The 67,861-nt window shown below is 40.0% G+C and overlaps 1 long non-coding RNA gene across 2 annotated transcripts; it reads left to right on the top strand.

Annotated features, from left to right (window-relative positions):
* The first annotated feature begins 16,907 nt into the window (after positions 1-16,907).
* Positions 16,908-49,597, top strand: LOC144617173 (uncharacterized). Of its 2 annotated transcripts, none has more exons than XR_013557342.2 (3): positions 16,908-17,998; positions 33,159-33,231; positions 46,999-49,597. It is a non-coding gene; the product is annotated as an uncharacterized LOC144617173 (long non-coding RNA). The 2 variants fall into 2 exon arrangements; XR_013557341.2 differs by lacking the exon at positions 46,999-49,597 and adding an exon at positions 35,673-36,133.
* The last annotated feature ends 18,264 nt before the right edge of the window (positions 49,598-67,861 follow it).

Genomic DNA, 67,861 nt, shown 5'->3' with positions numbered 1-67,861 from the left:
AGTAATAAGCCTTAGTTAGCATGCTGGTTAGACTTCCACTAGGCTACTATGTTTTGTTTTTTGTTTTGTTTTGTTTTTTGTAATTTAAGAACAACCTCTTTAGAAGGAAGCATCATTAAATCAGTTAACTGAAAGTACGAATTATTGCTGCTTCACTCATCTACCTATTACCTTTTCTCTCAGGTGTTGTCTGAATGATTTTTTTGTTTGAATACTGCAGCCACAAAGAGTGAGCAGTTGGGGACTTCCTTTCTGCACCTTTGTAGTCAAGGGTTCATCTGCTCAAAAAATAAAGTTGTGGATTACTTCCATTCTGTGATTTCCCAGACATGTAGGTCCAAGGCCCTCAGATTGCAGCAGCCTAATTGCAGGCCTCTGCAAATGTTGGCAGGGTTACATTCTAGTAACTGCTCCTGTTCTCCCTCTGTTAGAGCAGTACTGGTCCACAGTTCTATTTTTCTGAATCCAGAGACCACATGGAGCAGGGGCGCCTGGATGGCTCAGTCGGTTGAATGTTTGACTTTAGATTTCAGCTCAAGTTGTTATCTCAAGGTTTGTGGGATTGAGCCCCTCGTCCCCGGCTCTGCACTGAGTGTGGAACCTCCTTGGGATTCATTCCCTCTCTCCCTCTCCCCTCTCTCTCTCTCTCTCTCTCTCTCTCTGTCTTTCTCTCCCCCCCCCCCCCGCCCCTTCCCTGCTCACACGCTCTCTCTCTAAAATAAGAAAAATTAAAGTAAAAGACAAAATAGGGATTTCTGATTCTTTCTTTCAGTCTTGGACTTTTCTTCCTATATGTAATTTAAATCTCACTCTTAAATGTTTCAAATTATGACCTTATGTTTGATGAACATCAGACTCTGAATTGAAACAAAACTGAAAAATGAAGCAGCCATACAAGTGCTTCGATGAATGCTTGTTGGAGCTCATAGAAGCCATTAGCTGTAGGTGATACACCTATACTTGAAATAAATTTTGAATTTTTAAGAAGTTGATATATTGGCTTCTATCAGCCTGGCTTAGTTAATTCCTTACATTAAACTGATTTTCCTCTGGTAGCTGATGAATAAAGTTTATTGTTTCTATAGAAGTGAACTCACAAGGTTAAATGTTAATGTTCTCAAAGGAATACTGCCTTGTTGCAGGAAGAATGCTAATATCCCATTATGGTCGTTCATGCAGAGCTGATTTGCGGTTGCAAGGTATTACTTCTCTGGAAGCTAAGGGTTTTCGACTGTCAGTGTGGTAAGGTATGTAAGCACTAATCTTCAGTGTGCTGGTTGAAGAAACAAAGTATCTGGAAAGAAGAATAAAGTAGGAATTAATTAGAAAATATTTTTTTCCAGAATCATATTAGCAAATAAATGAAATGTTATTTTTATTTTAAGCAATTCTAGTTGTTATAATTCTTCATTTCTCCCTACTTTCCTTTTGAAATTTCTTTATTACTGAATAATATTTTAGGAAGAATTCACAGAAATAATTAGTATTTGTGACATCTGCAGATTTAATTTCTATTTTGTAATGGTGATGTGACTAATACGAGATTTTCAGTTTACAGAATTTGAAGTTAGGGTTCTATTTTAATATGTCATGTACCAAAAGTTTCATTTAGGTAAATTGAGATATACTTTTTGCATAGACTTGCAATTTTTAGACACCCCCCCCCCCATTTCCTTATTTTAATATTATCAGCTTTATCGGTGTACACAAATTTTGTTTTGTAGTTCATGTACTGTATTTACACAGGTAATCTCCCTTTATTTTTTTATTTTATTTTATTTTTTTAACGTTTATTTATTTTTGAGACAGAGAGAGACAGAACATGAACAGGGGAGGGTCAGAGAGAGAGGGAGACACAGAATCTGAAACAGGCTCCAGGCTCTGAGCTGTCAGCACAGAGCCCGACGCGGGGCTCGAACTCACGGACCGTGAGATCATGACCTGAGCTGAAGTCGGACGCTTAACCGACAAGCCACCCAGGCGCCCCGGTAATCTCCCTTTAAATCTTTAAATAAACTGGGGACACAGATGAGTTCATTATAAATTAGAAGCAAATAATGACTTGGGAATTCACTGTTACATTGACATGAAGCTTTTCTGTTTTGCTGTCAGACATAATGATTGCATGATAATTGAAATGTTTATTTTAACTTTAAGTCTTATTTAGATTACCTTATTTTCATTCTGATTTTTGGTTATCTAGAAAAATTGTGGTTTATCTGTTTTAAAAACTAAGCACCACTTTAATGTCATTGCATTTAAAACAATGTTTTCTGGTAAAATTGTTCATGTGCAACATATGTTATTAGAATCTCAACAATGAAATCATTGACATATATTTAAGGAAAAGTTACGTGGGGAAACTAGTACCCTGGTTAGGCATATTTGCTGAAATGCTAAAAATATCTAATGAGAACATTTTGAGTTTTCAGTAAGATGAATGTGAATTTGAGTTGGGAATTTGCAGTGGGGAAGTACTCACATGAAGACATTCCCTTCATGATATTTCAAAGTTGGAAAAGAAATATTTCAAAATTGGAACTTTTAAAGAAACTTTTAACAAGGAATATCATGAACTTTTTAGTTTTTAATTTTACGTATTGTTTCATTCTTAGGAGTTAACTTTTATTAACTTTAACTTAGATCCTATATACTAAGCCTTCAGTATTTCTTTACTTGGTCTCTCTCTCTCTCTCTCTTATTTTTTTTAAGTGTTTATTTATTTTGAGAGAGAGAGAGAGAGAGAGAGAGTACACTAGCAGGGGAGTGGCGCAGAGAGAGAGAGAGAGAGAGAGAGAGAGAATCCCAAGCAGGCTCCACACTGTCAGTACAGAGCCCAGTGGGGGCTCCATCTCACAAATTGTGAGATCCTGACCTGAACCAAGATCAAGAGTTGGACACTTAACCAACTGAGCCATCCAGTCACCCCTTTACTTGGCTTTTCTATAATTAGTTTTAATGAGAGCAAGTAATTAAATAAGATCAGTCAGGCAAGAGTACTTATTAATTTCAGCGGGTCCTTGAAAGGCAGGCAGATTTGTTTCAAGAGTCTTACTTTTTGACACAAGGTCAAAACAGTTCTTTAGAATCTTACTACCAGTATTTGCTTATTTGAAATAGCTTTCACATTTTTTTCTTAGGAAAAAAATCAGTGTCAGTTAAACCATGTAACATCAAAATAGAATTTTGTTGAAGGCTATCCTTGTCTTACTCTGGTATAAAGTATAGTAATACATTTTGTGTGTGGTAGCTTAGTGTAAGATTATACTTTAATATACATTCTCCAAGGAAAGCTTATAAGAGACAACATGCTAGAGAGCCGTGGCTCTCACTGCACGTGCATCAGCATCACCTGCAGGGCTTGCTGGATGCCCCCCCCTCCCCCCACCAGGGCCCATTCAGTAGGTCTGGGAGAAGGCCTGGGAATTTGCATTTCTAACAAGTTTCCAAGGAATGCCCTGGTACTGGTCCCAAGACCACACTTTGTAGATACCCTGAGGAAAGGGCATTAACTCTGAAGTTGGATTCTCCCTGTTCCTATTAGCAATCTAATTTGGGGGCAATTATTTAATCTGAAATATGATAGTGAAGTCAGAAGTGCCCAGCCCCATGTGCCTGGGTGCTTGATAAATGCTGACTTCCTTGATTAGTGCCCCATCACTCTTCTCAAGTGAACACTGAGGAGTGACATCAATGCCCTCTAAGTTCCTCCCCAGGTCCCAAATCCTGTGATTCTAAAAGTTCTCTAGTTCAAGCGAGAATGCCAAACAACGTAAGTGTGTGTGGTGCTTGAGGGAGTAGTAATAGCAGTAATACTGCTTAGACCATAGTTCTGTTTTGCTTTTGTTAGGGCTTAGCAAGTGGACTCTAAAAAGCTTTCAGTCAGATTTATAAAGCAACATTGCAGAAGTTAAATTCCAGCACAGTCTGCATCCAAGACTGTTTTATGGAGCCTGAGTATATCAGATAAATGTGCTAACTTTTCTAAGTGACCGGCCTTATTAGAGTCTCACTACATTGCCTCCTCTAACACATGTTTAAAATATGTAGTTTTCATTACTTGCTTGGCTTCTAGATGGCATTAAATAAGCTGCGAAACAAATCCAAGCTAAAATTGTGAGCACATGATTTTTATAGCACGAAATTATTCAATGTTTTATTTAAAAGTAGTCACTAGTGTATTCAGTATTGTGAATTTATAATCTTAAAAATTGGGATGCTAATAATACCAGGGTAAGGTACTCTTAGATTTTTGCATCTTATAATTCCATCTTGTTAAAATAATCACAGCCAGGGTCCTTTTGCTTTCTCCCCACCATCATAATCTGCTATACCATAAATATGGAGATGAGTACATGTAATAAAAAGCTTGTGTAACTAATTGGTTGGGGTTTGGAGACATCAGTGGAACTTGAATAAAGCATTTGCATCTGTCCAGAATGGTCTCCTCAAACAACTGACTGCTGGGCATCTGCAGGATGAGCCCCAAGGGCGGCATGGGTTGGGAGGTTTTCCCCACACAGTGGATACTGCAGCTGCATTTGAAATACCTACTTTTGAAAACCTGAGTGAAAGAGGCTAGACAGAATGTAGACATAGCATTGAAAATGCTAATGCCTTTTATTATATGACATGAAATATGAGATAATGGCAAAAAGATGTCAAGATACAATGTAAGGTCAAGTTCAACTAGTATACTCTAAAGTGGGTCTTAATATTCAGATTAGTGTTAATATTCAGATACTTGTGTGAAGCCAGGTATGTGTACTTATTTAGTTTTCTTTATAGTAATTCTGGCAAATTCTTGTGCAGATTTGTTTTACATCCGTGATACTTCCCATACTAAAATTTTATAGTATATTCTTAATCCCCTTAGGCAGGTAAATTAAAGCTGAAGTTATTGAGTGTCAGCATACTGTGATTTATATTTTTATATAAGGCAAGAGTGCATCATTCTGATAAAGTGGCAGTGTTTTAATTTTATATGATAGGTCTGTATTAAGTAATCGGGAGCAGTGTTCAAATACTCCCTGGGAAGTAGTAGTATAGAAGTAATTTTCTATAAAAGTCAGCTTCAATTACCAGACCCGGAAGGCCAGATGTAATGAAAGAGTACTTTAGAAAGATGAAATGTTTATGATAAATTAAGGACATACTTTTTTAGGTATGTTTTTCTTGGTGCGGATAATTTAATGCAGATTTTTACCTGAAATTTGTTATTATAAACTTGATAATTTTATTCATCTATTTAATAATATTTTAAGATCCTGGAGTATTTTTAAATTTAAACATAATTATAAAATCAAATCTAATTATTATGTTACTAATTCTGGTATAATTTTGGGCCAAAACTATCCTGGTTTTGAAGGCCATTTGAAACACTGCTTATTTTTATGCTATATTATTTGGGGAAGATTATAGACTACAAATAGTCTAATGTAAAATATGAATGATTTCTTTTAATTCATTTTTTTGTAAAATCATTTACACTTATAGTATCTATTTTCTATTTCAGTAAAAATACATAAAAAGTTCAGGTCTGTCTTGTGCAAACAAGCATTTGATTTCTAAAGCTTCCTTTTATTAAAACATTTCCACTCCATCATTCTTTCATATCTGAATCTCTAAATGTGTCTCAGGTATTTGATCAAGCAGATCTCCCTGTGGAACTCGGTTCAGCGTGGAGAGACCAAACATGAAGCAGAGTGAGTGGCATCTTATGGTGAGGTCTAAAGCCAACATAAAAGGTGAAATTTTTTAATCAAATCACTTTTAGGAAGGTTCCCTGTAGGAGAGATCTACATTCCATCCCATGAATAAGCCCTTCCAGTGAGTTTTTTTTCCATAGTTAGAACAGCTATTTTATTGAGTATAACAGAGTCAGGGTTCCACCAATAAAACAAAAACTACCCTTGAGTATTTTAAACAGAATTTAAAACAGAATTGATAGCTCAGGTATTAAAGGCGCTGAGAGGACAAGCAAAAGACCCAGGTAACTCAGAAATTAGCAAGAGCAGGATTCCAGGCTGGCCCTAGGCTGATGAGGCAAAGCCTGAGGCCAGGGCTGCCCAGAGGAAGCCCAATCACAGCAAAACCACAGCAAAGAGCAGGGGCCTTACAGGTGATGCCACTGAAGGCAAAGGAGGCAAAGAAATGCTCTGGCTTCTCTTTTCTTTATGCCATTCACACCCATGGGCAGGATGTGACTGGAAGCCAGCAACCAAAAGAGCTGGGAAATGGAGCCTTTGGGTGTGCATGCCTCAGCGTTGGAGAGGAGATCATTCATAGGTGCAAGCATTGAGTGGCTAGCTTGGATTTGGAGGCCAGATTTTATGGAAAACACTTATTGTTAAACAACAGAATAATAGCACGTGAAGATGGCACAGTACAGGAAATACCTGGGAGCCTCTGCTGGCTTTATCCATGTCAAGTCCACTCCATGAAGAGGAGTTGAGGGAAGATGCCTGCCCTGGCATCTTTTATTTCTCATACCCTTCCCTCTTCCTCCACTTACTTCCCACTTCCTGCCTTCCCCTTTTCCCTCTCTCTTCACACTGGGATAAAGGAAAGGCGAGTAACAGGTTTGCTTTTTTAAAAAACAAATATGAAAATAGCACATGAAAAAATTTTGTAGTGCCTGAGAGGAAGAACTAAAGCATTCAGGACTGTGTATTCATGAAAGTGTTGGGAAAGAAGAAGAATAATTTCTTAATTTATTAGAAGACTTATGAAAGACAAAAATAGAATCTTAGAATCTTAGGGAGATAGTGTTCTAAGTCTTAGGGGGCACCTGGATGGCTCAGTCAGTTAAGTGTCCAAACTCTTGATTTGGGCTCAGGTCAGGATCTCACAGTCCGTGGGTTGGAGCCCCATGTTGGGCTCTGCTGACAGCATGGAGCCTGCTTGAGGGTCTCTCTTCCTCTCTCTGCCCTTCCCTCACTGGTGGACACATGCTCTCTCAAAAGTAAACATTGAAAAAAATCTTGCTGTCAGTGCTTAAAACTTCTGTTTCCTGGGGAGCCTGGGTGGCACTCAGTTGGTTGAGCATCTGAACCTTGATTTTGGCTCAGGTCATGATCTCATGATGCTTCATGGGATCAAGCCCTGGAGTCAGGCTCTTTGCTGACATCACGGAACCCTACTTGGGATTCTCTTACTCCTCTACCCGCCCCTGCCCCCTTCTCTTTCTCAAAAATAAATAAATAAACAAAAAATAAATAAAACTTCTGTCTTCATCTACCTAATTATTTTGAAATGTCAATCATTTGTCAACCCTAACCTTCAGAGATAAAAATTTAAAACTAGTTCACTAATCATGCGATCATTGTTTTACAACTGCAAGAGTCTCTAGAGAATATCTAGGGACAGAATGTGGATGATGATGTGTTCTGATTTGCTGAGGGCAGTCCCAGTTTATAACTGCTGTATTGGTATAGTTACTAACAGTGTCTGCCATCACTGAAGTGTCATAGTTTAGATTATTATGTGACCACCATAATATACACTATATTTCCTGACAACTAAGCTGCTGACAAAGTTCATATTTTCTGACTCCCAATCTAGTGTTTTTTGTTTGTTTGTTTTTTTAATATTAGACTTATGTGCTGACATAATGGTGCTGGCCAAGAATTAATCTTGGATCTTTTTTTACAAAAAAATTTTTTAATGTTTATTCATTTTTGAGAGACAGTGAGAGACAGAGCGCAAGTAGGGGTGGGGCAGAGAGAGAGGGAGACACAGAGTCCCAAGCAGGCTCCAGCTCTGAGCTGTCAGCACAGAGCCCAATGCAGGGCTCAAACTCAGGAACTGTGAGATCATGACCTTAGCCACAACCAAGAGACAGACACTTAACTGACTGAGTCACCTAGGTGCCCTTAATCTTGGGTCTTTTGATCAGGAGTTGAGTCACACCTCAAATCTGTTTTCCTCCTGGAGTGGGTTGCTAAGGTGCTTTGTGGAGTGAAGAACCAGATTATCCAGCTTGCTGTATTGGCCTGAGTTTTCCTTCCTAAGGAAGGCCATAAACCAGTTGTTATTATAAGGAAACAAAAGTTAAGCAAATTATTTTTTATTCATTACTTTTCCAGCTTTACTGAAGTATAATTGAGAAAATAAACGTTAATATATGTAAAAGGTATACATGTACATGGTGAAAAGATTTCCACCATCAAGTGAATTAACAATCCAACACCTGACATAGGTACTTTGTGTGTGTGTATGCACTTAAGATCTATTCTTTCAGCAAATTTTGATTATACAATAAAGTATTATCAACTATAGTCACTATACTATACATTAGATCGTTGAAACTTATTCATCTTATAACTGAAAGTTTGTAGTGTTTTAGCAACCTCCCCCTATTTTCCTGGTCCCTCAGCCCTTGGCCATTACCATTCTACTCTCTGTTTCCAGGAGTTGGACCTTTGGGGGTTTTTTTTGTTTTTTTTTTTGTTTTGTTTTTGTTTGTTTTAATATTCCACATGTAAGTGGTAGCCTGCAGTATTTGTGTTCTGTCTGGCTTATTTCACTAGCATAATGCCCTGAAGCTTCATCTATGTTGTCACAAATGGCAGGATTTCCTTTTGAAAAACGTCTGAATATTCCGTCATATGTATAAACCACAGCTTCTTTATCAATTCGTATGTTGACAGACATTTACGTTGTTTCCACACCTAGGCTATTGTGAATAGAGCTGCAGTGGACATGGGAGTACCTCTCTGAGCTAGTGATTTCTTTTCCTTAGGATCATATACCCAGAAGTGGGATTGCTGGACGACATGGTAGTTCTGTTTTTTTCATGTCTTTAAAAATTTTTTTTTAATGTTTATATTTTATTTTTGAAAGAGAGAGACACACACAGTGCAAGTGGGGGAGGGGCAGAGAGAGAGAGAGGGAGACACAGAATCCTTAGCAGGCTCCAGACTCTGAGCTGTCAACACAAACCTGGACTTGGGGCTCAAACTCACAAACTGAGATCCTGACCTGAGTTTAACCAATGGAGCCTCCTAGGCACCTGTATTTTTTCATTTCTTAAGAAGTCTTCTTACTGTTCTCCACAGTGGCTGTGTGAGTTTACACTCCAGTCAACAGTGTACAAGGGTTCTGAAAGAGCAGACGTAGGCCGGCTGACTCCATCTTGAGTGACTATGTCCCCGACATGGCCGCAGAAAGAAGTTCCGGCTCAAACCTCAGACCACGCCTCTTCCCTTTGAGTAACTTCCCGCTCACCCGTTCAACATGAGTTGGGGCCTAGGCATAGATCTGTGGTCAGGGAGCCATCCTGAGGATGTAGAACAGGTGGAGGAAAGCCTTGAGTTTCCTTGTTTCACCTGGGGGTGGGCTGGGATGAGTCACTGGGGAAAGGAGAGCTCAGATGAAGGTGGAGAGATGGCAAGAGAACCCTACAATCCAGCACTTACTCTCTCTGCACCCCTGAGAAAGAGGCTGGGTGACCTGAGGGCCAGACTCTTCTGATTTGGGGGAGCAGGCCCAAGACCACTGACACTCTGAGAGCAGGAGCTCAAGGACAGGAGGGGGATGGGCTTTCCTCTTTGTAATCACTCTACTTTAAACCTTTCAAACCAACCTGCATGACAGGACTCTGATCCTTCCCCAGCCAATCGGCTGAGGCCACGACCCTTCCCCAGCCAATCGGCTAAGGCCATGATCCCTATAAAACCTTTGTGCTCTTGAAACCTGCTCTCTCTCTTTCTCTCTCTGGTATCTTACTGCTGCTTCGGTGCAGGTAGGGGATTGAGCTCGATAAAGGCTCTTTGCTTTTGCATCTGACTAGGCTCCCTGGTGGTCTTTGGGGATCATGAATTCTGGGCATAACAGTTCTCTTTTCCCCACATGCTCACCAGCTTTTCTTCTCTCCTGTCTTTTTGAGAATAACCACTCTAACAGGTATGGCTGCTCACCTGACTGTCAGGAGCCCTGTGGTGGTGGGGGGAGGGTGCTCTGTCTCAGCCTTTCCTACTCATTTCAGGGTCGGGAATTTCTCAGTCACCCAATGTGTCAGGGGCACTCAATTAATTAGTTTCTGGATCTCTTTGGGAGGGAACTGGGAATTGATCCTAGTGTAGCTATTTGATGTATGGTGGGAGAAGGGAAAGTCAGGAGTCTCCTATCTAGCCACCTTGGTGATGTCCTCTCTATGGTATTCTTAAGGGGCAACTATCTCCTCCTCTGAACACACAGCCTTTCCTCTTGTCTGAGCACCTCTATGTGAACCTTGCTGGACACCACAAATACTTGCATTTGCATTAAGGAGACACAACTAGAATCGCATCTAGCCACATGGACCCAAATCACCCCAAGAGCTAAGAGAAACAAAATTATACAATGCATACTGCTTTCATAAAGGTTAAGGAAAAAGTCCTAACAGGTACCTTAACACACTGTAGCTTCCAACAGAAAATAAGAGGTAACCATGATTTTGTCAAATGACCAAACTACGGCAACATAGCAACATCTCGGAAGTGTCTTGCATTCCAGAATGAGCTGAGACCTAATCAAAATGACAAGTCCTAAAAAAAACCAGTATGACTTTGGTAGGTGCATTTGCAAATCACTTTAATGAGGGAGCAGTAATTACTTCCCAGGCCAGTAAACATTTCTGGTGTTACTCCCAAATAATGCAGACATGTAAGGCTATGTAGGGAATGATAAATTGTGTGAGCATAGGCAAAAAGCCTTATAAGGAATGTAGTCAGTGAACACTGTGAAGGATGTGATCAGGCGTTTTAATAAACATCAATTATGGAAGTTCTCTAAATGTGATGAAAACCAAAAGAAAGCTGGCCATGACCAACAGCATCCGTCTCTGCTGAGCTAAACCCAGTCGAAAAAATTCAAGAAGTTCAACCAAGAGTCCATTGAAGCATTTCAGCAACCAAAATAAGGATGTAACTGTGCTACCTTTTCTTTTGGGTGTGCTTATTTCGGAACTGTTAACGCTACTTTCGTGGACAGTGTTGAGAAACCATTCCATCTTGGATGTACTTGTGTGATTCTGAATTTTCATCTCGGATCATTTTTTTTTCTTGACATTTATTTTAGATGGATTATCTGAGCATACCTGCATGAAACTATTTCTCACTTCAAGTCCTGCTGAATGTTAGTGTCCCACAAGATTAACTTAATAGATGTTCCAAAAAAAATTTTTTTAAAGGCTGATACCACGTTTGAATAAATTAGGAAACCTGTTTGGGTGTTCCTGCTTCACTGCAAGACCATGTGAACTATTTACTACCCTGAATGAACAATGACCCCCTAGAGGGGATGGGGGCCAACTTGCAGGGTTTTTTTTAAACTTATCTGATCGCCGATCCCCCCTCCCCCACGTAAGCTCTTGCTTTTTTTTGTTAAATCTCTATCCATATATGTGGAGACACTTCCATTCCACAGAATATGGTTTGGAAAATGCTAATATTGAAGATGGCAAATGGCTGACAAAAAGTCAGGAATCCTTATGTATTTTTGCTGGCTTTGAGTTTTTGGTGGAAGAAATGTTTCCCTTCCTGAAATAATGAAGCAGCTGAATAGATGACATGTTTTCTCAACACAGGCAGCTGATTTGACGTGCTCTGGCAAACAACTTTGTGTCCCTAATAAATACAAAGTGTTTTTACCTTCAGCTTATATTAAAACATCACACAGCATGAGATTGATAAGCAGTAAAAAATTATGTCTCCTATCGTTTTAAAATTAGGTTCAGAAAAACCTAAAGAAGTGTTGCAATTACTGCTAAAATGTTTCAGAGGGTGTGGGGTTGGCAGGAGCTGGAGAGGCGTGGAGATGAGGCAGGTGCTCCCCATCAAGAGTAAGGACCCCATTTGCTATGAGGATTTGCAGCAGTAGCATTTTGTGATGGGTTTGGTAAGTGCATTTGTTTTGAAATTGGAATCCTATTTTGTTGAGTTTTAATTATAGGCAGGCAAGTACATTTTCCTTAATATAAGAATATACATTAGCTAATTTGGACAATAATCATCAATTTCCCCCTTAGTGTATGGAACAAAACAGGAGATATGATAACTGTGATACATTGTTTTTTGGGGGGAAAGTTTTGCTTCAAGACCTGTTGGGTTTAGCAAGAGAGAAAGGGATGAAGGTCAAGGCCTGGTTATTTCTGCACATGACTACAACACACACACACACACACCCCACAGAGCTTCACTAAACCCTGAGCTGTATTTTATTCAGCAGGAACCTTTGCTATTAGAATTCTACTTGCATCTTAATTTTGCTTCCCCCATGAGTATGTTAAGCGTTTTCTAAAGTATACCTTTAAAAACATCATAAATATATTAAACAGCCATTGTCTAATTGAAAGTGCTAATTTAATTCAACAAATACTTTCGTGGATAGCACTGATTGCAAACCTTCAGTGAATACATGGATGAATAAAATAGTCTTTCATCTCAAGGAGTTTATGATCTTTTAGGGAAAGATAAGAAAAGTAAAAAAAAAGAAAAAAATCGTTACAATTGTTGCTATTATGGACAGTTGAAAGGAAGGGTTATTTAGCCCATCGAGGAATGAGAAAAGGCTTTATATGAAAAGTGGCCTTTGAGATGGACTTTGAAGGTTTAAAGGATATGGCAAGTTTCTGCACCAGGGAATATGGTTTGCAAAAACGGTGATTTTTATAGTGCGTGCGTGTGTGTGTGTATACACGAAAATTCTAATTCTTTAGGGTACTTGTTACAAATGTAGGTTCCAGAGATTCCAGGAAGTCCACAGGGGGGCCCAGGAGTCCACATTTCAGGCAAGCAGCCAGGTGAAATGTATGTCCAGGATCCACAGACCTCATTTTAAAGAAAGCCTGGATTGAATAATGAGTGGGGAGTGGGCAAGTGCAGTGAGTGAGGGAATGGCTGGTTGTTTGTGGCTGCCAGGCTCCAGTGCAATGTGGTCACACTGTTAAAAGTGGCCAATGAAGAAGCCAACAGAGCGAATGAAAGAGGAAAACAGGTAGAAGAACTAGAATTGCTGAAGAAAGGGGGAGGGATACGGCACAAGCAGCCAGGACACAGCAGCCAAAGCAGCCAATCTTTTTTTTTAGGAGGTGAAGTGTCAAGGGTCTTTGTTCTTTTTTTTTTTTTTTTTTTTTTTTTAATTTTTTTTTTCAACGTTTTTTATTTATTTTTGGGACAGAGAGAGACAGAGCATGAACGGGGGAGGGGCAGAGAGAGAGGGAGACACAGACTCGGAAACAGGCTCCAGGCTCCGAGCCATCAGCCCAGAGCCTGACGCGGGGCTCGAACTCACGGACCGCGAGATCGTGACCTGGCTGAAGTCGGACGCTTAAACGACTGCGCCACCCAGGCGCCCCAAGGGTCTTTGTTCTTTAACTGAGAAGTAGGGGGCAAGCTTATCTGACACAGGAAGGAGTTGAGAGCTTGAGCAGAGAAAAGGTAATAGGTAACTCTGTATTTAATGTTTTGAGGACCTGCCCACTGGCAGGCAGGAAACGCAGCCCTTTTAGCAACTGTTGAGAAAAAAAAAAAAAAAAAGAGTTGATGCAAACCTACCTCAGGAATTTGTTTTGCATCGGGTCAGCAGGGGGCGCTATGGTAGCACATATGCTGATAATCGGGCCCCACTTCCTAGACATGGCGCTGCCCGCTCCTGTTTAATGGGATTAACCCGACCCACAGTGTAGTATTGGGGGAGCTTCATTTATTACATTTATGGCTGTGAACCTTCATAGAAGGAACTTTTAGGTTTTCTCTTTAATTATTAAGGCATCTAGGTTTTTCTTGAACTGTCAGTTCCTATATTCAAAAAGAAATTAATTCCAAAGTTTAAGGGGATTATTACCCATTTATTGACCTCACTTGAGGCACAGAGCCTCAGAAATTAGGAGAGCAGAAAAGACTGAGGAACGAGCGAAATGCAGCTCGTCCTAGAAGAGGAACCACCGGTGACAGGATGTGCGCAGTGTCTGTGATGTTCGATGCTGTCCGGTTGTCTTCCAGAGAGACTGTACCAGTTTCATTTTGCACCAACGATGCCCGAAGGTCTTAACACCTCGGAAAACCCACCAGCTAAGTAAGCTTTTAAATATTTGCCACTCTGACTGAAAATATAGCCTTTTGAGATAGTTTTAACTTGCATTTTTCTCTTATGAGAGGATGAGCCCCCTTCTCATATTTAAACCTTATTTTTACGTTTTTTCCCCCTAGGAACTGTATTTTCGTGTTCTTTTCCCAAAGGGTTACTGGTCTTTTACTTAATTGATCTTTAAAGGAGCTCTTTTGATGAAGTCAATGGAAAGATTTAGTTAACAATAGAATAAATAAATGGTGCTTTTCCACAGAGGAGTAATGGCTTTCCAAGCATTCCCCTGCCTCCCTGCTCCCTTGACCTGCTAATCACGTGCCTTGTCACGTGCCTAAAACTACTGTTTTTCAATCACCTTAGGGTAGTCTCCTCTGTGGAATAGTTTGCCTCAAGAATGTCAAATATCTTTCATTTTATAGTTCACTTCAATGTGGAGAAAAGCCAAGAGTTAAATGGTGACGAATCAGGTGAATGTGGTGGTTGGCACATTTTCACTGGTCTAAAATTATCAAATGGCAGGTGGGGCTCTCAGATCCCTAGTGATTCCAATGGAGCATTTTTAGAGAATGTCCTCGACGTGCTGGACTGTGTGATAAATGTCAAGAGTCAACTGGCTCTCAAGTGAGGGTGATCATAAGCCTGATCATTGATAGACCCATCCCTACTGGGCATTCTTCCTTGGTAGTTAGATTATCTTTGTTTTTTGACAGCTTGAGATAATTCGTATACCACACAAATACTCAACTACTTAGGGTATATACTTCAACAGTTTTTTGTGCATTCAGAGTTGTGCAATGGGTACCTCAGCCACTTTCTCATCACTCCCAATTTCCATCACTCCCAATTTCCATCACTCGCAATTTCCCTTTGTTGTTACCTCCATGCCCCCAACCTACCAAGCCCTAAGCAACCACTCATCTACTTACTGTCTCTATGTTTGCCTGGTTCAAGATACTTGGTATAAATGGAATCCTATAACATATGGTAGTTTGTGACTGGCTTCTTTCATTTAATGTGATGTTTTCAAGGTTCATCCATGTTATAGTGTATATCTATACTTCATTCCTTTCTACGGCCAAATAATATTCCATGGTACAGATATGCCACATTTTGTTTACCATTAATCAGTTGACAGACATTTGAGTTGTTATAAGCTATGGTGCTACAAATATTTGTGTGCAAGTTTTGGTGTGGATATATATTTTCATTGCTCTGGAGAGAATTAGTTGAGTCAAATAGTAACTCTTTTTTTAATGTTTTGAGACCTGCCTGACCGTTTTCTACAGTGGCTATCCCGTTTTACATTTTGACCATAAATGTACAAATATTCCAATTTCTCTACATCCTCACCAACACTTGCTTTATTCTATTTTTAATGTTTCTTTTCCATTATATCCATCCTAGTAGGTTGAAGTGGTATCTCATTGAGGCTTTTTGGTTTTTGTTTTTAGGGTCTATGCTTTAATACTTTTTTAAAAATTGTACTATTTAATTGTAAAGATGCTAATGTTAAGCATCTGTTCTTGTGTTTGTTGGCAATTTGTAGATCTTTTTTGGAGAAATGTTGTCACAGATTCTTCACTCAAGTTTTAACTGGGTTGTGTTTTTGTTTGTTGAATTGTAACAGTTCTGTATATTCTGGATATTAGTTGCTTGTATTTGGTATCAGATCTAAAAATTCACTGCCAAATCTGAGATTGTGAGGATTACCCATGTGATCTAAGAGTCTCATAGTTTGAATCTTACATTTAGGTCATTCTTGTTCCATTTCTAGTTAATTTTTTTAAAAGAAATTTGGGGTTTATTTGGTTCCTCAGAATTATTTATTTACTTATTATTATAATCTATTATTATAATCATTTATAATCTCTACACCCAACATGGGGCTTGAACTCATGACCCCAAGATCAAGAGTTGCATGTTCTACCAACTGAGCCAGCCAGTCATCCCTCAGGTTAATTTCTTATATGTTATTAAGTTAAGGTACATTGTTTTAAACAATTACATATTATACATCGGGGTGTCTGGGTAGCTCAGTTGCTTAAGTATCCGACTTCAGTTCAGGTCATGATCTCACAGTTTTTGAGTTTGAGTCCTGTGTGGGGCTCTCTGCTGTCAGCACAAAGCCTGCTTAGGATCATCTGTCTCCCTCTTTCTCTGTCCCTCTCCAATTCTCGCATGTATGCTTGCTCTTTCTAACTCTCTCTCTCAAAAATAAATAAATGTTAAAAAATTACATTTTAAAGAAGTAAGCAACCCCTAGGAGAGGCAGTTTGGTAATCTCTACTGCAAATGTATATCCTTCTCAGTTCCACTTCTAGGAATGTATCCTACAGAAATAGGCTAAGGATTTTCTGGTTATTCATTGCAATGCAAAGCATTTCAAATTAGCCAAATGTCTACCAATATAAGCTGTTAAATAAATTGTGGGACAAGTGGACTACTATGAGGCCATGAAAAGAATGAAACTCTCTATGTACTCATTTGAAACTCAAGTTTCCCCCCAAATCATTGTTCAATGAAAAAAAAGATTAGAACCTACTATTTTTTGTGTGCTAAAAAATGGGACAATAAGTATCTATATGCACATTCTTTTTTTTTAAAAAAAAAGATATTTTAAAATGTTTATTTATTTTTGAGAGAGAGAAAGAGTGCAAGCCAGGGAGGGGGAGAGAGAGAGAGAGGGGAACAGAGGATCTAAAGCAGACTCCGTGCTGATAGCAGCAAGACCCATGTGGGGCTCAAATCCACAAACTGTGGGATCATGGCCTGAGCTGAAGTCAGCCATTCAACCAACTGAGCCACCCAGGTGCCCCTCTATATGCATATTTCTTACATATCTGTAAAGAGGCTTTGCAAGAATTCCTAAGAAATGAAGAATTGTAGATCCCTGAAGGGAGGGGTGAACACTGGGTGTATAAGGTCAGTGTGGGTGAGTTCTCCTGTCTATATTTGACCTACTGTTCTTAAAAGATGGAAACTGCAGAAATATGTGTTAAACTTTTAAAAGGACCTTCTGAAGAAAACAAGGGGGAGAGGATGGGGTAAGAAAGCCACATTCTCCTGGGTATTGCACATATTTTTTTTTTCCCAGTTGAAACACAAGTATTTCCTGGATTTCTCGTGACTACTAACATACTAAACACAGGCATACCATTGCGGACTGATGTTAGAGCTGTGGTCAGTGGCCATGGAACAGAACAGCAAACCAGTCCCCAGGATGCTGAACTAATGGCCCTGACCTCATTTACAGGGTAATGAGCCAACATCACACAGGAAGGTTTATACATCAAGAAGTCTGAAGGGAAAGCCTGTTCTAGAACCTCTCTGACTGAAAGAATACAAACCTGTACAGATATGTGGTTTTACTCTTTTGCCATAAGGATTTTGGCACTAAATTATGGGCTGTAGGTGTCCTTGAAAAGAATAACACTCCCTAGCACACTCATGTCTGTCCCTTGGCCTGTAGAAATCAGAAACAGGTGAAAACCTCATCACAGATGACCCACCCAGGTTGACTCTAATGGCAATTTTGCAGAGCTTGCTGTTGTCTTTAACTGTTTCAAAAGTGTCTCTTGGCAATTTTTTTCCCTCAGCCCTTTGAAAAACAGTCGTGTTTATAGCTTGTTTTTGCTGAAAGAATGTTCTTCTCTTCAACATAAGATTCTCCAATGAAAATACATTTCCCCTTTCTGACTCCTGCGGTTAGCCTGGCAATAGGAGCAAAAGTGGTCTCAGACATGTGAACTTGAGGCAGGAAATCTAAAACCACGCAGTGGTCATCATGTGCCCTGAACCTTTACACCGCATGCTAGACCAGCAGGCCCGTGCTCCCATGCAGTTCTGGCGGATACTACAAACAGGACTGGCATTCTGGGAACAAATGTCAGACGTTCAAAAGATGGAGGCTCACAGTGTGAGGAAGGAGGTGAGTCAAATACCTTCTGTTTTCATATTCTTTTTAGTATGAACCAAAAATATCGTCTCCCTAAGTGGGAAACCATGAAGAATGACAGGCCTCAGAAGTGGGCAGGAAGGTGGGATGGGGAGAAGAAAATATCAGTATAATAAAGTCAAACTTGAGAAAGAAAAAGAAGTGAGGCAGAAAGAAAGGAATTGATCTTAGAAATATAATAGGGACACCTGGTGGCTCAGTCAGTTGAGCTTCTGACTTTGGCTCAGGTCATGGTCTGACGGTTCCTGTGTTCGAGTCCCACATTGGGCTCACTGCTATCAGCGCAAAACCCGCTTTGGATCCTCTGTCCCCCTCTTTCTCTGCCCCTCCCCTGATTGCTCTCAAAAATAAATAAGACATTAAAAATATATAATAAAAAGAAATATATTATAAATATTAAATGTCACAGAGTCCTTTTTAAAATCTGAGCAAAGATACAAATCAAAACAAAACTCCAGAATGAAACAGAGTCACCAGAAAAACTCTCAACAAAGTAATGGATTCTTTAAAAGACCCAGGATGCGTCAGTCCAATTTTAACCAGAAGGTGAAAGGAAAACCATCTGGCTAAGCCTGAAGATGCTGACCTCGGCACTGCAGAAGCATCGGACACCCTCCACTCGCCCCACGGCAGCAGTGAGGACGATGAAACTAATAGGCAATGTTGAAGCCTTGCCTTGCTGCTGCTAGGAATCCCTTTTCTCCTCAAACAGTACAGAAGCTGTGAGAGGAAAGAACCACCATGAGCCAGCAGCAGTGAGAAGCTCCATTTTCAAAGCTGGGAGTGAGAGCCCTCCTGTGTTGCTTCTGTCCTGTGGTTGGTGCAAGATGCCACATGCATTATATGTAGAAGCAGATTTTCCACTTTATTGTTCTAAAATGCCCCACCATTAAAAAAATAAATAACAAATAATAAATAATAAAAAAAAAGCCCCACCATTAAACTTTCACACTAGAGACAGTTTAACCAAATGCGTCCCTTCCTCTGTTTTGGAAAACGCGGAGACAACTTAAAAACATTTCTTCAACCCTGCATCTCCAGCCACGTAAGTGGAGCTACTTCTTCCGTGGCAGAATTAAGCTTTCCTCTTCATTTTTGCAGAAGGCTTAAAAGTGAGATTAAAGGGACTGTAGTTTAACCTTCTACTCATTGCTGGACCCTCTTACCTTTAATAAGAAACCATCAGCTTCTTTGTAAAGTCTCTAGGGATGTGAGTCCCCCTCTGCCAAAGAGAAGTCCAATTCATTGTTGGATAGCTCTCTGGTTTAATGGGCTTCCTTGCATTTTGCTGATCCTTCCTTAATAGCTTGGTGTTGCCCCACTGAACAAGTCTGATTCCTCTTTCTCATGGCTCTCATCTTATCCATCCTGTGAGCTATTTACAGCCTGGGCACATCTCGCCTTTGCTAAGATTGCAGCCCCATCTGCCAGGCTGGTCTTCAAGTTGCCAATCTCACCTGCAATCAGTCTTGTATCTCACTGCTAGGTTTATCCAAAAGCAGCATCACGTCTATTAATCAATCACTTGTCAAAAAATCATCACAGGGACTCTGTTTAATTAAAACCAATTTCTAGCCAAGCCTTCTTTTCTTTTCTTTTCTTTTCTTTTTTCTTTTCTTTTTTTTTTTTTTTTTTTTTTTTTGGCAACGAACACTAGCTGGTCTATGAAACCTTGTGCCTCTATTTCCCAGTAAAGCCATTCTGCTCTGGTTAGGCCAACCTTTGCAATGGTTTCCCCCACTTCCTTTGCCCATCTATACTTTTAACCTTAGACTTTCCTGGGGGGGAGGTTCTCATCTGGCAAACTGTAAGGTGGCTTCTCCAAAATCATCAAGTCTGTGTGGACTTAAAGTTTCACCTTTTCCATTAAGCCTACCCTGGACAACATTGGCTTACAATGGTGCAGCATGTATTTTGAACTCTTATTCATAAGTGAACGTCTCAGGTCAGGTCCCCTGGGAAACAAACTTTAAAATGGAGCTTTGCATACTGGAGGCTTATGGGGGAGTATTCTCAGATACAATGCCTGGGTGGGGATCAGGGAACCAAGACTGAACAGAAGAAAAATTTGAACTGTGATACATTTCAACAAAGGCTTGAGCCAAGTCATGGAACACCCAGGAGCTGGGATAAGCCTTCAGCATTGTCCCCCATTGATGCAGGAGCCAGCCTTTGTATCCCTGTATGGACCAGTCACTGGATGTAGGCTGCCCCAGGAAGGAGCCTAACCTTGAGCTGGCAGCTTCATTCTGCAGAAAATAATTTCTGGGGACAGACTCTCTTGAGTCCTTATCAAGCAACATTTCCTGCAGCTAGGAATACGAGTACTTCAGCTCTGAGGCAGAAGCTGGGTGGCGGTCAATAGCATCTCTACAACATGCAATTCATAACCTGACTTGCCCTTGCATAGATGCACGTGGGTTTCAGGTGCTTCCAATGTAAGCCCTAGTAAGAACCATTGTTCTGGTCCTTTGGGGGTCACTGTAGGGGACAAGGGTTGGAATATTCTCCATTACTTGACATAGCAATGCATACTGAAAGGAGACAGGTAGATACAGGTCAAAATAGTGGAAGAGGGTTCAAAGTGGAAATGCCACTAATATAGTATGAATTTTGGATGTTGTTTTGCCTTAACTAGGAAATGTCTATGATTTTTTTAAACATTTATTTATTTTTGAGAGAGAGAAAGAGTGTGAGCGAGGGTGGGGCAGAGAGAGAAAGAGGGAGACACAGAATCTGAAGCCGGCTCTGGGCTCCAAGCTGTCAGCACAGAGCCAGATGCAGGGCTCAAACCCATGAACCGTGAGATCATGACCTAAACTGAAGTCAGATGCTCAACCAACTGAGCCACCCAGGCGCCCCAAGGAAAACTCCTGTAATTTTAAAAAAATGTATGTATGTATGTATGTATGTATGTATGTATTCATTCATTTATTTTTGAGAGAGAGAGAGAAAGTGCAAGCAGGGGAGGGGAAGAGAGAGAGATTTCAAGCAGGCTCTGCACTGACAGTGGGCTCAAACTCATCAACTATGAGATCATGACCTGAGTCAAAATCAAGAGTCTGATGTTTAACAGACTGAGCCACCCAGGTGCCCCAGGAAACTCCTACAGTTTGTGAGAAAAAACTTTCTGAATACGATCCAATTGATTCTAGGCTTTGGAGAGTTAATTAGTTTAATTTTATTAGTAGTCTGTCTATAGTATATTTACATACTGACATACAAATACAGAAAAATACATACATCCTAAGGGCACAGCTTGATAAACTTCACTCAGTGAACACATGTATATATCGAGCATGCAGATCAAGAAGGAGAACTTTGCCATACCCCAAAAGTCCCCATGTACCCCTGGTAGTCCCTATGTCCTGAGAAGGGTAACATCTATCCTGGCTTTACCTGATGAGTCAGCTTGCTCTTAGTGTCTCATTTCTATAAATGGATCACACCACGTATAATCTTCTGTGGCTGGCTTCTGTTTCTCAACACCATGTTTGTGGGAGTCATTCACATTGTTATGTGTAGTTGTGATCCATTTCGTTCTCATTATTATATAGTATTCCATTATAGATATGCCATAGTTTGTTTATCCATTCTATTATATGTGGACATTGGGTTATTTCCAGTATGGACCTATCATGGATAATGAGGCTATGTACCTTCTTGTACCCGTGTTTCAGTGAACACAAATATTCATTTCTGTTGGTTGTCTACCTAGGAATAGAACTACTGACCTCTATGTATACATATGATTAGTCTTAATAGATACTACCAAACAGTTTTCCAAAGTGGTTATACCAATTTACAACCCCCAGAAATCTATGATAGGTCAGCCGGCTTCATATTCTTGCTACCATGTGCTTTTTATTTGTCTCCATTTTAGCCCTTCCAGTGGGAAATCATGGTTTTAATATGAATTTTCCTGATGAGTAATGAAGCTGAGCATTCTTTTAATATTTATTGGGAATTGCCCTCAAAAGACCGCTCAAGTTGTTTGCCTATTTTTTTCTTGGGTTATCTGAGCAAAGGTCTCTCTGTAGTATGATGTCATGAATTTGTATTTATTAATAAATAAAGATGACTATGATTAAGAGGAAAATAAAGATCATGATGGTTATTATGCAGTTTCTTTAGTATAATTATACTTTTATTTATGATTACACAAACTTGAAGGCTAATAGACCAAAATATGAGCCCTAGCTTTCTCTGGTTGGGAAGATTATAGATAGTTTTAACTTTCAACTTTATAGCTGTCCTTATTTGTTTTTGTCTAAATTTGTTTTTTTTAATTTTTTAAAATGTTTTATTTATTTTTGAGACAGAGCATGAGTGGAGGAGGGGCAAAGAGAGAGGGAGACACAGAATCCGAAGCAGGCTTCAGGCTCTGAGCTGTCAGCATAGAGCCTGACGTGGGACTCGAACTCAGGAACTGCGAGATCATGACCTGAGCCAAAGTCGGACACCTAACCGACTGAGCCACCTAGGCACCCCAATTTGTTTTAATAACAAGCATAGATTCCTTTTATAATCCGGGCAAACAATGAAGCTGTTTTCATCTGGAAACAAACCCAAATGAAACAAAAGCTTGTCAGCATGTGCTGGTTGGGCTCAGCCATCAGCCTTTTTTCCATCTGGGACACTGAGAATCAGTGAGGAAAAGTGTCCTCTCTGGGCATGCTTTGAAAGTTTGAGTTAGAAGAAGAGAGTGTAAAAATGAAGGACTGCCTTTATTGCATAACAGCCATGTGCTCCCTCACACCCTGCTGTGGCTGGGAGATGATCCTGCCATAAAGACTGGCTAATTACTTAAATTGCCTTCCTTTCTGGGAGCCAACCTTCCCAGCGCCATTGACTGGGCTTATTTGGTCTGATTACTGGAGTCCTGCTGTTAGCTGGGATGAGGAAAGCACATTATTACCCTGTGCAAGTGTAATGCCTTTGTTTACATTTTGCAAGGCAAACAGGGTTACTTTTAGTCTTATGTAACCCCGAGTTCTGCAAAAACCAGGACTGGGGAACACATGCCCCCCTCCCTTTCCTGTTCCATTCTGTTGGGTTTTCTAACCAACAATTCAAAAACATAACATCAAACCAACCTACCCACTAACATAGAGTTTTTTTTTTAATTTGAAACAATTTCGAATTTATAGAAAAGTTGCAAATATAGTACAAGAACTCCCTCCCCCCACCCAAACCATTTGAGAGTAAGCTGCCCACATGATTTTCTGCTCTAAATATTCTAGTAGTTCCTGCAAAGCAGGGGATTTCCTATATAAACACGATATTACCATTGAAATTGGGATATGAACACTGACACATTACCACCATCTAAATTCGAGTGTCTTCAGTTGTCCCGATGATGTTGTTTATAGTAACAAGATCCAGAAGTATGCATTGCATTTATAACTGAGTTTCTGAGGACTATATTGAAAACTTGCACCTCTTTAAAACCTGAGCAGCCTTCTTGTCCCCATCCCCACAGGGACGGAGGCAATAGGCAGAGATGTGGGCACAGATATAAGAAGAGGGTCAATGTTGCTGTCCCAGCAAATAAGGTCAGATTCTGCATAAGGAGGCAAGGTAGACACAGGGCTGTGGGCCTGGAACAGGGACCCAGGAAATGTCAACTAAGCTCCACATAAGATTCCCCAATCTCCACCTTTGTATCTTCTCTGTGTTCTTTTTCTATCCCTGTCTCCCCTTCCCTGTCCTTTCAACTTCTTCCCTCACCTCTTATTATTTTCACCCCGTTTTACATAATTGCACTCAAATCCTGTGTCTCTTTCAAAATACCTTCCCTAAGAAAAGCAGAGAACTATTATAAGTTGTTATCTATTGGGAGGTAGGGAGGTGCTCTATGTGTTTTTTTTTTTATATTGCTTTAATTTAAAAATCATATTGATTAATGTATTATCTACTTGGAAATATAATACATAATAACAACAAAAACAAACCAAAGCCAAAATGTTTCTTATTCATTCAATCATTCATTTTGAGAAAGAGAGAGAGAGAGGGAGTAAGCAGGGGAGGGGCAGAGAGAAGGAGAGAATCCTAAGTAGGCTCAAGTCAGTGCAGAACTCATGAACTGTAAGATCATGACCTGAGCTGAAACCAAGAGTCAGATGCTTAACCAACAGAGACACCCAGGCACTCCCAAAATGTTTCTTCTAAATAAATTGATGAGGTTAGGCAAAAAAACAAAAGCTGTCACATTTTCAATCTTTATTATCTAGAAAATACCGCACCCTTCGGTGTGTGCGTTGCCTGACACTGGTCTGTGTCTCTGTGTGAGTCTCCCATCACCATGTCTGTTCTTCAGGGTGACTCTCATAAAGGTACAGGTTTTTGTTTTTTGGGTTTTTTTTTTGCCCTTTAAAATTCCGTAGCTATCTCTATTCTAACTTCCTCTTCAGGCTCCTCAGGTGAGGGTATTCTGCAAGGTCCTGTCCTGTCCTCCTTGCTCTCAATATTCTTCCTCATGATCTCATCCACTCTCATGATTTCAACTCCATGGAAGATTTCCAAATCTGCATCCTTCAAACTGACATCTCTTTGAGCTCCAGGGTTGCATTTTCAATTGCCTATCAAACTCAACTGAACTGAATAGTAATATTTTACACCATAGAGCAGCTTAGATGACCAACTTTGATGTGAAAACTGGTACTTTTAATGCCTTCCTCTCCTTCACACTCCCCTTTCTTTAGCAAATTGTCAATTATTCCTTTAAAATATTTTTTTCATTCCCACATCACTTGCTTCTACAATACTTAATAAACATATATTATTTATTCTATTTCTCTTCTAGTGCTTTTTTCCTTTTTAATTAAAGGTTTTATTGAGATATAATTTACAAGCAAAAAATTTACCCAAGATAAATGTACTGTTTTATTTTTGCAAATGTGCAGAGTTGTGCAACTATCCAGTTTTAAGACATTTCCCTCAAAAATTCCCTCATATCTATTCGTAGTTATTTTTCACCCTCACCCTTAGACTTAGGCAACCACTGATCTGCTTTTTATTTTTATAGATTTGCATTTTCATATAAATGGAACCAGGCAATATTTCATCTTTTGTACCTGTCTTCTTTCATTTAGAATAATGATTATGAGGTATATTCATGGTATATCATTAGATTGTTTCTTTTTAGTGCTAAATAGCATTTCCTTGTGCATATATGCAGACATACAGATACACCACACTTAGTTTATCTATTCACCAGTGGATGGACATTTGAATTATATCCAGTTTCACATTAAATAAATGATATTACTTAAAAGGTTCACATGTAAATCTTCGTGTAGATGTATGCCTTCTACATTTATTTTCAGTAGATACTTAGGAGTAGAATTGCTACATCATTTTTTAAAAATGTTTATTTATTTTGAGAGAGAGAGAGAGAGAGCGTGTGCATGCGTATGTGCACGCATGCATGTGGGAGAAGGGCATAGGGAGAGGGAGAGACAGAATCTTAAGCAGCCTCCATACCTAGCACAGAGCTCAATGCAGGGCTTCTCACAACTGTGACATCATGACCTGAGCCAAAATCAAGAATCTGATGCTTAATCGACTGAGCCACCCAGGTACCTCTCTTTTGCATATTTTAAATTGCCTTCTCATTATTGAGCTATAAGAATTCTTTGCCTGATGTAGATGTATGTCCTTTTTCAAATACATGATTTTCAAATATTTTCTCCAAGTGCAGGATTTGTCTTTTTATCTTCTTCATGGTATCTTTTGAAGAGCAAAAGTTAAATTTTGTTGAAGTGCAATTTATCAATTCTTTCTCTTATGGATCATGCTTGTGATGTCAAATCTAAGAATATTTTGTCTAATCCAAGGCCACAGAGATTCCCTCCTTTTTTCTTTTATAAGTTCTATAGCTTTAGCTCCATATTGAAGCTTATGGTCCATTTTAACTAAACTTTTGCGTATGGTGTGAGGTAAAGGTCTAAATTCATTTATTTGCATATACATATCCCATTGTGTTTGCACTATTTGCTGGAAAAAAAAAAAACCTGTCTTTTCTACAGTGGATTGTCTTGGCCTCTTGTTGAAAATAAATTGTCTGTTAATGTAGGGGCATATTTCTATATTCTTTATTCTATTCCATTGATCAATGCATCTATCCTTATACAACACTTTCTCGATTACTGTGTTTTACAGTACATTTTAAAGTGAAGTAATGTGAATTTTTCAATTTCTCTTTCTTTTTCAAACTTGTATTGGCTAGTCTAGGACTTTGGCATTTTCAAATACATTTTAAGGTCAACTTGCTAATTTCTACAAAAACAATTTTGTTGGGAGTTTGATAGGGATTGCATCTGAATCAGCAGATCAATTTGGGTAGAATCGCCATACTAACAATTTGCGTTTTCCAACCTATGAATATGGTATGCTTCTCCATTTATTTAGATCTTTTAAAAACGTTGTTTTGAAGTTCTCAGTCTTACACTTATTTTGATAACATTTTTCTAAATTCTTTTTATCACTATTTTCTTAATTTCATTTTTAGATTGTTTGTTGCCAAGATACAGAAATAGGGTTGATTTTTGTAATTGGTTTTGTATCCTGCAAACTTGTTAAACTTACTCATTACTTCTAGTAAATTTTTTGTAGATCCCATCAGATTTTCTACACACATCATCTGTAAATAAGGACAGTTTTACTTCTTCCTTGCCAGTCTGGATGCCTTTTACTTGTTGTTCTAGCATATTCTTAGGTAAAAGATTCAGTCACACTTTAAATAGAAGTGGTAAGAATGGAATGTCTTGTTCCTGATTTCAGGGGAAAACTTTCAGTCTTTCACCATTAAGTATAACACTAAACTATAGGTTTTTTAGAGTTCTTTATCAGGTTGAGGAAATTTGCATTTTGCCTACTTTGTAGAAAGTTCTTTTGTTTTGTTTTCATGAATGGGTATTGGATTTTGTCAAATGCTTTTTCCTATACCTTTTTAGATGATCATGTGATTTTTGTCCTTTATTCTATTAATATGATATATAACATTAATTTATTTTCAGAGATTAAACCAACCTTCCTTTCCTGAGGCAATGCCCATTTGATCATGGTGTGCAATTAAAGATATATACATATTTATGTATTCAGTTTGCTAATATAATTTTTTAAAGATTTTTTTATATCAATGTTCATGAGGGATATTGGTCTATAGTTTTCTCTACTTGTGATGTCTTTGTCCTGCTTTGGTATCTCGGTGATAATATGGGCCCCATAGGATTAGCTGGCAAATGTTTGCCCCTCACCTATTGTCATAGATTGCATTGTGCCCCTACACTGAATTCATATGTTGAAGTGCTGACCACTGGTATCTCAGAATGTAACCTTATTTGGAGATGGGGTCTTTACATGGGTAATCAACTTAAAATGAGATCATTAGTGTAGGTCCTAATTTAATCTGACTGGTGTACTTATAAGGGGAAATGTGGACACTGACACAGAGGGAAGACTATGTGAAGACAGAGGGAGAAAATGGCCATCCACAAGCCAAGGAGAAAGTCCTGGAACAGACACTTCCCTCCTACCCTCAGAAGGTAGCAACCCTGCCAACATGATGATCTCAGACTTCCAGCCTCCAGAACTATAAGGCAGTACATTTCTGTTGTTTAGGCCTTTCAGTTTGGGGTGTTTCTTTATGGCAAACTAATAAACGTATTTTTGGAAAGGGTTTATATAGGATTGGTTACATTTTTTCCTTAAATATTTGATAAAACTCACTGGTAAAGTCATCTGAGGCTATGCTTTGTGGGAAGATTTTTAATTACTAATTCAATTTCTCGTTTGTTATTGGTCTTTTTAGATTTTTAATTTCTTATTGAGTCAGTTTTGGTAATTTTTGTCTTTCTAGAAATCTATCCATCTCATCTAATTTGTATAATTTGCTGTCATTAAGTTGTTCATAATATTCCCTTATAACCCTTCCAGTTTCTGTAGGATTGCTGGTTATATCCCCTTTTATTTCCTGATTTTGGTTATTCATACTTTATCTCTTTTTTGTCAGTCTAGTAGAAGTTTTATCAATTCATCTTTTTAAAGAATCAACTTTTCATTTTTGTTGGTTTTTTTCTTTATTGTTTTTATTTTATTAATTTCTACTCTGATCTGTATTGTTTCTTTCAATGTACTTACTTTGGGTTTGATTTGCTCTTCTGTTTCTACTTTCTTGAGGTAAAACTTAGATTATTGATTACAGATCTTCCTTCTAATTTAAGCATTTAATGCTATGAGTTTTCTTTTGAATATTGCATTAACTGCACTCATACACTTTGGTATGTTTGGTTTTGTTTTCACTCAGTTTGACATATTACCTAATTAGCATTGTGATTTCTTCTTTGACTCATGGGTTATTTAGAAGTATATTTTTCAAAAATTTTGAGGGTTTCCCAAATTTCTTTCTGTGGTTGATTTTCAGTTTGGATCTACCATGGTTGCAAAATATATTTCATGAGTTTAGTCCTTTTAAGTTTATTGGGATTTGTTTTATGATTTAATGTGTCCTAGAAAATGTTCCATGTGGGTTTGAAACCATTATGTAATCTGCTGTTGTTGGAGGGAGTGTTCTATATGTATTAGGTATGTTAGTTTACAGTTGTTCAAGTCTTCAATGTCCTTTTTTATTTCTAGTTTAATTACTGAGAAAAGGGACTTGCAATCTCCAACTATAGCTATTAAATTGTCTATTTCAATTCTGTCAATGTTTGCTTCATTTATTTGTCACTCTGCTATTAGGTGCCTATATATTTACAGATTTTATAGGTTCCCAATGTTGTAATCCTTTTATTATTACACAGTGTTCTTCTTTAATCTCTAGCCATATTTCTGTCATAAATTATATTTTTGCTGATACTAACATAGGTACTCTAGCTATTTATGATAACTGTGCATGATATATGTATATATAAAGTAAAAGTACTTTCAATCTATTTTTGTCCTTAAATCTAAAGCATACTTGAAGACAGTATATACTTGGAACTTGCTTTTTTACCAGATTGATGATAATTGCCTTTTGACTGAAGTTTAAGATGATTGCCATTCACATTTAATTTAGTTGTTATGGTTGGCTATACATTTGCCATTTTGCTGTTTGTTTTCTGTATGTCTCATGTCTGTTTTGTTGCTTTTTCCTCTTTTGCTGCCTTCTTTTGTGTTAAACAAGTATTTTTAGTACGCCATTTCAATTTCTATGTTGTTTTATTAACTATTTAAAAATTAATTTTCAAAGTGGTGGTCTAGGTTACAGTGTGTATCTAAACTTATTGCAACCTGCTTCAGTTTAATAATGGCAGTTCTGGTAAAATATAACATCTTTGTTCCAGAATAGCTCTATTTCTTCCTCCTTCATCTGTGCTATTATTGCCATATGTATTGTATCTTATATGTCTCAAATTCAACAGTACATCATTATAGTTATTGATAGGCAATCACTTTAGAAAAGAAATTCAGGGAAAAATGAGAGAATAATACATATTTATGCAAGTATCCACATAATTATCATTTCAAGTATTGTTTTGTGTGTGTGTGTGTGTGTGTGTGTGTGTGTGTGTGTGAATTCAAGTTACTAACTGGCATCTTTTTTTTTTTTTTTTTTTTTCAGCCTGAAAGTCATCCCTTAGTATTTCTCAAGGGACAGTTCTGATTGCTATACATTTTCTCAGTTCTTGTTTATCTTTGAGTGACTTTATTTTGCCCTCACTTTTGAAAGATAGTTATGTTAGATATATTGGCTAACACTCTTTTTCTTTCACCTCTTTGAGCATGTCATTCTACTGCCTTCTAGCCTCCATTTTTCCTGGTAGAAAGTCAGGTGATATATTTGTTGTTCTCCTGTACATGACAGTCATTTTTCTCTTACTGCATTCAAGGTTTTCTCATTGTCTTTGGCTTTCAACAATTTGACTATGATGTATGAATCTCTTGTATTTATCCTACTTAGGTTTGTTGGGTTTCTTGAACCTGCCTATGGATGTTTTTCAGCACATTTGGGAAGTTTTCAGGAATTACTACTTCAGTTTTTTTTTTTTTTTCTGTCCCTTTCACTCTCCTCTTTTGGGACTCCCGTTACATGTATGCTGGTATTCTTCATATTGTCGGGAGGGTCTCTGTGGGTCTGTTTATTTTCCTTCAATAATTTTTCTCTGTGTTCCTCGGAGAGTATAGTATCTATAATCTATATGGACTTTTTTTCTTCTGTCATCTCACATCTATTCTCAAACCCATTTTTCATTTTGTTGGTTATATTTTTCAACTCTACTTTTTCTTTGGTTCTTTTTATAGTTTATATTTTTATATTAAGATCCTCTATTTTCAATTGTTGTTATAGTATTTTCCTTTAATTCTTTTAACATATGTTCCTTTAATACTTATGCATACTTATAATAGCTGCTTTTATGCCTTTGTCTGCTACTTCCAACATCTGGGCACAGTCAGAATTCATGTCTATTGACTGCTTTTATTCTTGAATATAGTCACACTTTTCTGATACTTTGTGTATATCATAATTTTTGTTTAACACTGATATTTTGGATAGTATATTGATAATATCTTGTTGAAACTCTAGGTTCTAATTTTCCACTCTGAGATTCTCTTTTCTTTATTTTTGTAACTTTCCTGTACTTAAACTGTAGAATCTATTTCCTTTGTTGTGAGTGGCCACTGATAAATTTGCTTAGTTTTTTCATGCTTTAAAAAATTTTTTTTAGCCTAACTTCCTGTGGGTCATCTCTATGTCTCCATAGCTTAGTGATCAACTAGTGATTTAGGCAGGATCACTAGTGCTCAACTATCTTGAATTTGTAAAAGTTCCACTCTCTGCCAATGAATCTGTTTCTGGGTTGGGGAATGCATTCAAAATTCAGCCAGTTCTCATGAATGTTTTGGCTTTCCTTTTATATCACGTTCTCTCAAGTCTCCCTTGCACATGTGTGTAGTTTCCCAATCATCCAGGGATGTGTGCAGAGTTTATCTAGCCCTTCGATAGCTTTCTAATTTCTAAGAAATAAGTTATTATATTATTTATTATTTCTCCCCATAAATTCCTGACTGGGCTGCCCCTTGCCCCAGATGGGACTGCAACCTCAGCCTAGCAGAGCTACAGGTTTTCCTCATTCTTTTTTTTTTTTTTTTTTTTTTTACCAGCTTGGTTATTTTAATTAGCAACACTACCAGTGAGAGTTTTACTCTCTGCCCTAAATTAAATCTGCCCCTAGCAGTGAAGCTGCTGATGTTCTTAGACATGCCCTAGTAGTAAAAATTAACTAATATTGACAAATGAGCTGGGGTGGAGGATCAGAGCCCCCCAGGCAAGAAGCTTCAGATTCCTGCTCTCCTTATAGAAAATACGAGGGGCGCCTGGGTGGCTCAGTTAGTGAAGCATCTGGATCTTGATTTCGGCTCAGGTCATGATCTCACAGTTTATAAGTTTGAGCCACACATCAGGCTTTACATGGAGCGTGGAGCCTGCTTTAAATTCTCACTCTCCTGTCTCTCTCTCTGTCCCTCCCCCATTCATGCTCTCTCTCCCTCTCTCTCTAAATAAGCAACAACAAAAAAAAATTGAATAGGCTTTCACAAACAAAAATTTTTCAGTTATTTGTCTTTTGAAGAGAGGATCTTCCAACCTTTCAGGCCACCATAGCTAGAGGTATTATCTCTAATTTATATTTATGATCTTTTTTTATGTTTAAATCTGTAGTCCTCCTAGAATTTTAATTTTATTTATAGTTTCAGATAAAGGATATAACTTATTTTTTCCCCAGATGAATGGAAAATTTTCCAAACATTTGGCTGATTGAACAAATATCCAGTCTCAGTTGGTTTGTATATGATTTTTAAGTGAGACTAATGTTGCTTATGTGTGTATGTATGTTGTGTAGCTGTGAAAGGAAATGACATGTAGGTGGTCAAAATAAACTGAATCACTGCAATATGTCAAGATAGGGTATAAGAATCTGCATGTGACAGATGAAACTAATCTGCAGAAAACTTCCCAGAAATCACTAATGTTTAGACTGTATTTGGAGCTGTGTCATGTCTGAACTTGGCTCATTATGACTCTTCATACTTGGCTTTTATACCCTGTCTACATCTTTTCCTGTATCTAACCTCAGCCCAGCATTTTGGTTTTAGCTTTTTTGCCATTTTGGTGTATTTTAGACAACAATGCAAGGCCTTTCTTATGAATTCAACACCTCTTTCTCAGCTAATTGAGCTATGGTTATTTGCTCCAGCAGGAGGAATGAAATAGAACCTAGTCTTCAATGCTCAGATTGCATTGGGCCTTCTCTCTTCTTTGGTCAGAATGTTAAATGTCTCCATGAATATATCAAGTGTTTCCACGGGCTCAGAGCCAGTACTCGGACATATTTTTTCTCTACAGGGCATAGGAGGATGGACTCACACTGGAACTTTCACTCTTCCTTATTTTGCCATGTTTTAGAACCAATGGCTTCTACTTGAAGTGCTCCAGTTCATTCCTATTGTCTTGATCTTGCTTTACAAAGCCATCCAAAAGGGGCCAAAAGCTGCAAAAGAGTAGGAGGCTCTTGAGACACTTTGAAAATAAGTCCCTGTCTCCACTTTTTAGAATGAGTTTGGTTTTGGATGCTGATATGGATACAAACAAGATGTTGCTACCACTACATAGTAAGATGTGAGATGGCTCCCTTGGCCTAACACACTGTTTTGTTCCCAAAATACCAGTACGAAAAAATTACTAAAATCGAGGTGCAATAGAAGAGGCCACCTAACTTCCTAAGTCTTCCCAGGAGTGACACATATTATGATCCAATGTGTAAATGTGTTATTATATGATGACACAGACAAGATTTCTCAAAATCTTACCAGATTGTTGCCTGAGACATCATAGCATAAGTGTTTGACATAACTATTAAGGAACACCAAAAAAAAAACCCAAAAGCAAACAGCAATAGACTTATTCTAGACTTGAGTACTGATCATGTTATCAACAGTTCTGATTTTAGAGTAAGCTATCAAACACAACTTATACAAGAAAAATAAACTTTTGGCAATGATCCTTTACTAGGGAATATTCAGTAAATCACTGTAGAATGAGGTAAGACCCCCACCTTCTCCATAACAATTCTTTGTTCACTTTCTTTAGGGTACTCTTCAGCACCATAATTCAACATGAGGAATGTGTCCTGAATGGAAAATAGGCTTTGCCTCTTAGGCAGGTATGTCTAGCTTCATAACCATTAGAGACAATGAATGCAAAGCACACCACGTATAACATATACTCAATAAGTGATATTTATCAATATCATTATCATAATTCTTATTATCTTGTGATATGGCTAATATGAACTTATTTTCAAGGATACAAGCTACCCCTAAAAGACACGATAGGGGCAAGTTTTCCTCTGACAAGCTAAGGCCCAGAAGACCCTGAGAGCCTAAAGCAGGATCACTTCATGTGGCACCACTGTACTAGAGCTCACTCAGCCCCACCTGGAAGCCTCTGCTGACTTTTACTGGTTGTACTGTCAGTGGAGGCAGCTATGCAATGCTGTGGGTGTGGTGTTATGTGGGAAACAATAGGCCTGCTGAGGAGGATTGTCTCTGATACCATTTATTTAGGTTGGGAGAATATCTCTGGCTGCCTCCCTGGACAGCATTATAGGGGAAGTGCACAGGCTTTGAGATTTGGATCCAGCCCCATCATTTCCTAGCTGCGTGAATTTGGCAAATTGCTTCATCTCTCAGAAAACCAAGTCTATTATTTGTGAAACAGGAATAATCATACCTTGCAGGATTTTTGTGAAAATTGGAGATAATATATAGGAAGTACTCAGTACACCCTAAGTGCTACACGTGATGATACTTAAATGCTTTAGCAGCATCTTTTAATGACCCTTATCTTGGAGGTTTTATGTACAGATTAAAAGAAGAAATATGTGTGTAAAGTACATGATACATAATAGATCCTTAACAATCAGTAAACTCTTATGTAAATTTCAAAGAGTACAGTTATTTAATGGGCGCCTTTAAGTATAACTCTCAATTTGGAGTTAAGAGGCTTATTTTAGTCTTGGCTCTAGTGCTAACACACTGTGTGTTCTTGAGCAAAACACTCTGGGCCTCAGTTTCCTCACTCAAAAGTTAGATATTTAGATAAATAAGGAACCAAAATGTCCCTTTTTATACTAAAAAGGATACTTTCTTATGCCTTGTAAGGAAGGAGCATTAAGATACTGGGGAGCATTCCAGAAGCTCAACTAACACTAACAAGTTAGGGTCATTAACTTTGCAAAATGAATGAATTCATTGCAAATGAAAGTGGAAGCAAATGGTTTATCCACAGCCAAGTTCATTCATTGAGATATATTTGCTGTGCACCTGAGTCCTAGAGAAAATTGCACTGGGTGCTTCTGAGCTCCTTCAAAAGAGATGTTTGATGGAGTCTTACATGTTTTCTTACATCAAAACAGTGAGCATACTTCAAATTTAGAAGCAGGCTTTTCTCCTCTTGTTAAGGAAGCAGTGAACATATCACCTCAACCTTCTTTCTAGCAATATTAGCTATTAGCAATACTAGTCTGAACCCACCTGCTATTTTCATTTTTTTTATTTTTAAGAAAAACATCTTTTGGGGCGCCTGGGTGGCTCAGTCGGTTGGGCGGCCGAGTTCGGCTCAGGTCATGATCTCGCGGTCCGTGGGTTCGAGCCCCACGTCGGGCTCTGTGCTGACAGCTCAGAGCCTGTAGCCTGTTTCAGATTCTGTGTCTCCCTCTCTCTGACCCTCCCCCATTCATGCTCTGTCTCTCTCTGTCTCAAAAATAAATAAACGTTAAAAAAAAATTAAAAAAAAAAAGAAAAACATCTTTTGACAGTCTGAGATCAAGTTTACCTTGAAAGAACCTTTCCTCTTAATTAGAAATCTATTAAAGACATGCTCTTCAAAGCATTTCTTTGAATGAAATGCCATGGGGGGCAGGGTGGCAGTGAATGAGGAAGATTCTCTGCTTTAGGGATTCTTGAAACAGATGTTATTACTGGGTTACTCAGATGCCTTAGCCAGCAGACACATTCTTCATTCTTCATTTATTTGTTTTGGTATGCTCAGTGCCAGGAACATAGTAGTCACTGTTTGTTGAACAAATGAAGGAATGAAAGAAATATCTTTTCATGTTCTCCAAAGAGAATAGCATAAACTATCTTGAATGTGGTAATGATAGATTCTATTTTTAATAGAAATTAACTGAGAAGGGCACCTGGGCTTTTGGAAATTGGATTTGGGAATAGTTAGGGAAGGAGAGAGACTGGTTTGGCAGTCTTCCTTCAGATGGAGGATGAGATACAATAGTGTGGAGAACAGGTTTAACAACCTGTTGCTGCGGGATTTCACATTCAGTCTCCAACCCAAAGAAGGCCTGGTGGCCTTCCCCATCAATGGTTTTGTGTTAAGCATGCATGTATTGTGGGAGCTGGGAAGGAATGGCTGAGCCCAACTAAGCTAGTGGGAAGAAGGAGAAGTTGCAAAAGGAAACCCTCTGAGACTGAAGATGCTCTTATATGTGAGATGGAACACATGAATGAGACTTCAGCTCATTCGGGACTTGGCCCTTCTCTCTGTGCTGGTGGCTTTCCATACTGAGGATGTCCCTTTCCCTTACAGAGGACCAAGAGCTTCACTTTATCCCTAGCAGTGTGTATTGCTCATGGTAGCATCGGAGAACCAGACAATGTCCGGGTGGTATGAAGTAGAAAGAAGAGTATTAGACTAGAAGTCATGGCTTAACTGGTAAGCTATGTGGCTTTGGGCAAACTGTTTAACCTTTTTGGGTCTGTGTGCCAATATCTGTAAGGTAAGGTCAGGAGATTGGACCAGGTGATCTTTTTTTTTTAATTAAAATACTTTTTTTAATGATTTCACTTATATGTGGAATCTAAAAAAACAAAACAAATGAACAAGAAAACAATAAAACAGAAATACACTCATAAATACAGAGAACAAACTGGTGGTTGCCAGTGGGAAAGGAAGTGAGGGAATAGGTAAAATAAGTGAAGGGGATTAAGAGGTACAAACTTTCAGCTATAAAACAAAAAAAGTCACAGGGATAAAAAGTACAGCATAGGGAATGGAATTCAATAATATTGTAATAATTTTATATGTTGACACACAATAACTACACATACAGTAATGAGCATTTTATAATGTATATAATTAATAAATCACTATGTTGTACACTTGAAACTAATATATTGTATGCTAACTATACTTTCATAAAGAATCTATTCTCTTTATAACAAGACATAATTGGAAACATTGGTTATATTGCCAAGGCTTTGATTTGAATTTCATGTTTGAAAATATGCATACAATTTAATATGGCCAGATAATTTTTAGGAACTAAGATTGGCTTTAAAAGAACCCTGGAAAACCTGGCCTACTACCTTGCATACAGGGTTCCCAGTAGCCTTGCCAGATGAGTAAGAAAGATCACTTCCTGAAAGGCTGAGGAACCTCAGGATATCTTCGGGACCTCAGGAAAATAGAAATTCACTGAAATCTATAGGTATTCCAAGTAAAGTCTGATGGTGAGTTCTTGGCATTAATTCTTAGCCTCAAAGTTTCTTAAAAGATAAATCTATGATTTCTTATAAAAGTTGCAGCAAAGTAGATTTTAAAAGATCCTGTATGGTCAATCACTATTCTTTTCTTTTTTTTAATATAATTATTTTCAAGTTAGCTAACATACAGTGTATACAGTGAGTTCTTGGTTTTTGGGGTAGATTCCCATGATTCTTTGCTTACATACAGCACCTAGTGCTCATCCCAACAAGTGTCCTCCTCAATGCCCATCACCCATTTTCCCCTCTCCCCTGTTCCCCCATCAACCCCTAGTTTGTTCTCTGTATTTATGAGTCTTTTATCGTTTGCCTCCCTCTCTGTTTGAAACTATTTTTACTCCTTCCCTTCCCCCATGGTCTTCTGTTTAAGTTTCTCAAATTTCACATATGAGTGAAAATATATGATATCTGTCTTTCTCTGTCTGACTTATTTCACTCAGCATAATACCCTCCAGTTCCATCCACATTGTTGCAAATGGCAAAATTTCATTTTTTCTCATTGCCATGTAGTATTCCATTGTATATATAAACCACATCTTCTTTATCCATTCATCAGTTGATGGACATTTGGGCTCTTCCCATAATTTGGCCATTGTTTAAAGTGCTGCTATAAACATTGGGGTACATGTACCCCTATGAATCAGCACTCCTGTATCCTTTGGATAAGTTCCTAGTAGTGCTATTGCTGGGTTGTAGGATAATTCTACTTTTTAATTTTTTGAGGAACCTCTATATTATTTTCCAGAGAGGCTGCACCAGTTTGCATTCCCACCGCTAGTGTAAGAGAGTTTCCATTTCTCCACATCCTTACCAGCAGCTGTTGTTTCTTGAGTTGTTAATTCTAGCCACTCTGGTGTGAGGTGGTATCTCAATGTGGTTTTGATTTGTATTTCCTTGATGATGAGTGATGTTGAGTATCTTTTCATGTGTCTATTGCTCATCTGGATGTTTTCTTTGGAAAAGTGTCTTCTGCCCATTTCTTCACTGGATTATTTGTTTTTCAGGTGTTGAGTTTTGTTCAGTTCTTTATAGACTTTGAATATGAACCCTTTATCCAATAGGTCATTTGCAAATATCTTCTCCCATTCTATTGGTTGCCTTTTAGTTTTGTTGATTGTTTCCTTTGCAGTACATAAACTTTTTATCTTGATGAGGTCCCAATAGTTCATTTTTACTTTTATTTCCCTTGCCTTCAGAGGTGTCGAGTAAGAAGTTGCTATGGCTAGGTCAAAGAGGTTGTTGCCTGTTTTCTCCTCTAGTATTTTGATGGTTTCCTGTCTCACATTTAGGTCTTTCATTCATTTTGAGTGTATTTTTGTGTGGTATAAGAAATTAGTCCAATTTCATTCCTCTGCTTGCTGCTGTCTACCGCTTCCAGCACCACATACTAAAGAGACTGTCTTTTTCCATTGGATACTCTTTCCTGCTTTGTCAAAAATTAGTTGGCCATATATTTGTGGGTCCAATTCTGTATTCTCCATTCTATTCCATTGGTCTATGTGTCTGTTTTTGTGCCAGTATCATACTGTCTTGATGATTACAGCTTTATAGTAGAGGCTAAATGCTGGGATTGTGATGCCTCCCACTTTGGTTTTCTTTTCCAACATTACTTTGGCTATTTGGGGTCTTTTGTGGTTCCATACAAATTTTAGGATTGTTTGAGCTCTGAGAAGAATGCCAGTGCAATTTTGAGTATGGATATTATTCTGTTTCATTGAATCACTTAGTTCTCTAATTCTCCCCTCGTGGTCTACTATTTTTTATCTCTCTCTTTCTCACCTTCATCATTTTCCATAATTTTATCTTCTATTTCACTTATTCTCCCCTCTGCTTCCTTCATTCTTGCTGCCACTGCATGTAGTTTATTTTGCACCTTATTTACAACATTTCTTAATTCATTGTGACTATTTCTTAGTTCCTTTATCTCTGCAGCAATAGATTCTCTGCTGTCTTCTATGCTTTTTTCAAGCCCAGCTATTAATCTTATGACTATTACTCTAAACTCTTGATTAGATATATTGTTTATATCTGTTTTGAGCAATTCTCTAGCTGTAAATTCTTCCTAGAATTTTTTTGAGAAGAATTCTTCTGTTTTGTTATTTTGGTTAGTTTTCTGTCCTTTGTATGTTTTAATATCTTGTTATGTGTCCTGCACCTGCGAGTACTACTATATTAAAAAGGGGTCATATGCTGTCCAGGGCCTGGCCATTCAGGAGGTATTTTTGGAGTGTGTTGCATGCTCTCTGTTGTTTTGTCTCTTGTTGCTTTATCTCCCCACTTGTAGTGGTAGTTTGAACCTTCCACCAGGTGTGCTTTGATTTGTTCATTGAAGTAACCCTGGAAAAATTTTTAAATAGGGCGTGTGGTAGAAGAAGCCATATCCCACACAAAGAGAGAAATGACAGGGGCAGGGAAAAAAAAAGAAGAAAACAATATTGACAAGGCAGGGAATCAAAGAAATTATAAATCCAGAGAGAGAGAGAGAGAGAGAGAGAGAGAGAGGAAAATAAAGAAGAAGGAGATACAGCAGAGGTTTAAAAAGAATAGATTAAAAATATTTGCTTAAACAAGCCAACAACCAGAATAGAGAAGGGAAGAAACAAGAGGAAGAAAAGAATGGAAAAAATTATACACACACACACACACACACACACACACACACACATACACACACACACAGGGTAAGAATTTTTCAAGAGTCAAATAAGAAAAATCAAATCAAAACTGCTGGACCAATATCTGATGGTGCCTTGGAACTGGTGGCTGCATTGGTCTGGAGGAGGGGCTGTCTGGTTTGGTCAGTGCCACTCTTGCTCTGGTAGATATGCAGTTACCAGGCATGGAGGGGTATGATTTGGTGAAAGTGGGTCCCACCTCCACTGTGGGCCCACTGTTCATTCCCTGAAGCCCCACCTTGTTGGGGATGGGGAGAAAAATGGCAACACCCCAGTCTCTCCTCCCCAGATTGGTGTCCCAGACCACTCTGTTTAGGTTTTTTTTTTTTGTTTTTTTTTTTAAATAAGTCCTAGTTAGTTAACATATAGTGTAATAATGGTTTCAGGAGTAGAATTTAGTGATTCATCACTTACATATAACACCCAGTGCTCATTCCAACAAGTGTCCTCCTTAATGCCCCTTGCCCATCCAGCCCATCCAGCCCATCCCCCCAACACCCTGCCAGCAACCTTCAGTTTGTTCTCTGTATTTAAGAGTCTCTTATGGTTTGTCTCCCTCTCCGTTTTTATGTTATTTTGCTTCCCTTCCCTTATGTTCATCTGTTTTGTATCTTAAATTTCACATATGAGTGAAATCATATGATATTTGTCTTTCTTTGACTAAGTTATTTCACTTAGCATAATACATTCTAGTTCCATCCACGTTGTTGCAAATGGCAAGATTTCATTCTTTTTCATCACCTAGTAGTATTCCACTGTGTGTGTGTGTGTGTGTGTGTGTGTGTGTGTGTACACACACACCACATGTTCTTTATCCATTCATTCATCAGTCATTGGACATTTGGGCTCTTTGCATAATTTGATTATTGTTGATAGTGCCACTATAAACACTGGGGTGCATGTGTCCCTTTGAATCAGCAGTTTTGTATCCTTTGGATAAATACCCAGTAGTGAAATTGCTGGGTCATAGGGTAGTTGTATTTTTAACTTTTGAGGAACCTCCATACTGTTTTCCAGAGTGGCTGGACCAGTTTGAATTACCACCAGCAGCACAAAAGGTCTGCATCCTTGCCAACATCTGTTGTTGCCTCAGTTGTTAATTTTAGCCATTCTGACAAGTGTGAGGTGGTTTTGATTTGTATTTCCCTGATGATGAGTGATATAGAGCCTTTTTCCATGTGTCTGTTGGCCATCTGGATGTCTTTGGAAAAATGTCTATTCATGTCTTCTGCCCATTTCTTCACTGGATTACTTGTTTTTCAGGTGTTGAATTGATACATTCTTTATAGAGTTTGGATAGTATCCTTTTATCTGATATGTCTTTTGCAAATATCTTCTCCTTTTCCATTGACTGCCTTTTAATTTTCCTGATTATTTCCTTCCCTGTGCAAAGCTTTTTATCTTGATGAGGCCCCAATAGTTCATTTTTGTTTTTGTTTCCTTTGCCTCTAGAGACATGTCAAGTAAGAAGTTGCTGTGGCTGAAGTCAAAGAGGTTGTTGCCTGTTTTCTCCTCTAGGATTTTGCTGGCCTCCTTTCTTATATTTAGATCTTTCATCCATTTTGAGTTTATTTTTGTGTGTAGTATAAGAAAATGGTCCAGGTTCATTCTTCTGCATGTTGCTGTCCAGTTTTCCCAACACCATTTGCTGAAGAGACTGTCTTTTTTCCATTGGATATTCTTTCCTGCTTCGTCAAAGATTAGTTGGCCATACATTGGTGGGTCCATTTCTGAATTCTCCATTCTGTTCCATTGATCTGTGTGTGTTTTTGTGCCACTACCATGCTGTCTTGATGATTATAGCTTTGAATACAGCTTGAAGTCCAGAATTGTGATGCCTCCAGCTTTGGTTTTCTTTGTCAGGATTGCTTTGGCTATTCAGAGAATTTTTGGTTCCATGAAAATTTTAGGATTGTTTGTTCTAGCTCTGTGAAGAATGCTGGTGTTATTTTGATAGGGATTTCATGGAATATGTAGATTGCTTTGGGTAGTACTAACGTTTTAACAGTATTTGTACTTCTATTCCATGAGCGTGGAATGTTTTTCCTTTTTTGGGTGTCTTATTCAATTTCTTTCATAAGCTTTCTATAGTTTTCAGTGTATGGATTTTTCACCTCTTTGGTTAAGTTTATTCCTAGGTATTTTATGGTTTTTGGTGCAAATGTAAATGGGATCAATCCCTTGCTTTCTCTTTCTGCTGCTTCATTATTAGTGTATAGAAATGCAACTGATTTCTGAACATTGACTTTATATCCTATGATATTGCTGAATTCGTGTATCAGTTCTACTTTTTTTTTTGGGGGGGGGGTGGAGTCTTTTGCATTTTCCACATAGAGTATTATGTTGTCTTCAAAGAGTGAATATTTGACTTCCTCCTTGCCGATTTGGATACCTTTTATTTCTTTGTGTTGTCTGATTGCTGAGGCTAGGACTTCCAACACTATGTTGAATAACAGTGGTGAGAGTGGACATCCTTGTGGTGTTCCTGATTTTAGGGTGAAAGCTCTCAGTTTTTTCCCACTGAGGATAACATTAGCTGTGGGTCCTTCATATATGGACTTTATGGACTAGGTGGTCTTTTATACTTAGCAGCATGTGCTGTGTTAGGTGCCAGGTACGAGGCCAGCAGTGGAATCCAGAGTTGAGTCACACACAGGCCTGATTCTTAGTCTTGGTGATAAGGGCTATAAGAGAAGTTAATAAAAATTGCCATCAGGTTAAGAGAAGGAAATGACTAATTCTGTTTGCTAAGGCTTGAGAGCTGATACTGAGGAGAAATGTATTAGTTCTGTCATCATTCACTTAATCCAGAAATCTTGGCTAGGTTCCTACTGTATATACAAGGAGTGGAGAAGTGGCCATGAAAGTAAGCAGCTAGGATCTTTACCCTCATTCAGTTGAATCCAAGCTAGAGTGGTGGGGGAGGTTGGGAAGGAGGACTATTCCCATCAAACATCTAGTGAACACATTGCCTTGTCCAACATTCCTACAGTGTAGGTTGTATCTCCATTGCACAGTGAGAAAACTGAGACCTGCAGGAATGAAACTATTTGCTGAGATCACATAATAGAAATCCTAAGGCCTTAAACTTCCCTCTGCCTGTCTTCAGAGCTCCAGAATTTAACTCTGATGCCATTCAGGCAGCAAGGAGGCTTCACAGCCCATTGAGTGCATGCTGGTTTTGCCTGTCCAGAAGTCCTTCTCTGGGTGACAGATTATGTATTTTCCTTTGGAGATCTAACCCTTCCCACTCAAAGTACATTTCTCATACCACCCCACCCCCACCCCTTAACTCCCAGGCTTCAGAAGTGAGGCCCTCCCTCAGGCTTGGCCTGTCAGAGCATGCATCTTTTTGGACACCGTGATGGGCCCAGTGACAGACGCATGACCAAGCTCTACAGGTTGGAGTCAATGCCTGGGCTTTTGCTGAGAATATTGAAAAAGAGTCTTGCTCTTTGTCCTAGGATTTTTAAACTGTGGACTGTTAGCCCAGACCAGCTAGTGGTCTTCTTTCCTCCTGCAAGGGGAGAGGCTGCCTGCCTGAGAATGAAGCTGACAGAGAGGAAAGTAGGCTCAGAGCAACAATTCCCAGACAACAAAATTTGAGCCCTTGGATCTAATTTTGCCTAAAATGGGAAAATTAGAAATTTTACAAATTAGAAATGGGCAACTTAAAAACCATACTTCTCAATTCCATGAGCTAATAGGTTCCTTCCATCCACTTAAGATAGGCTGGGTTACTATCACTTACAATCAAGAATCCTGGAGAATACAACCTCCAAGAGTGTGTGCAGAAGTTGTATTTCTCTGTCTCCCTAGTATGTTCTTCACCACACCTGCAAAAAGTCTCCATCAACCTCACCTTAACTTTGTTCTGGGAGGTTAACAGGATGTGGTCTTTGCAGAAGTCTTTTGCACTCTGCTCTTTCTCAAAACTCTGTCCCCAGGGCTGTCACTATTGATGCTAGTCTCCATAAACCAAGGGGTGGATTGGGCAGCCTCCCTGTTGAGCATTCACCAGCATCTCTCTGTCTGCTCCAGAGCCTCTGCCACCCAGCTCTGGTTCCTTTCCTCACCATGCCGGTACTCCAGACACAGCTCCCTCTAACTTTGGGATGTCACATTGAGAGTTTGTGTGTTGTGAGACTGGTAGAAACATGGGTAGAGGTTTGAGAATGACCAGAGGGGACAGCTTCTTCCCTGGTCCTAGTTTCTAGTAATGTCTTATTTGGGCTTTGAATCCCAGAACCCACCCCTGGATAGCGTGCCTGATGCAGCTCTTGTCCTTACAAGCCTGAGGGCCAAAGCAGGAATGCTTCTGGCATTGCCCAGGAAAGCTTGGTCAGGGGTCTCAGCTGTTAAAGAGAAATTATTCTGGCACTAGTTAAGATGATAATATTCAAGATTACTGCAACAAGGGTCAACTCTACTGCAATAGGGGAGACAGATTTAGCTCGACTCTGAATACGAGGACAAGTCAGGATTTATAAGCAACAAGCTGAATAAAAGGGTCAGTAGCTGGGAAATTAGCAAGAGGAGACATCAAAGGTAGGAGGATTCTTGCTAAAAATAAGCCAAGGACAGGTGGGTGATCAGGAACCTGGTCATATATTAAGGTTGATCAGATATCAAGGATGGGGAATGGTTTCACATGATTCTTTGCTAAGACTGGGTTTGTCTTGGGCCCAAGGATGAGGCCTAGTCAAAGGGAGGGACCAGAAGAGCCTAACTAAAGCTTGGTTAAGGAGAGAGTCTTAGTCACAGCTGTGACCTTAGATGGTTTGGAATTTTCCTTCTGGGCATCCAAGCGCTCTCCCTCTTCCAGCAGGGTCTGGGGTTGAAGACTACAGCAAGTGCTTCAGCGGGGTACACTCAGAATCATGTGTTGGAGGCTCTTGTGTCTATGGCTCTCTGTAAGAGTCACCTGTATCAGTATTTAAGCAGATACTTTTAACAACCTCTGGATAGTGTTGGATATCTGAGTTGCACAACCCTGTGATTCTCAATACCCAACAAATGCTTCTGGAGACCTCAAGCTTTCAGCTGTAACTTGAGGCCATAAATGAATTCACACACTGGGCCTCTGAGGCACCCTCTCTATCACCTGCCTCTTTCTCTTTTGATCCCTGCTTCCATTGAAGCATCTGGTATGGTACTTCAGCCATGGATGAAGGGCTCTCTCCCTGCTGTTACAGGAGCATGTCCTGAGGCCAGTCTCACCTTTTGGTAAGAAAGAGCTTCACAAAGCATCATTGATAACCAATCCAATTTCTGTCTGAGGATATGGGACTTAGTTCCTGAGGTGCTTCATAGTAACATTTGGGTTGGACCAAGACCTCCAAATAAAGTCACTCTAGAAGCCTGCAATCCCTTTCTAGGGAGGGAGCCATCCTTGTCAGGGTGTTGTAGAGAATCCAGCTTGCAGATCAACCTCCATGACATGTGGGAGGCAGGTTTGATGGAATCCCACATTTAGGGAGAGTGGGTGAGTCCTGGGTAAAAGGAATCCAGCATGGGAAGCCATATATTTTTTAGTAGTGCCTAGGAAATAGTAAGAGAGTAGAATTCCAAGGATAGCCTGATGCACCCCCTGAAACCAGATATGGGGACAAAGCTATATGTGGCCTTAGAGTCCCATTGTGCTGAATTCCAGAATCCCACAATATTTAGGTTTCTCTATATTCTCCTTAAGTGAGTTAGAGAGGATACAATCATTAGAATGAGCTTTCCTTCCCAGAAGACCCTGTTGAACTCTACTGAGACTAGTGACAGATCTACACTCTTGACTAGAGATCAAGGCCATTGTGGGTGGAAGCTTCTCTGTAGAGAGGGACAGAGCTGTGGTGTGGTGTCTCCTCAGTGCTCACTCACATGTAAGGACAGACCTTGGGGATTTACAGGAATGTGTGGAGTGAGGGAGAAAAACCTTGCAAGAATTGAAATTCTTGAGTGTTCAAGGGGGTCCTTACAGCAAGAGAGACCTGGATGTTAATGTTGTGCTCACATCTGGCTTACTCTGGGAAGGCTATAGCGATCTCAGGCACATTGAAGGTGGGGAGGGGGTCATGAGGCATCTTTTAATTCTCAGCAGAGTGTGAATTTGCACCAAGTCTAAGATTCCAACCTTTCTCTCCCTGTCCTTCTCTGTTGCCTGATTCTCAATGCCCTATCACCACAAGGATGGTGCAGGAATTATAAGAGGACTCGCTAAGCTTTGTATCTCTTGGGAGAGGGGGCCCATGCCGGCAGGATAGGGAAGTGTCACCAGGATTCTTAAGAGGGATAGGTCTTGCATGTGAGGTGTGCCTGAGGGGGTGTGACACGCAAAATTCTGGGGGAGGTGCTTAGAGCTACAGGAGACAATTGAGTTCTGCAAGTGCTTGGGAGCAGAACATTAATGGACCAGAGAGGAACAGGACCTTGCAGTGAATGTCAGGGTGCTCTAATTTATCTTCCTCACTGGTCTCTCAGGAAACCCTCATTATTAACTTCTCCACCAAGGCCTACAAGACCTCTATTAAAATGCAAATGAGATTTGCTAAGGACATCCCAATGAGCCCTTACTAACAATTAATACCTTAGCTGACCCTCCTTCCTTAGCAGGGAATTAGTCCTAGAAGAGGACCTAAGGCAACTAAATTTTGATGGGAGGGGGTGAGAAAAGGATCTCAATGTGGGTGAAGCTGGGAATGTGGCCCACCAGAAAAGCAAGCAGCAGCATGACAGCATGGAGGGAATGACTTTCTAGGGAACACAGAAGAGAGATGAACAGAAGAGGCCTCAGACCAATGACATCAGCTCTCCATTTCACTTGGGGGAGAAATTATTCATCGTACTTAGCACCAGCCTTTCCTGATGCATGGCCAACACCTCAGAAGTCAGATTTCCTTAATGACACATTTTCAAGAGTATCAGGAGTCCAAATTACACATGCCCCCTGCCCCCATCCCCCCAACAGTGGTTCTCTTGGTCCTTTTAGGTGGACAGTCTTTGTTCCCTAGCTGCCCCAGCCAGCCGCCACTAACTGCATGACTTTTAGCTTTAAACAAAAGGTTTTCTAGAGGCCCCTCAAACAGAGACAATCTCTGGGCAGCAGGCAAAGGATAGTAGACATGCTTTACTTTATAAACAATTAATATGAGAAATCTTGGTCTTTTAGCCTGGAATTATTTTCAGATTCAAATCAGACTTATAAATTTAGACTTCCCTTTGAGTTTTCTGAGCCTCTTGAATGTTCCATGTCACCTAGTGGTGAGCTGTGGAACCGCAGGGTGTGTTTTTCAAAGCACTTGCTTAGTCATTGGTCCGATTTGGGGACTCCCTTTGCTAGTAGGTGGTTTATGGAAGAAAAGAAAGGTATGTTCCAGTCATTCAAAGTTGAAATTTTTTTCCTTGTCTCAGGACATCTAAATGGATCCTCCAACTCATTCTTAATTCTAGAAAGGCAGATCAAATGTTTAATGCTTAAAACTGGCATATTAATTTTATATCAAATTTAAAATAGAGTTATGATCTGTATAACATTTTATGGAACATTGGGGCCCTTTGGATAATCAATATATTCGGTTCATTTATGACAATTTTATAAGGATAGAACCATAATTTTGCTCTTTTAATTTTGTAGACATTTATAGTTATTTCATTGTATATTACTGGTCATTTGTGTAATTTACTTGATGTCGATTTCCTGGCCAGAGTTTTTCCCCTCCCTCGTCCTCTCCTCCATATCAGACTTTCCTGCATCTGGCTGAATTATGCTTCCCAGTGTTACAGAGAAATCAGGGACTTCCTGGATAAATCAGCCCAAATTGGAATCTCTTGAGATATGTGAGTATTGTTAAAAAAACAAAATCCAACTGAATAAATTTTGAAGATCTCATTGGCTTTATCTGATGATTCATGAGTTGGGTAGCATCCAGTCTAGCATACAGAAAGGAGCTCTGAGGTGCTGTACAAAATAAAAGACTTTTATAGGCAGAAGGGAGCAAGAACAAGGAAATTATGCTGGGTGAAAAAGCTAACTGGTTATTGCAAGGTCACTTCACTTTAGGGGATGGCAGAGGCCGATGGGGCAGATTACCTAACAAGTACTGCTCAGGCAATTCCTGATTGGCTGGTTTAAGATTCCATTTCTGGGACAGCCAACACTGTAATTAAGTTCAGTCTCAGCTTGGTGATGTGGGGCTTAGCATGAATGACTCCATTTGGGGCCTGTTGTCTTGTTTTTAACAGGATAAACACATTTTGAGAAATGGAAACCAAGAAGCTAATGTTTTTGAGACATTAATATCACAGAGCATGAATAAATTCTTGAAATGCATGTCAGCCCTCACTCAGCCTTTGGACTCGCTCCTGGGTGCGTAGAGTCTCAGTCAGGGAGAAGGCTGCCTCTGGTTAGGAAGCACATGCCTCTGCATCTGCCCACCTTGCTGTCCCTCTGCTTCTCTTGTTTTGTTTGGCTTGGCTTCCTCTATTCTTTTACAAAACAGCTGGTGAGTTTGTGATCACAAGAAGGAACAAATGAGCAGGCTTGGCTGAGACCTTAAAATTAAAATGAACTCACTACCGAATGAGGGCATTTTCTGTGTGGACACCTCTGAGCTTTGGTTCCATTTTTTTCTCATCATACCTCGGTGGAGATCCATTTCCTTAAGATGGGGCAGTCAGAATCTTTGGTTCATCCCTGAATCAGGATGGGCCTTGAAGTTCCCTGAAGACATGGATGCCATCACTTAATGCCTTAATTCTCGGAATTGATGGAAACTGGTGACAAACCTGAAATGGTGGAAGCCCTCTGGAGACTAAACTTGAAATTAATATTTTGCAGTACAAAAAAAAGCCAAAATAGGTTCTTCTTTTCCTTAGAGATTAGTTTGATGTGAGATATTTATGATTCCAGAAACCACATGCTAGGCTGTAATTGAGCATAATTATTGCCCTGCATGCTGCCAAGCGCTGGTCTTGAGGCATCCTACAGATTCCCATTAATTTCTTGATTGGGCTCTAAAAAACAGAGCTGCCACTGACAGGGCCAGAAAGAGCTGTGTCTGATCTGTATGGTCTTTAAATGAAGGAGTCACCGGCTGTCCATTTGGCCAGTGCTGTTCCTCCTGGCCGTGGGGCCTGTATCTGTGATTGCAGGCTTCATTGCCAACACACTTTCTTGGAGTTCTGTGGTGGTATCTTCTTGTCCTTAGAAGAGCTCCACACAAGTAAATGGAAGTGGACAATGGGAAAATTCATATTAATGACTCACACACACATCCCCCAAACTCCCAGAATATAAGATAAATCCTTTGCAATTATCTGGTTATTTCATGTGAGAGTTTTGGAACAAGCCTAAATTATTTGGATAATTACCTTTTCCTTTTTGTTCAACATGTTTACAGCCCACATTCCAGAAATGCCACCCAGCAGGTTCTTACACAGCCTGGATTCTGCTTCTCCCGCTGGCTCATTTGGGAAACTGTCTGGGAGTATAACTCTTTACTCCTAAATATCAGCCTCCAAAGGTTAGGTGTATGTCCCCAAGATAACTGACAGTGTTAAAAAAAAAATCTCTCCTAAATATTTGTGTCTGGTGTCCTGCCTTCATAAATACAATCCATGGAGCAGAAGTTAATTTTTGCTGATTACATTTGTCCAAATTTCTGGGGTGATTGTTGTGATCATTAAAACTCACAGTTCAGGCTGTCATTGTGAATATGGAGGAAAACAAAAGAGTGTATACTGTACCCAGGACTTTTCTTGAAGAGGCATGTTTTAAACAACCAAGCCTAGATATTGGATTTTGTTTTCTATTAGATTTATATCTTCCTTGAATAGAAGGAAGAGATACCATGCCAAATCTCTGGTTAACTGGGGGTCCCTATCGTGTACATTCCAGTGCATTTAAATATTACTGAATTTTAGGTGAAAAAGAAAAGTCAAATGGCTGTGTGGCTCTAATGTCCTTGTCTATTGTAGGGAATTTATTCCTGTCACTTGAGCAGAAAGTTTCACTTCTCACCACCTCTGGTTGGAGTTGCAGGGGGATTTCCTTTATGCCCACCTGCAGATGGAGTGTCTGCTATGCTCTAGATCCAATAGGCTACTAAGTCATTATTTCTATGGAAAAACACACTTGAAGTTCCAGCTCTGAATTCGAGATACCGGGAGCCCAACTCTGACTCGGCTTCTCAGTCAGGATGGTAAGAAAAGCTTTCAGTATATTCTGCATCATCCATGCCTGCCCCTGCCCTTCATCATGCCTATCACAGGGCTGTACACATGATGGCTTATGTCATGACAGAGACTGTGGGTCTCTCTATTCACAGCTGAGTCCATACCCTCTGTGATTAAGCTATGTGTGCTGGAAATATTTTCATTTCGCATGGTATTGGCATTTGAAATTATTCATGGTGACTGTTATCATCTAGCAGCTTAAAATATTAGGAAATCCAACCATTCAAAATTCTTTTTTATGGATTCTGGGCTCCTTGTCTTCTGTGGGGAATTCCACTTCAAACTAAGATAATTAAAGGAGTAGGAGGACTCAAAATAACTTGTTTCTATATGTATAGTTTTCTATTGCTGTGTGACATTACTGCTAACATAGCAGATATAAAGAACATAGATTTATTACTGGATTTCTCTGGATCACAAGTCCAGGCCTGGCTAGCTGAGTCCTCTGCTCAGTCTCACAGGGCTGCAATTCAGATATCATCTGGGGCTGGGGTCTCATCTGACGCTCAGCATCATCTTCCAGGCTCCCTTGGCAGAATTCACTTCTTTGCAGCAGTGGAATGCATGGTGGCTTGCTTCTTCAAGGCCAGACAGAGAATCTCTGAGGCATCATGTCTTTGACCTCTACATTGTCTTCCAGAGGCTCACCTGATTAGGGCAGGCCCACTCAGGGTAATTTCCCTTTTGATTACCTCAAAGTCACTGGTTAATGTTCTTAATCATATCTGCAAAAATCTCTTTGCCTTTGCCACTTGTAATAGGAGTGATATTCACCATATTCACAGGTCCTATCCACACTCAAGGGGAAGAGGCAATACAGGGTTTGTTATACCAGGCTAGGGGAATCTTGGGGGTCATCTCAGAATTCTGTCTACTGCTCAGTTTTTTTTATAACTTAAAAGAATGCTTAGAATTTAAATCATTTGTATATGATAGTACGTACATGCATTTCTGTTATAACACAATAAAATTTTCCTGAAAACCCTCATATTCTGCAAAATCATACACTAAAAAGGGCAGGGCTTATGGAAAAAAAAATAAAGTCAAGGGAAGAACACTCAAAACCTAAGTTGCTTTATAACCAGAGTACTAAAAATACAGTAAGAATCCTAATAAAGCTACCAGCATAGTTTAAAAGACAGTTTAATTGTGCAATAAATAATGATATATTATAACAAATATAGAACTCTACCTAAGAAATCAAAAATGAGCATAGCCTGATAGGGGAGTGAGAAAAGATTGAGGCTGCTAAGTACAGCAATAATGGATAGTGTACAAAGATTGGGGGAACCTCATAACGAGCTTGTTATCAAACTAAGCCAGGAGAAAAACGTAGAGTGAACAGGCACTGTGTACAGAATAGCCTTCCTTTGCAGATTGTGTATGGAGGTGTTTTAGCAGATGTTGTGGTCAGCTGCTAGTACTTGACTGCAAACACTTAAGCTTGGTGGGAAACACTGACTCTGAAAATTAGTTCCACATGATACTGACTTGATTTCTTTATTTACCACTAGTGTTTGAGCTAATTTGTGTGATAGAGATTCCTGTTGTAGCAGAAGAGACTGTCAATGATTTAAATTTCTCCTCTATTGTTACAACACTACTTACTTATTTATTTTTTAAATATAATTTATTGTCAGGGTCGCCTGGGTGGCTCAGTTGGTTGAGTGTCTGACTTTGGCTCAGGTCATGATCTTGTGATCTGTGAGTTTGAGCTCCGCGTTGGGCTCTGTGCTGACAGCTCAGAGCCTGGAGCCTGCTTCAAATTCTGTGTCTTCCGGTCTCTGCCCCTCCCCTGCTCATGCTCTGTCTCTCTCCCTGGCAAAAATAAATAAACATTAAAAAAATTTAAAAAATTAAATAAATATAATTTATTTTCAAGTTGGCTAACACACAGTGTGCTCTTGGTTTTGGGGGTAGATTCCTGTGATTCATCGCTGATGTACAACACCCAGTGCTCATCCCAGCAAGTGCCCTCCTCAATGTCCATCACCCATTTTCCCCTCTCCTCCACCTCCCCTGCCATCAACCCTCAGTTCTCTGTATTTAAGAGTCTCTTATGGTTTACCTCCCTGTCTGAAACTACATTGTTTTCCCCCTTCCCTTCACCCATGGTCTTCTGTTAAGTCTTCAAGTTTCACATAGGAGTGAAAACATGATATCTGTCTTTCTCTGGCTGACTTATTTCACTTAGCATAATACCCTCCAGTTCCATCTACATTGTTGCAAATGGCAGGATTTCATTCTTTCTCATTGCCAAGTAGTATTCCATTGTACATATAAATTACATATTTATCCATTCATCAGTTGATGGACTTTTATGTTCTTTCCATAATTTGGCTATTGTTGAAAGCTATAGACATTGGGGTACATGTGCCCCTATGAATCAGCATTCCTGTATCCTTTGGATAAATTCCTAGTAGTGTTATTGCTAGATTGTAGGGTAATTCTGTTTTTAATTTTTTGAGGAACCTCTACACTGTTTTCCAGAGTGGCTGCACCAGTTTGCATTCCCACCACTAGTGTAAGAGGGTTCCCATTTCTCCACATCCTAGCCGATATCTGTTGTTTCCTGAGTTGTTCATTTTAGCCACTCTAACTGGTGTGAGGTGGTATCTCAACGTGGTTTTGATTTGTATTTCCCTGACGATGTGTGATGTTGAGTGTCTTTTCATGTGTCTGCTGGCCAGCTGGATGTCTTCTTTGGAAAAGTGTCTATTCATGTCTTCTGCCCATTTCTTCACTGGATTATTTGTTTTTCAGTTGTTAAGTTTGGTAAGTTCTTTATAGATTTTGAATACTAACCCTTTATCTGATACATCAGATAAAATCTGATACATCTGATAAATCTTTTCCCATTCCATCGGTTGCCTTTTACTTTAGTTGATTGTTTCCTTTGCTAAAGAGACTGTCTTTTATCAATTGGCTACTCTTTCCTGCTTTGTCAAAAATTAGTTGGCCATACATTTGTGGGTCTAATTCTGAATTCTCCGTTCTATTCCATTGGTCTACGTGTCTGTCGTTGTGCCAATACCATACTCTCTTGATGATTACAGCTTTGTAGTAGAGGCTAAATGCTGGGATTGTGATGCCTCCCACTTTGGTTTTCTTTTCTAACATTACTTTGGCTATCTGGAGTCTTTTGTGGTTCCATACAAATTTTAGGATTGTTTGTTTGAGCTCTGAGAAGAATGCTAGTGCAATTTTGAGTGGGATTGCATTGAATGTGTAGATTGCTTTGGGTAGTATTTACATTTTAATAATATTTTTTCTTCCTATCCATGAGCATGGAATGTTTTTCCATTTCTTTGTGTCTTCTTCGATTTCTTTCATAAGTTTTCTGTAGTTTTCAGCATACAGATCTTTTACATCTTTGGATTACAATACTCTATTGAATAGTCTATTATTTCCTCTCTAGTATTTTTTTTAATTTTGGTTTTTATTTTATCAAAGTGTGTGTGGTACACAGAATCAAATAGTTCTTATTGCAAAAAATAGCCATCCCTTGTGCATCTGTCACCATTCCCTGCTCCTCAAGCGACCACTTCAACTATTTCAGTTGATTCTTCAGCATCTACTTCTATATCTCTAAATACCCTGTTTACAGTACTGTTTTTAAAAATTTCCACCCAGTTTTAGCCATTATCTATTGACTGGTATGGGGGAAGATAAAGATTTAGCTCATGTTCACTGTTCTGCCTCCATCACACAAACCCCTGCCACCCAGTCTTTCATCTTCCCCATGTGAGTAATTTTAAAAATTAAAAACAACTTTTTAAATTTAATTTTTTTTAAAGAGAAGAAAGAGAGAGCATGAGCAGGGTAGAGGGGCAGAGGGAGAGAGAATCCCAAGCAGGGACCACACTCAGTATGGAGCCCAACTCAGGGCTTGATCCCATGATCCTGGGATCATGACCTGAGATGAAATCAAGAGTCAGATGGTCAACCAACTGAACCACCCACGCGCCCCACTCCCCATGTGATTCTACTGTAATTTTTTTGAGCTACTATTGTAATTTTTTTGAGCTACATATAGGATTTGCATCATTCTGATTATGAGAATGCTATTATACCCAATCCATGTAGTAGCCTGTGATTATTTTTGTTCTTTTGCCTAATATCTTGTATTGCCTAGAGTTAATAATTGACTTAAAAATTTGTTTGGTTTTCATGTACATATTAGTACAACCCTCAACTTTCCCCCAGGTACACACATCTCTTTCAAAACATTAGACATTTTATTAATTTAATCTTCTTTAAGAACCCACCTTGGGTCCCTCTGACTTGCTTTATTCGGGATTGGCTACTTCTAGCTGTGGCTGCTGTCTCTCAAGCTGTCACCCTGAAACTTCCCTTCGCCATCTTCTGGGCTCTGCACATCTGGGCCAAGGTTTATTTTACCCAGACAGCTGACTGAGAATTTGATGGGGTATAGAAGGTTAGCTTTGAAAGCTTTGACCCATTATCATCTTGTTTTCAGCAGTGTTGTTGAGAAACCTCATACCATTCAGAATCTTGTATACAAATCATTCATATGAAACTAGGTTTTGAACTTTTCTTTCTGGAAGCTTATAGAGTCTTTTCTTTGGTGTTCCAGAATTTTAGGGTGCTAATACCTTGCTATGATATCGTTTCAGTCTTTACACTTGGCATTTGACAATTTCCTTCAATATAGAAATACATGCTTTCAGTTCTTAGAAATCTTCTGGAATTACTTTCTTGAGTAATTTCCTTCTCTCCATTTTCTTTGTTCTCTCATTCTGGGAACTCCTGTTATTCAAATGTCAGACCTACTAGGCTGGTCTTTTCATGGTCTCTTTTTTCTCTTCTGGGATATTTATTTTTCTCTCTGAACTTCTATTTCTTTCTCTGTAACTGGTAATATAGAATATGCTTGGCTTTTCTCAACACTCATTCCTTTTCCTCCCTTTTATGTAGTAGCACTGACTGATTCCTGTGGTAGTTACTGGTGCTATTTCCAAATGTTTCTGATTCTCTCTCCTGGGCACATGGTTCCCTTGTAGTTGAGTGGGGCAATATGCTTAGTCCTGGCTGATAGGTTGTAAATGGAGGTGATATATGTTACTTCCAGGCTGAAGAATTGAATTGTCAGTGCTAGATGTTCCAGAACTCTCTTTTCCTCTACTATCGTGACCAGCATTGCTCCAGACTGTAGTGGCTTCTTCAGTCTGGGTCCCACTGTGTGGATGATGTTGAGCAGAGTCCCCAGTGGACCATAAGAGACATGAAACATGAAGATGTCAAGATAATTTCTTAACCAAAGCAAACCTAACCTGGCCCCCAAACAACCTCAGTTCCGGAAGAGAGGCCTGGAATTTCCATCCCTTTTGCTAGTGATCTGTTCACAAATATGGGCCTAAGACAACCAACATTCCTCTGATCATCTGTTTTCTTAAATTGGCTCTTTCAGACTGAAGGAACAGAGTTTGATGATTGAAGAAGTACTTTTCTCTCTGCCCACCCCCACCCAGTTCATCTGTTGAGAACATAAATGTGAGGATGGGGAAAAATCATCCTTAAAATTAAAAATTCAACCAATATTATGATTGAAAGAGCTCTGTCACCCCTGAAGTTAGAGGGAGAGCAATTCAAGATAAGATGCACATACTAAACATTCAATGAATTAGTGCCTTTCTTTATCCTATGCTTCCTGAGTTTAAAATTGGCCTTATCCATTAAAGTCATTAAAGGTGAGAAGTTGTAGATTAAAGTTAGTAAATTATGTCCCTCTTTTCACAATAAGCTAGGCGTTATTTTGTACTGTTTGTTTATGTTTATTCAATTAGACTCACCCTGTTCGAGAAAGGATTTGAAGCCACTTGCTGTTTGATGATCACACCCTTGGATTTGGGAAGGATTTACCTAAAGGAAAACCAGGAAGACACCCCTGGTGTAGTTACTGTGGCAAATATTAAGATTCCCAGAGTGCTGGGAAGTTGACTTAAGGCCACTCTCCCATTTCCTAGTTTCCCATTTCGTGCTTGCTTTTCGACCCATTCCACAGAAGCACCTGTAACCCAGAGGAGAAGTGCTTGCCCAAAGTTGCAAGTCAGATGGAAGCATGGTACAATGATTAAAAGCAGGGCTCAGCGAACCAGGGCCCGTGAGCCAAATCTGGCAGGTGACCTGGTTTCGTACTGTCACAGAACAAAGCCCATCCTAAGCTCATTCTTTTTTATTTATTTTTTTTTTTTTTAAATTTTTTTTTCAACGTTTTTTATTTATTTTTGGGACAGAGAGAGACAGAGCATGAACAGGGGAGGGGCAGAGAGAGAGGGAGACACAGAATCGGAAACAGGCTCCAGGCTCCGAGCCATCAGCCCAGAGCCTGACGCGGGGCTCGAACTCACGGACCGCGAGATCGTGACCTGGCTGAAGTCGGACGCTTAACCGACTGCGCCACCCAGGCGCCCCAGCTCATTCTTTTTTAAAGAATTGTAAAGACACAAACCCAACTGTCTCCGGCCCTTTACAGGAAAAGCACCACTTCCTTATTAGGAACCCAGGCTTTTAGCACCACACAGACCTGGGTTTGAATCCTAGTGAGACTCTGTCAGGTTACTTAATGACCCTGAGTCTCAGTTTTCTCATTTGTAAAATGAGGATAATGCTTCCAGCTGTTCTGCCTGGTTGGAAGGATTGAAAGATACTTGTATTGTCGAGGGCTCTTTGCAGAGCCAGGCAAGTATTCCACATAAAAGCCTGCTTATTTTTATGAATTTTATGTGAGCCTAGCCTCTTGGTACCTCGTAGAGCAGGCTGCTCCCATCCATACTGGAGCTGCAAAGACGTCATTATCTTCTGACGGTGCCGTGGTGTGGCTCCTCACTGCTCCCAGCTATAATCAGGCAATCACTTTTGCCCTAGCACCTAATCAAACAATCCTGCCATTTCACATTCAGACACTGTGCACTTTTCAGACTATTTTGTGAAACCCATATATTTTCATTAAGAGTTGATAATAAACTCTAGCACTGAAAGTTTTTCCACGTTCATGATTGATGACAGTGCGATAGGATGCTGAGTGGCTCTTGTCTCCAGCTCAGGCGAGAATCTGCTTGGGGCAGTTGCACCTTCCACCCCATCACTGCCTGCCCAGAGCCATCTGGAGACAGCCCCCTTCTCCAGGGACAATTGGGTTTTGGTATCCTTTTTTCTCTCTCTTTTTTCAATAACACTCTGGAGGCAGAGTTTCCAGGCAGAAGGCAAGTTGTGATCATATCCAGGAGGTCTGGAAATTGATCACCTTTATTTTTGTGCAGTTCAGTGGCAGCAAAGGATGAAAAAAATCCATGGGTTCATTCTCCCTCCCTTTTAAAATTTGTCTTTCCCTTTATAAAAAATTTGGCTTATACTCTGAGTCAGTGTGTCTTGCATCCTTAAAGATAAGGCAGAGAGGGCTACTGTGGAGGTCTGTTCCAGGCGCTGAGATGTGGCAGGAACTGGAAGAAGCCAGAGGGACCAGGATCTCTCCACTGGGCAAGGAGGTCTTGTGAGGAAAAGCAGCCATTGCCCTGTCACAATAGCACCAAAGCCTTGGTGGAGTTGGGATATGGCCATGCCCATGAACTCCGGCCCAGCCTCTTTTTAGAAGCCAACACTTTATACTTGATCCCTTCTGCCAAGGCACAAAACATCCGGGAACACTTTAGGGAGCTCTGCTCATTCCCTAGTGGGAGACAGCCATTTTGACAGGAAGTTGGAGGAACAGAGAAGGTCACAGCCACACTCATTTGGGGAGGGAACCCAGCATCAAGACTGTGAAGGTAGAAATTGCCAATTTCTGTCCATATGTGCATAGTTAAAAGCTCAGAAAAGCTTTGAGAGGTGAAAAGCTTGGTTACTTCCATCAGAGGAGGTGACAGTCTGTGAGTGTGGGTGCTGTTCAGCTTTGATTTAGAAGGAAGAGGAGTGCTTGTCCTCTTCCCATGGTACCACCTTGGTGGGGCTAATGGTAGGGGGCAAGGGTCCCAACTCCTCCTCCAGGAATGGGGCTGTTTGAATCACCTTACCTCCATCTGAAGGTAAGATGGGGCCAGCCTGCTCAGCCCAGCTAAGGGATGTATGTCTGGCACTGACTGACCTTGGCTGATTGATGCCATTTTGTAGGCAGCCCAAGGGTATTCAGATGGTGGCATGGAGTGAGGGGAACTGACTGGAATTTGGTGGTCAATCAGATGTACCTCTTTTATCCTTAAACTTGGGCTGTTTATCGGAAAACCATTTTGAATGCATTGTCTTTTATTTCTATTAGATTTCCACTGATTTGTGTGCCGAGTCACACATCTGTAAGGTGGGTACCGACCTGCCAAAACGGTTAGTGATCTACCTTTACCTCAGTTTTCCACACATTAGTAGAGAAAGGAGAAGATTTACTTTTTGGTCTCCATAGCAAAACCCTGGCATTGCTCCTAGGGAGGCAATGAGCAGAATGAGAATGAGAGAGCCTCTTTTTTGCTCCATCCAGAAAGAAAATCAAAGATGACAGATACAGGACAGTGGGGTGGGGGGGCTCTGAGAGATGGCAGGAAAACCCGAAAGCCAGTGCTGCCTGTCAGAGAGAGCCACCATCTTGCTTCGGGGAATCTGGTTTGGTTTCCTTCCCTCAGAGATTCTAAAACCCTAAGTTGGACCCCACCTTTGTTTTTAACTTGTTCATCTTTAGGCTCCCGTAGGTTGCCGTTCCCTTCCAAAGTCCCTTCTTTTGAGGGGTTGGGAGTTGATACTGAATGGAAGGGAAGGAGTTAAGAGACATTTCCTCAACTTTAAAATTGAACACTCCCTCCCTGTTTTTGTAGCCTTTCCTCTCCACTTCCGTCCCAATTCTGTTTCTTCCACAACTTACTGGAAAAATACTGTGCTTTTTTCTTGCTCATGTACTACTACAGAGACTTTTTAATGTCCCTGCCTTTAGGGGGAGGGAATGTTTCCCCTAAAATGTGAAGGACTGATAGTCCTGCTTTTGATGACTTGAGCAGAAAGATAGACATTTAGAAATGTCCTCCCCAGCTGTTGACATTCCTGGAGCTGTGCCTGTTGTATGCAATAGGGGTACTGGAATAAATTGAGAGAGCTGCAAAAGGGAATGTTTGCAGGACTCCTTTGCTCCCAACTAGCCTTAACACTTCCGTCTGTGAAATGTAATAATATGTTTGTTTGATGCAGAATCAGACTGTCTTAAAACATAGAGCATCAAAAAACAAAGATGTGTTTATGGAAGGAATCACACACAAAAAATTTTCTTGTGGTTCCCAAATGCATTCAAATGGACATCAAATCACCTGCAGGGTTTGTTATAATAAAGATTGCCAAGACCCAAGGATTTGCATCTCTAGCAAATTCCCAGATCTTGCTCATGCTGTCACCCAGGGATCGCTCTTTGAGAACCAGAGCATTGAAAAGATTGTGGGTTTTCCATTTCATTTTTTTTTCTCTCAACAAAGTCCATCATGTGCTTTGTTCTCTTAAGTGTTTCTAAAAATATTCCCAGAGGGCATACCTTTTCCTTTCATTAATGTAAAAACTAATGTCAATACCGAATTAAATATGTGTATCGTCAACTTTGCAGTTGCTTGCCAGGGTATGGCTGCTCTGAACCTGTCTGATTTGGGGACATGCCTGGCAAATAGGCCCCACTAGCAGGATGGCTTCTGGAAGCCTAAGGAAAGAAGGGTGTGCTTGTTTGCTTCTCAGCCATTGCTGGGATGTCCCAGGAATTCCTTACATTTTCTCCTTGTCATGCCCAAAGCAACTTCCCTTGTCAAGCACCAATTCCAGGCTAGGTGGGGCCAGCAGGAGGGGATGGAGGATGTGTTCTGTGCTGAAGACTTTGGAGTGGAATTTTCCTATCATAACTGGTTGCTTTCTGTTCTTTGGTGGTTCTTATGTTCTTCAGTGCTCTTTCATCGGCGAGTTAGAACATACAAACCTCAAACTACCTTAACCAAAAGACGCAAATGCATCAGTTCAAATCACTGGAAAGTCCAGGTGAAGGCTTCCAAGCTGTTTTCCAATGCGATCTCTAGTATATCTCAGTTCTGTTCTGTCTGTGTTGGCACTACGACTGTAGGTCACCTGCTTCCCTCAAATGAGCAAAGAATTGTCATGGGCACTGGGAAGAGAGGTCCCACTTCCCTCTTGTATTCAAAAAGAAACCAGAGAGAAAAAGATAATTGTTTGCCATTTTTATGTTTATTCCTTCATTATGAATGTTTTTCTCTCCTAATTTCTAATCATCCAAAGCCTAAAAATCTGTCATCGTTCACAACCCATGAAGACTTCCCTGACTACCCTACCATGAGGTAAGGCCTCCTCCTCTGAACACCACCAAGTCTTCTTGTGGGAGGTGATGTGACATGTTAGACATCTGGGCTCTGCTAGGTGCTCCTGGACACCTGCTAGTGATCTGTCTTCTTTGAGCAAGTTACTTTTGATCACTGTACCTTCATTTTCTTTTCTCATCATAAGATGAGCATAATCAGTGTCCTCCTGGAGGTTTGAGGTGAGCAAAACTAACCATATTAAAAGTACTCGGATGGTGTCTGGCACAGGGAAAGCACTCAACAAATAATTCCCTTTATTAATTCATTTTTCTTCTGCGTCACTGCCCACTTTCTACTTTGTATTATTATTTCTGGTAAGAGAGACTCAATTCCCCCTTTTTATGGGAAAAAGGCCCCCTCAGCTACAGAAAATGTCCAGATGTACATATTGTAGATTTTGTTGATGTCATGGTGTATGGTGACATTTTGTCACTTCCCGCCATACCCTGACTCAAATGTGGTTAGAGAAGAGATTATTGATGGGCTCTTTCAGTTTGTATCTCACCTCCTCCAACCTCCTTCACCACCTCCATCTTCTCCCATAACTGCCCACCACCATGATGAATAGCTAGAGTTTTAAAAAAGAGACCTCTTAGGTTAGCCTTTCCAGGGCTCATATTTCCATCCCAACACTTCTTAATATATCTTTATACTTACCACCAACAATTAAGATTTTAAAGTCCTTGAGGACTCTAAGCATTCCAGTCTTCTTGGTGTTGATGGATTCTTTAAGCACTTCCATATTCCCATGTTCACATGGGAAAATATGCATTTTTACATTACACCTCACATCCAATTATAGAAAAGACAGATGCCTCCCCAAGAATTCTTCCTCATGTGGAGAAATTGGAACAGTTGTGCATTGTTGGTGGGAATGTAAAATGGTATAGCCACTATGGAAGACGGTATGGAGGTTCCTCAGAAAGGTTAATCATAGATTCACCATATGATTCAGCAACTCCCTTTCTGGGTATATACCAGAAAGAACTGGAAGGAGGGTCTCCAAGAGATTTGTACCTCCATGTTCTTAGCAACATTGTTCCCAATTGTCCAACGGTGGAAGCAATCTAAGCATCTACTGACAAATGATTGGATAAAAAATTGTGATATATCCATGCAACAGAATACTATTCAGCCTTAAAAATGAAGGACAGGCACCAGGGTGGCTCAGTGGGTTGAGCGTTTGACTTCTGCTTGGGTCATGATCTCACAATTTGTGACTTCAGGTCCTGTATTGGGCTCTGTGCTGATAGCACGGATTCTGCTTTGGATCCTCTGTCTCCCTCTCTGCCCCTCCCCAGCTGGCTCTCTGTCTCTAAAAAATAAATAAACATTAAAAAAAGAATACAAAAATAAAAACAATGAAGGAAATTCTAATATGTGTTACAGTGTGGATGAACCTTGAGGATGTTATTCTAAGTTAAAGAAACGAGTCACAAAAGGACAAATACTGTATGATTCCACTTATATGGGGAACCTAGAGTAATCAAATTCATAGAAACAGAAAGTAAAGTGGTGATTGCCAGGGGCTGGGCTGGGCATTGTGTTGTTTAACAAGTATAGGATTTCAGGTTTGCAATGTAAAGAGTTCTGGAGATTGGTTGCACAACGTAATGAATGTACTTAACACTACTGAACTGTACATGTAAAACCGGTTACAGTGGTAGGGGCACCTGGGTGGCTTAGCCAGTTGAGTGTCCAACTCTTGATTTCAGCTCAGGTCATGATCTCAGGGTTCATGGGTTTGAGCCCCACAGTGGACTCCATGCTGATGCCATGGAGCCTGCTTGGGATCTTCTCTCTCCCTCTCTCTGCCCCTCCCTTGCTTGTGTGTGTGCTCTCTCTCTCTCCCAAAATAAATAAATAAACATAAGAGAATAGTTAAGGTGGTAAACTTTATGTTATATATATTTTACCACAATTTAAAAAAGAAGTTCATCCTCACACCCTATTTTGAGAAAGGCTATCTTAAAAACGAATCTCTGACTCTGTGGAAATTTTTCACTTTCCAGGCTGATTATTGCTGTTATAGAGAGGTTTTCTTATTATAACTGGCAAGGGAAATTTTTTAAAGATTATCACTGAAACAAAAACACAGAGTAGTTCTCTATCAGGAGGGCTATGCACACTGTCACAAAGAGAAAATGCAGATGGCAGTGGAGAGAGCTCCAAATCATTTGCTGAGAAAAACAAAGAACACCAAGGCAGGCAATTATGGTATGAAATGAGCAGTTAAGGGCTGTTAGTATTGGGGACAATTCTGGGCTCGACCTGGAAGTCCCTTTTTAGAACTCAGAAAATAGCAAAGGGACAGAATGGAGAGCCTGTGCACTCTCACTGTGTGTGGTATTGGGTGGCCATATGGTGGATTTTAAGCCTCTATGACATGTATGTTCCTTATTTATATACATTTCCTGTCTTCCCAACCCGACCATATTCTTAGGGCTGGATCTATATTGGATTTAAATAAAACAAGACCCTTCCTTTTATTATGTTTATGTGATAAGTTATGATCATGATTTATTTTATTTTTATTTTTAAATGTTTTTAAAGTAAACTCTACCCCCAATGTGGGGCTCAAACTCACGATCTCGATATCAAGGGTTGCACGCTCTACCAAATGAGACATCCAGGTGCCCCCTGGTTGTGATTTTAAAGCTATGTCAGCGTTACATATTGTTAAAGGTTCTGTTCAGATTATACGTCCCAGGTAGAACCTGAGGAGCAAAGATGGAAAGACAAGAAAAGGGAGATGTGCCTCAAGGAATTGGCAGAGGGAGTGAAGTTAGGCTTTGAAGGACCAGATCTAGGAACAGGGAAGAATGTATTTATTTAGGAGAGTAAGTAGTATAAACATTCCCTTCCAGAGGAGTTCAGAATATTTTTTACTTCAAGTTAGTTAAAAGACTGGACTTTTCTTAAAATACAGACAACAAAGAGGATTGTCAACATGAGATCTGTCATTTCCTGTCTTCTCGGTCAGCAGGATTCAGTATTTATCAGGCACCCGAGGGGGTCAGGAACATGGGGGCCCATAATGTAGTCTGGCTTCTGCACCTGGTTTGGGGTACCTCCAAAGCTGCTTTCAGTAATGTCCCAGGAAGCTTCCAGCAGCAAAATCCTGTGGACAATTGCAGTGCCTTAGCTCAGAGCTTGGCAAATTTCTTTTGTAAAGTGCCAGATAAGTAAATATTCTAGGCTTGTGGGCCATATGGTTTCCCCATTGCAACTACCCAGCTCTGCCATTATAGCATGAAAGCAGCCAAAGATAAACGAATGAGTATGGCTGTGTTCCAATAAAACTTTATTTATGGACACTGAAATTTGAATTTCATATAATTTCACATGTTAGGAAATATTTTTCTTTTAATTTTTGTGAAAGCATTTAAAAATATAGAAACCGTTCTTAGCTTGTGGGTCACAGAAAAACAGGTGGTGGGCTGGATTTGGCAGGGAGGCCACGGTTTACCAGCCCCTGTTTAAAACTTCCCAGCTCATTCTAATGTGCAGCCATTGTGGAGAACCCCTAGCCTATGCTTTGAATCTCCTGAACTACAGACCTGATGTATCATTGTATCCCCATATACAGTGGGGGTAAGTTCTTGATAACAGTTGAATGAATTTATCTTTGTGGATTGCCTATATCTCCTTGCTGATGGGTATTTGTTGAAATGGTTAATAAACTAAGATAACTAGGGAGCAGGGCAGGCTATGGTTGTCAAAGATGGGAGACAGGGCAGCAGCAGAGATACAGCATTTGGGAATCAGGGGAGGCAGCAGTATTGGGGCACAGCTGTAGTTGGCATGGAGGTGTACCATTCAGACCTCCCTGCCAGAGAACCTGCTGTGTGAGGTAGCTGGTGGATAGTCATCAGTTGCCACTCTTTTGGGTTTTCACTGAGACCGTGTCTTCCCCCACACTGCCCCCCAGCCAATATTGAGCATGACAGGTGCCCAGAGCTGGGCTGGTCCTACTGCTCGGTGTTGGACCTTTCTGATGGGAAGTCTCTGTCCTGGGGCTCTGCACCAGCCTGGCTGAAGCTTTCTCAGAACCCCACTGTTGGTATAATGCTCCTTCCTTCCCATCCTTACCTCTCTTGTTCTCAGGTGTCAGAGTGCATCTTGCCTTGAACTCACCCCTCCCCCTTTCTCCTTCATCCTCTAATACATCTTTTCTCAGAGGAGCAGAACTGATGCAAGGGATGGTCAGGGAGGAGACTTAGTGGAAAGTAGATATATCCCATTTTATTTCAAAATTGGGACTTCTTTTATTTTCTTTGTCCACCCTCTCCCATTTCTCTAAGGATAGAAGCAACAGCAGTGGCAAAAGGCTATGCTGATAGTAATGAAATTGATGAAAGAATCATAGTCGAGTGTGAACTTTCTTCCTGAGCCCACACTATTCTTGGCTCAAGACTGGTAACTCCCCAGGAAACTTCTATGTTTAGCTCATGGCTTCAAGTAAAAATTAATCCTACTTCTGTTCATTTGTGTTCAAAGTCATGGAGTTGCCATATCCTTGAGGCACGTGGGCAGCTTTTGGATGGGGCACATGGGAGCTGTCTGAGAGCTGAGTGTGGCCATCTCCAGGGTGACTCCAGCCACAGTGATGGAGCCCGGGGGACTGGGGCCACTAGCAGCTCCTGGAGACCCCAGGAGACAGAGCCTTCTCCCCAATAGTTTCGGTCAAAGTCCTGGGGAGGATATCGGTTGACTAGCCCTCAATCATGTGCCCACAATTTTGTCCAAGAGACCTCTATGTGGATAGAGCTACCTAGCAAAGAAGTGGGGATAGTGTTTGCAGATGGGGGGAGAGGAGGCAATAGCTACCACTCTTTTCTACACATGACAGGCAACAGGTGAAAAGTCAGGCCTTCAGACGTGATCACAAAGCACACAGATTTGGAAGGTAGCTGTCCAAGGTTCAGGTAAAAGGCCAGGAATGGGAAGCTTTGGGGAAAGGGAGAGAGGGAGCAGAAGAATAGCTAATATAAAATGTTAATAGTGAGCATATACTGAATGCTCTATAAGCTGGGATGCTTTCACTTGCAAATAGCAAAGCATCTCACTCACAAGTTTAAACAACAAAAGGCTGAAGGTGGAGTGACTCCAGGCTGCTTTATTGTCTCAGGGTCTCAGTGTCTGGCCTCAACCCAGGTGGCCTCTCATACAGCTAAGTGTCACCACTAGCATAATCACATCCTGGGGCTTCTCTTCCTGCCAACCACCACCCCTCCTTTGTGGTGTTTTTTTTTTTTTTTTTTTTTGAGAGAGAGCACGAGTGGGCAAAGGGGAGGAGAGAGAGAGAGAGAGAGAGAGAGAGAGAGAGAGAGAGAGAGAGAGGATCCCAGGTGGGCTCCTCACTGACAGTAGTGAGCCTGATGCGGTTTGTGAAATCACAAACCCTGAGATCATGACCTGAGCCAAAGTCAGATGCTCAACCGCCTGAGCCACCCAGGCACCCCTCCTGTCAACTCTTAAAAACTGTGGTAAAATAGGGGCACCTGGGTGGCTTAGTCAGTTAAGCGTCTAACTTCAGCTCAGGCCATGATCTCATGGCTCCTGAGTTCAAGCCCCACATCTGGCTCTGTGCTGACAGCTCAGAGCCTGGAGCCTGCTTCAGGTTCTGTGTCTCCCTCTCTCTCTGCCCATCCCCTGCTCATGCTCCCTCACTCTCTCAAAAATAAATAAACATTAAAAGAATAAAAAAAAATGTGGTAAAATACACAGAACATAAAATTTACCATCTTAACCATTTTAAGTGTGCAGTTGAGTGGTATTCAGGAGATTCATATTGTTGTGCACTGTCTCCAGCACTCTCTTCATCTTGTAAAATTGAAACTCTGTTCCCATTAAACACCAACTTTCCATTACCTCCGCTCCCCGCTCCTGGCGCCCACCACTGGACTTTCTCTCTCAATGATTTTGACTGTTCTGCATATTCGTATAGGTGAAATCTACAGCATTTGTCTTTCGTTCCACCTAGTTTTTGTGTGACCCTGATTTAAGAATGATTTTTTACAGTGGTAAATGGTTATATTTTAAATGGTCATGTAAGTATCTACATAATATCTTCCATTTTTCTTCTTGGCTCACATAGCCTAGAATATTTCCTCTCTATCCTTCACAGAAGAGTTTAGAAATCCCTGAGCTAGATCAATGGTTTGCAACCTATTCTCTGCTGCCAACTGATCTCTGGTAGAAATGGAAAGGGGAGGGGTACCTGGGTGGCTCAGTCGGTTCTGTCGTTGGCTCAGGTCATGATCTTGTGGTCCGAGAGTTTAAGCCCCGCATCAGGCTCTTTGCTTACAGCTTAGAGTCTGGAGCCTGCTTTGGATTCTGTGTCTCCCTCTCTCTCTGCCCCTCCCCTGTTTGTGCTTTGTCTCTCTCTCTCAAAAATAAATAAACATTTAAAAAATAATAATAAAAAAAAAGAAATGGAAAGGGGATGGTGCAGGGTTAGAGCCTTGGGGTCTCCTTCCAAGATCCCACCCCAGACCGCAGCTTTGCCCTGAACGGTTTATCAGGTTTGCATAATGGCTGTCCATGACAGCTTTCACTGGGAGACAGTGGTCCAGGACAAAACTTTGGGAAACCTCTGCGCCGGGTGTTTTCTGAGGTTTCTCACAGATTTGACATAGAGAAGTCCTCCCTTTCCAGCTAATTCAACTCCTAGGATTAGGGTCAAAGTTCACTTGAAGACATTTTGGTAATTTGATGTTCAAAAAAAATCAGAAGTAATGTACAAAATGAAGAAAATACTAACTTTGTAAATAGGAAAAACAATCTTTTCATAGTGAAGGAGATCAGGATATGCTACTCCTGGAATGTGCCACTTTGGCAAAAGAATTGTTTTGAGCTGAAGGCATCTGAGTTCCTGAAATCCCTTATCTGTCTAAAAGCAGAGCCTCCCCAAAGAACTCAATTGTCATAAATCCTCTCCCAGGAAGTAACTCTGATCTTCTTTTCTTAGAGAGAGTGGGCACCACACCCAGACAGACATTGTCAGAAAACTGTCAAGTCTCCTACCTAATCTCCTAAGGGCCCCTTTATCTTTAAAAAAATCATTTGTGCTGCCTCATGCATCCTGTCTCTTGACCCCTTCTAAGAAGTCATTTGTTCCCTCAGAAGTACCCCACTGCCCTCCCCATTCCCTTTTAACATGGTATTGCAGGGACAGAAAGTATTTTTTTTTTTTTTACTCTACTCTTCTAAATGCTTAGCTGGAGCCTCTATGACAAAAGACAGATGATATAAGTTTTATGTGACACGGGACTCTTTATAAGGAAATGAAGACTCAAGGAAATTGTTAAACCTGAGTGTTTCTAGGTTTGCTGAAGAGTGGACAGTCATGGAAAAACCGTGTCAGGACCAAAAAGTGTATGAGCTAAATGTAGTAAACTGGAGGAAATAGCAAAGCTTATTTATTTAGATTCTTCTTGGGTACCTTGGAGATGAGGCTATTCCTTTCCTCCGTAAAGGGGAACACCTCTCACATGAGGGTTTTATGACCTGCTTTAGGAAAAAGTCAGAAAGTCTTCCTGCACATACTCTTTCTCAGATTCCTTCAGCTTTAAATACTCAGTATGCCAAGGTGCCATATTTTCGGTTAGCATGTCATGAATCCCATCAGTATATAAACTGAATTTTACCTCTTATTCACTTCCTTCTGGGATGCCCTGATGCATGTAAAATTAATAAATTCATATTCCCTCTTTCCTGTTTATCTGTCCAGTATTAGTTTAATTTGCATGCCCTCATTTCATGAACTTAAGAAGGTAGAGGAAAAGTTTTCCATCTTCTACAAAAGCAAAGTGTATGTTAAAATATCTTCCTGGGAGGTATTTTGAGAAATTCTTTACAACCAAAAGCATATTTTGAGGAAAAGCTTGAAAATTGCAAACTCTTTAAAGAGGTAGATCCAGCTAAAGTTTTGGTGGAGACACGCACACCCACCCCACTTCCATGGCTGGGTGCTACATCTGTGTGCA

Source organism: Panthera onca, chromosome C1, assembly GCF_046562875.1.
Source record: "Panthera onca isolate mPanOnc1 chromosome C1, mPanOnc1 haplotype 2, whole genome shotgun sequence".
Classification (NCBI taxonomy): domain Eukaryota; kingdom Metazoa; phylum Chordata; class Mammalia; order Carnivora; family Felidae; genus Panthera; species Panthera onca.
The sequence above is the reverse complement of the archived record's forward strand: the minus strand, read 5'-3'. Positions and strand labels throughout refer to the sequence as shown.